Source organism: Echiichthys vipera (genome assembly GCF_963691815.1).
Source record: "Echiichthys vipera genome assembly, chromosome: 11".
In the NCBI taxonomy this organism is placed as follows: Eukaryota; Metazoa; Chordata; class Actinopteri; order Perciformes; family Trachinidae; genus Echiichthys; species Echiichthys vipera.
Window position 1 is genome coordinate 19,436,200 of NC_139836.1, and position 71,059 is coordinate 19,507,258.

Sequence of the window (71,059 nt, forward strand, 5' to 3'; positions counted from 1 at the left end):
GTCCCCCTCCACCCAACCCCCCCTCCCTTAACTCCCACCTGTGTATCCCACCACATATCCCCAAACTGCAGCATGTGAAAACCCTGCCCCCTGTGGAGGAAGCGAAATTCAATTTCTGACTTATCCCCTGATGATAAGATATACTCTACTGTTTAGTTGCCTCCACACCAACGCTGTCACCCTGCTACCGCGCCTTCCCAGAGGTCACAGGGAGGACTGACACAGGGGGAGGGGTGAGGCGAGGGAGGGCTGACAGAAGGAGAGAGGCGGAGCACTTTTTCACCACAGAGTCATGAGTTCCTCCGGACCGGACAGATGCTTCCTCATATTTTCTTACTGCGCTGACAAGTGGCTTATTGTTTCCTTTGATAAGGGTACAGTGTTCCCGGTAATGGGAATTAGAGAGAGGCATAAGTCACCGAGACGCAGGGTGAGACCGAGTCAATAGATAATGGGAGATCTCTCATGGATGCAAAACGGCACGGTTATTATCAATGCTATTTAAAAGAGCAAGGCCTCTTATTTGTCTCTAAGCTACACTCATGGGTGGTGTGAAAGCTGGAAATAAAAGTTACACTTCATTTGAACCCCGTGAGAGCAGTTTCACAGTGTTTCCAGACTAATGCCCCCGACACCATGTTTTTTAGCTGTGTCAACCCTGACCGTTCTGTAACTTAATGAACCAAACCTTACTTTTACCCTGTGAATCGAACAAAAAGCTCTTGTGCTGTACTATAGCTCACGATGGATCCTGATTAATGTGCGGTTTTTCAGTGACTCTGCTTTTTTTTTACTAAGATTAGTCTTCACCTTCACAAAGGAGGTTTAGTTTTTCATGATATCACAAAACCTTTTCAAGTGATTTCATTAAACATTTAGGTGAGGCTATGGGTATAAAGTGATGTAATAATGTATAAAGTGTATAATATTTTTTCCTTCGTGTCAATGCAGCTATAGAAACAGTAGCAGATGTATTTTTTTATCATTAAAATGACATACTGTGACAACATATTTTGCAATATAGTCGTCTGTGAGTGCTTTAAAAACCATGTAAACAGTTGCCTTTACAAAACCAGCAGATAGCAACATTTACGTTAATTTAAAATGGTGTTTCAGGTCCCAGGATGAACGTAATCACTCCCTTTTTAGCTCTGCTTTGCTCTCCACTAACCCCTGCATGAAACATTTGTCTTTTATGCATCTAAATGCTTCACTGGGTTCAAAAGCTATAGTCGCCAACTCTGTCTGCAGAGGGAATGGATCCAAACAGTTACCAAACTAAAACCATATCTGTGGAATTGTCTCTATGAGGGACACCTCATTAATCATTTGATAACATTAACACATTTAAGCAACCTGAAACTTGTGAAACAGGATTACTGTACATAAAACATTTGCATAATTATTAAAAATATAAGTGTAACGTTGCAAACCAAACATATAAAAAAAAAACATATGAAAGGAGGTCTATTTGTAAACTGTTTGACCCAGACTGTCTTCACAAACACTTCTGACATCAAAGGGAGCGCTTGTATTCTCCTGCTTGATAAGTTATTGTCAACAGCTGCTCAGAGAAGAAATGGCTTTTTTTGCCAGAACCTCACAGTGAACAGCAGACAGGAAGTCAACAAAACAATGGTCTTCTCAAGTGATAAACACAAATGTTTGATGGCTCAGACTTCAAAACCAACAGCAAATCTATAATAACTTCCCTTTGTGAGAAAAACAAACCTACTGAAACTTCTTTGACTGACTCTCAAGCATTTTGTGATGGAACACCAGGTGGAAAAAAAAAATCACAATTACATACCAACAGAGAGTGATTTGTGGTTGCGTATTGAGAAGCTTGACTCTTGCACCATTCGGCATGGTCAGTGAACTGAGCAGCAATGAGGGTGCCCTCTTCCTGACAGCTCCCCCTAGAGCCCTGGAATACATTAACCACTGTGGTCCACAGGGGTGTTGGGAATAATTGCTCACTCCTGTCGTGTGACACCCTCGATAAATTAAACTGCCCCTTTAAGTTTTAAAGGCAAATGCATATTGTGGCCATCACTTAGAGGCTGGCCTGTCCGTGCTTGTGCATAATTTGCTGTAACAATGTGTTACCACAACTTGGTAACTCAACCCAGCGGCTGACTACAGATGAGTGAGCAATGTGCCAATGAAGTCGGAGGGCAAAGAGGAAGTGTGGAGGAAAATTGCATCAAAGGCTCAGTGAATGTGTCCTCATAATTAATAAATTTGAGTCCATCAAGCTGTAATCTAATCATGATGTAGGCCTTCATCTGCCATGAATCATTTCTGCACTTTCTTAGCTAAATTGGGGAAAATAATCCTAATGCATAGTTGAGATTTAAATCATTTTTCTTTGTGAAAAGCACAGAAAAAGTTGTTTGCTTAACACAAAATGATTGTTAAACCCCTGTAGCTAATGGCTTCAAAGAAAATGTAATTGTGATTTAATAATTGACAAAATAAGCCCAGGGAGCTTACATTTTTTTGGCAATGGCCATGATCCATAAAATCATTTTTCCTAACAGCTGCATGTCTAAAAGAGGTAATTACATTCTCTGTAAACACATATAAAACCTCAGCAAACACACCCAGCAGACGGCTGCGGATTAGGGGTGAGATGGAGATGTCATCCCGTCCTCACAATGGCACATCTGGAAGATAACTCTGGAAAAATACTGCTGGTGATAGGTTCTTTCAATAAAAAGTCTCTAAATGAATTTCCACTGTGCAGAAGTAACTACGGCAGTGACAGCCCAAAGACAAATTCACAGAGCTGTGCTGAGAAACGTCAACACCTCTACTCAACAAAAAAAAGAAAAAAAAAGACGACGACCTCGAAGACTAATTACAGTACATGTCACACTGAGTTTATATTGAGATTACTTGCTTCAGTGTAAAATAATTTTACACGGAAACCTACTGAAACAATGGCATCACTTTCTCAGTTGCTTTTTTTCGGCTGGTGTTTTGTTTTTGCAGAGCTGACATACAATGCAATACAGAAAACATTTGTGAACATTCATGTCAGGTTTCCACAATAGAACGACATTTACCTCAAGTCAACCCCCTCCTTCTCCTTTTCTGTCCAATAAGGAACCCGTCAATTCCTTATTAGACTGCTCGGAGCCAATGTTGTGTCATTACACGAAGGGACCACTGGCTTCAAGTTGAGTGAAACTTTATATTTCCCTTCTGCCTGTGCTCTTTTCAACATGCACTAATGATCTCGATGAGCAACATGGACACTAGTGAGACAGAGAACGGGCGAGACACAGAGCAGATATAGAAACCAAATGCAATGCGTGAGATGTGTAACGTGATTAGTCGGGTCCCCGACTGAGACCTTCAGTCAAAGGCAGCAACAGGAAAGATCACAAGACACATTAAGAGACACCCTGTCATGATGTGAAAGAACATCTGAGTTCTCAGCTGCCGCCATTCATTTTCATAATGACAGTGAATGTGGTTGAAAGCAGCGGGATCACTGAATGGCATTAAGCTTTCAACTTTGATTAGGTGACTTGCAGAAGATGAAGAGAAATCATTTAGAGGAGGATAAGTGTGTCAGGAGATAATGACTCCACAGGTTGAATATGGTGAAGGAACACCATTGCCGACTGGAGCTGATGAAACACAGAAAGAACCTGAGAAATCCAGGTGCGTGCATGTCTGTCTGTGTGTTTGCATGACCGCGGCATGCAAATTTATGTGGATTTGAAAGTGCGTGCGGACGAATGCTCTCACCAATGCAGTGCTCGTTGTTTATGTGTGTGAGCGGTGTGCGCATGTACGTGCATATCTGCCTGCCAAAGAACTTTCTTTGTGTTTCACGTCAGAAATGTCTCAGAAAACAAAACTAAGAGGGCTAAATATCTCCGGTAAATACTTCAGCCAAAAAAAACACCTTATTCTTTTGCCCAAAAACCAGAGTGAGGGGCTGCATACATCACCTGGAGATTCAAACTGTAGCTATGAAAGTACTAAATCCTTCAAAATGTCTTTTAAAACTTTACGAATGTTCTCTGTGCCCTGACCAAAACAAAACACGATGACAGGTGCCAGTTTACGACATCCCTCTCTTTATCTCTGAGTCTCCTCAATTTCCCCCAACGGAGAGAAAAGACAGAGAGAGAAGGGGGGAGAGAGAGGGAGCGCAGGGGACCTGAAGTGTGTTTAGAAGGAAGATGGCTGTCAGTAGCTGTCAATCGTCAGCTTTTTGATGCCATCGTCTCGGCACAGGCCTGTCTGTCTCACAGTGTAACAGCTATCAAAGACTCACTCACAGCAGAGACAGGCGCTAGGGTGGAAACACAAGGAAATCCACAGATTCTCTCATTTACACCTGGCACATAAACTTTGTGAAATCTGGGTCTGGTAATCATGATGGTACCGATCGTTCTCACCTGGCCTTGAAAAAATAAACTTCTTGAAGTTATATAGCAATCCCATTAGTGCATGATATATGATTACTGGAAAATGTTTGGGAAAATATTTCTGACTGATTCCCAACTGAGATTCTCTATTGTTAAATTTTTTTATTTTGGTGCTTTTGGTTACATGAACCACATTCGAATAATGCATGCTTATAATAACATGTTCAAGAATTGTAAGTAATGCCATTATTGATAGTTAAAAAACAATTAACACATTTATGTTATGTACATATTGTCTTTTAGCATGACTTTTTATTTTTAGCTCTTAATCTTGCTGCCTCATTATTTGAGAGACAGGTTTCTTTATAACCACTTAAAACTTCATATTGTAAAAAGTGAGGTATACAATGTCATTTATGTATTATAAAACAAGTTGGGATGCTATATAAATACTGTCACAGTATCAAAAGGGTTGATCGACAGAGAAATGCACACAGCCTGTATTAAGAAACTGTAGCTATACTTCTTCTACCTACTTTAACACCTATATATATATATATATATTTATATATATATACTGTTTATATAAAGTGCTAAAGTCATTCCCCGGATATAATGACGTGCAGAGTGCAAATGTGCATGAAGTATGAACCTGAAAATTAGCACGCCTCTAATACCAAAGGTCCCATATATAAACCTAAGTCTGATATTAATCAGTCATCATGTCTGCAGGTAAAATTGTAGCTAAATCATTATTATAAGGTGCTTCCACTACAGCAATGTGTTCATAATAGTTTTATCAATTTGTCCAAGAAATGTGGATAAAAGTAATATTGGTGCTAAAATGTAAAAAGGAATTGCAGTTATTTTTCGAGAGAGAGGTGGTGGCATTGGGTTCAAGAAAGATAAATGCCTTATTACATTTGTTATCAGTACTATGTGGACTCTGGAGTATTGTGAAATGAGTGGAGACAACACATAATACAGCCATGGAATAAAATGTGATTGTTCCCAGTACAAACAATGGTTTTACTGATCTGCTTTGTTTGCTTTCCTTTGGTCAATTTCAGCAGCTCCAAATGACAAATCATTCTTCAGTACATGTTTGGCCGGTAAACCATGCATCCAGCACTTCAGCGGGGAAACATGTCAATAAAAAGCAGCACAGTTGAGTATTTCCAATGGTCAATATCATGATCAATCGTGCAGTGATCCATTAAAAGAAAGTCGGACACTGGTTGCCTTTATTTTCTTACTACTGCCCGCTACAGAACATTTTGTGAGTGTGAGCTGCTTTGGTGATAACATCAGTCTGTCCTGCTGTCCTAGGTCGACTGTCTGCTTTTCATCTTGTACGAGACAGATCGCTTACATGGCCTACAGTTCCCACACTACACATCTATATTGGTCCAAGAAAACATCAGGATGACTGTGTCCAGATGAGCAGATCACAACTGACCAAAGAAAGCAGATGAGGAGTTGTTGGCCTCTCCTGTGGGCTCCCTTGTGTGTTTATCCACTCTGTCTATTTGGCAGGTATACAGATAGATCAACAAAATCTGGCAGGATCGCCACTCGAGCACACACAGCTCAATCTCCATCCTGTGGCTGTTGTGTGTAGCTGCCTTCGGGAAAGTCCTGTCAGCGCTTACCATTTGGCCTTGAACCTCAGCTAAACTATTGAGTTCATCATGCATAAAACATTAAAGATGTACATCCGAAAGGCTGTGGCTGCCTGTTTATTGGCACTCACAGCTCCATAAACCATTTTCATCCCTTGCAGGATGAGACACACATGCTCTGCAGTCCTATTGATGGCGTTTAACACAGAATATAAACCATAAAACACAATAATAAACATAAGCGGAGCAAATAAATCTGATTCATAATAACCCCAAGGTGGGATTTATGTAAGCAAAGATAGAGTCTCTGTGCAAATTGATGGTACAAGCTCTATCAAAGCACCAGTGAGACACTAATATAGTCTTATAAACACACCAACACTCTAAAGTAGCTTCATCTCTCCTCTTTGGCTGGCCTAAGTGCTTAAGTAATGTATTGCTTTCATAAGTGTGCAACTTCGTAGCACTTTCTTTGGTGGAAATATGTCTCCATCCTCTGGGTAGTGTGATTAAGAATAAAATACAAAGAGCATTACTATGGAATAAATTCAAACAGTGACATAAACCAGGAAAGTGTTAGCCAGGCTGAGCTGCAGCAGCTCTCTCTCTGAGAGGCCCCTGTGACAACGACAGGGAACTCTAGAGGTATCCATCAGCAGCACACACTGTCCCCCTGGCACCCAAGCTAATGCATCACCTCTGGATTACTGTAATATCTGTCTGATGGATGTTTTCTGAGTGGAGCGGGCCACGTGTACGCCAGACAGGGGCCTCTGTCGCTAGGTGTAGCTCTGAGGAGATGGGGCCTTTGCTCCTGGAGGTCCGTTGTGCTTCTATCCCCCTCCTCTCCTGAGCCCGAGTCCTGAATACTACGCCTCCTCACAGTCAATTCATCTTGCATCTTCCCCCATTCTTCAGCTATTTGTGTGTGTATGTACATGCTTGCATGCCTGCTCACATGTGTTAGTCACAGGTCTCCACTGAGAGGCCGACTGCCATCCTGGGGCGATGCCTGGGTTCCTCCAGTCAACTTTACTGCCTTCATTTGGCCTGATGAATGGCTAGCTGCCTTATCAGTCCCTCTGCCTGCAATCTCAAGTGGTTCCCTGGAGCCTCACACCGCCTGCAGCTTCGGTCGCTCTCTCCAGCACATGCACGCTCTCTCTGCCTCTTTTTTCACATACACACAAACAGAGGCGTACAATTACATACAGATATTATTCTAGATGTACAGTTAAAAACAACATGCACGTGAACAATAATGCGTGTAGCCAAAAACTCTGCAGAGCCCAAACACACACACACACACACACACACACACACACACACACACACACACACACACACACACTTACGCAAGGCACACAAGGCACACAAGCACACGTCAGCTAGCAAATCCATCATCTTTATTTCTTCCCCAATGTGCTCATATTTTTCTTGTGGCTGCACCATGCTTAAAAAAATATTTATTTTTGCCTTTTGCTTTTTTTTTCTTGAGGAAACACAAAAGAAATCACACCTCTCTTTCTCCCTGGCTCATGCCAAAATAATCAATGCTTTCCAGAGAGGGACTTGTGGCGCGACATGCGTGGAGGGAAGGCAGAAGGATGCAGACATAGCTCCAGGGCTCTGGTTGTAGATAATAAGTGAGGAGCAGTCCTTGGGTATGTTTTACAGCTATCAAGACTCATCATATTTGACATGCATTCTGGTGTTTACACAGTCTCCTCCGTAAAATCCTCTCCAGCTATAGAAGGGAACAGGGTGCAGGGAGCACACACAACGCAGCACGTACACACACAGAAGTGCTTAGAAAAGATGAGCCAGTTGTTGCCTTTGCTCTCTCTCTCTCTCTCTCTCTCTCTCTCCCTCTCTCTTTCTCTCGCTCCCTCTTTTCTCCATGTCCCATCTCTTATCCACGGCACAATTGGCGGTGTTAGCACCTGTCAGCTGACTGACTTCTTGTTCCCGGTGGCTTATGAAAAAATCATGGCTGCTGGGCTTCAGAGGCTGCTTTCCCATCAATATGAATTCACCATGGTCTTCATGCAACATTAGGCCAGGCCCTGTTTTCATACAGCAAGCCACACGCTCTTTCGTCTGTAATACACAAGAGGAAATGAAAAGAGTAAATAGTCCTTTTAGAATGTTGCATTCGATCATGGGTGGAACCAAGTCGCCTATGAAAGGGACCAGTATACTTGGCTCTCAAAAGCACATTTGCTTTTCCATCCCCAGATATTACGGCACTGTGTCCCTTATTAGTGTGTCCTGTTTTACTGGAAATGAAACAGTGCAATTCTCAGTGAATGCCTGCCATGGTTGTCCCGCATTGTTATACTCATTTCCACATTTAGGTGGAGGGTAACTTTTGGCTTTTTGAGTACTAAAGCAGTACGCCATGTGGCATGGCAAGGATTATGCAGAACTGAATGAACCAAACCAACCTTAACAAAATGACACTGAATGGATAATTGCAGCTCTCAGTTATATGCAGGATTATTATGTTAAAATAAAATACAGCAAGGCAGGCGACGAAGCATGCAGAACTGTTTCCTGTCTCTCTGTACTTTCATTTCTCTACTTCTCTACTTCTCTACTTCCTCAAGCACACACAACACAAGCCGAGCATTTTTTTGGCCTTTTTTCTAATATTTTATTATTTCTTTTGCGATACTCTGTAGTTATGACTGCATAGTCTATATCTTCACAATTCTAGAAAAATATTGGGGTCAAATGACTCTTCAATTGAACCATTCAGCCGTCATAAGTGTGCACAATATGATGAGTAAGGCAGAGTATTGGTTGTCATTTTTATTTTTTATGAAAGTTCCAATATGATACTTGAGTTTTTATACCACAATGATATTATACTTGGACAAATACAAACCTATATTTTATTTAACAAAAGGAGCCATACTTCTCAAAAATGAAATGTTAAATGTCTAAACACAAGCAGCTAAGCAAGAACTTTACTGAAATAAAAAAATCTAAAACTGGCAAAGAATAAATAAACATGAAAACAAATCTGACCAGACAACTGAATCTTTTTGCACTTTACACTTCCAATACTCACAGATAAAGCTCTTAGCATTTTTGTGTAGGTAATGTCAGCTAATGGTTGTGTTTTGAAATCCTAACACTATAGGCCAAACTAGTTCAATATTTCTTAAATGTCAAAGTTAAGTGTATTTCTTATTGTGATCTACTGATAAACTAATATACTGTACAATGAGGAATTTAAGTACAAAATACTAGTTCTGGTGGACTGGTGTGTGGCTGACAACCTCTGCTGTTCACTGAGTAAAGTGTAAACCCCTGCCCATTTCCAGCATGTAAGGAAATTAGTATGCATTGTTTCCAGGTTGTGACATAAGTCATATTTGAATTGTCATGACCAGGGATCAACCCATGTTGCCTGTCTTGGCTTGAATTTACAAAAAGGAGGGTTAAACAACATAACCTTATTCTGACCGAGCTGATTGGTGTGAACAAACAAGTAAACAACAGCTCTGAATAAACTGCAAAACGGACAAAATTAAACTGAAATTCCACTGATTTCAAAGAGCTAATAAAACATTCACTTGGCCTTCATTTTACATCTGCTTGGCTTGGACCTGCTGCAAATCCACTGCTTACCTTAATCTCTATCTCTCTTAGCCCTTTAAACATACTGAAAGTCAATTAACTACACCACTTCTCCCTGACATCATCGTGCTAATACAAGCTGCTCTTGACCTTATGTTTGTGTGTCTTGAACGGATGGGAACGGCATGCTTCTCCCTGATTGGATTAACTTCAGATGTGGTCTGTGTCCGGGTCTATTACGGAGGCTGTGTTGTGATTTTGAACCCCAAGCCACCCCCTCCCACACACACACCCCACCCCACTGTCCCACCCCTCTCCTCCTTTACACCTCCCTGAAGGCCTGCTCTCCCAACACGCCATCTCTCAACACCCCAACGCCCCCTCCCCACCCCCAACACACACACACACAGACACACACACACACACACATACATACACACACACACACTCACACACAAGCACGTCTGCTCATGCCTCCAAACAGTCATATCCCATGTGTCTCCTGCACAATGATGGAAAGCCTGAAGAAACATCCGTCCCTGCAACCACATCTTCCATCTCTCTCTGTTCCCTTTTTCCAAGTCCGGAGGGGTCAACTCAGACAGAGGGCTTATAATCAACTCAATTAAGCGAGTCTGATTGCCATGGCAAATTGGTCTGGGTTATAACATTATCATTAGCGCCTCAAGTGCGGTCACAATGGGACACGGCAGTCAGATGAGCGTGAGACTAATAGGAAGGGAGGATGAAGTGACTCTGGACAGGAACTGATGCAAACATTGAGTTTTGTCTTTGTGGCGATGAGCAAATAAAAAATGTGAGTTTCTGCACACAGCACTATAGAGGAAGTACACTGTTAAAGGTGAATAGGGCATTTAAAGTATTCAGCACTGCTACGAAGACGGAGGAAATTTCCTCTGAACCTGACTGACAACCACTGTGAGGTGTTGTGGGAGCAACGCCACTGTGCACAATGATAGCTGGGAGACCCGCTGGCTTAAAAAGCACTGGTTCACCCAGTAATTGTTTCTGAGGATATGACATTTGTCTCTTTTTGTGGCTTGCTCAAGGTGTCAACACCTTTCATATAGCCAGGATTTTTTCACTGTGGCTCACGTGCCCCGAAGCCGCCTGTTTGATCTTTTTGAGGACTGTCAACTTATTGTGTGACTCCATGGAAATTGAATTATGTATTTATTTACACGCCAGGTTAATAGAATAGATGCCTAGGTGATTTGAAAGTCAAACAACCACACCTGCCATTCATTTGTGCTTTTTTTTTCTGAAGCAGATCCTCGGTTTTGTTCTGTATGGCTTGAATACACAAAGAGAGGATGATAATGAATTGAATGGCTTATCCTCAACATTCACCCTCCAAAATTCACTGTAGTTTAATACAGCAGCGATAAATCCAGATTTCCGTTATTGAAAAGCAGTTTGGGGGAAATATTTTTTGCTGTATCCTCATCTGTATTGTGCAACTCTCCATGTGGCCTGCATAAACTGATGCTCTTTGTGTGCATGCATGTGTGTGTGTGTGTGTGATTGTGTGTTTGAGTGTGTGTGGAGAAACACTCGTTGGGGTCTTGCACGGTAGCACAGTGGCCCAGTTTGACTAAAATCAGTGTCAATGCATCTCTAATGGTGTTTGCTGGTGTGTGCGCCCGTGTGCGAGCCTCTTCCGGAAGCTTTAAACAGACTTGTCATGTCTGGAGACGCTGCTGTCAAACGGAGGACAAATCTGAGGATGTCAATTGAATGCCAAGAAATGTCTGTCAGTCGTTTTGACGTTGGTCTCTCCATTGTGATTAGCATCACTTAATATTCATGCATGCTTATCTGCCTGCTGAGACGGTGCCAAACTGAGTGCTGATATTAGAGTGCATCACAAGCAGCCTCCGCGTGATAAACACACGGAGGATGTAACAGCCATGTGGCATTACAAGCGTGTCAATATGTGCCGCTCTGTGTACTCTGTGATGGTGTCACAGGTCAATTCAACAAGAGGAAAGTGATATAACTTCCCAGACAGGAGAGTGAAGGCCTGGTTCTCTTTGTGCCAGTAGCCTGTGAGTGTGTAAAAGACTAAGGATTAGCTGAACAACACTGCCACTTGCTGTTCACATTTAGGTACTAAACAACTAAATAAAGCAACATGCAGTTTGAATTAACCTAAAAACTTATTTTTGCAGACTTCTTTCAGGAGTTTTGTCTTTCTAGATAACTCTTGAAAATCAAATACAGACTAGCACATACGTTTTAAGGTGGGCCATGGTTTTAAATCCACTACAGATTTCTTCTCTGCATGGTTTGCAAAATTAAAAAGGCTTTTTTCAGATGTGCATTGCCTGCCCTCCTACTTGCTAAACGCATCAAAACAGGAACCTCTTGAATTATTTTGTTTCATATTAGCAGTTGTATGTGTCAGTTTTGTTTTCTTGTTTCTCCACCACATATTTTTTCTACCTCTGAGAGAGTGTGTGAATGTGTATCATTGTGGCACTCTGACAGTCACGGCCGGGAGGAGGAACAGTGGTGTGCTCGCTGCAGATGGCAGCACACATTTTTTTCATTTCTTAAACAGACACAAAAAGCAGCTGAGGGACCATGGCCTGTCTGTAGAATGTGCTGGGGAAGAGTAGGTACTTGGCACAAGTAGCAGAAACAATTAGCGTCACATAAGTAGAGGCCTGAAGCAGCTGGAGAGACAGAGAGAGAGAGAGAGAGAGAGAGAGAGAGAGAGAGAGAGGACCTTAGCAGGATTGTGTGCAAACTATGAGAGATCCCCTTCCCTTCCTCATCAAAACTCAAACATTTTTTTTAGAGACAGTTCATGTCAGGGCTCATTTAACTGACACGCTCTTGTCGGCGGCGTGTTTTTGTTTGTATCTGTGCATTCTTAATTAGGGAATAGACAGAGGAAGCTCTGTGTCCTTGGAGAGACCTCACATCCCACTCACATCCCCAAAATCCCTTTTTGAACATTCCTGGCTACCGTCTTCCCCGTTCTCGTTTTGAAGTTGCAAGACGAGATGATCTAAAGTGTGGCTCATGAAAACACTCCACCAGTCTTGCTCTGAAAAACATTGTGCTCATTAAACTTTGCCTACTTTAAAGATACGCTCAAAGAAAATGTTAAATGTTTAAAAAAAAACTTTTGAAAGAAGGTGGAAAGTGGAAATATACATTGGTTTGGATTGTTTTGTCTTAATGCAGTAAAAATATACTCATATATTACAGTTGCTAGGCTCTGCTTTTATGTCACTATCACCACTCCACTTATTTCTTTGGCTCCTCTTTGTCACTGTTGCTGGTAATTTGACAGAATAAAGTGCCCGTGTTGACCTCTGTTGCTGTGTGTCCACTTTCTACAAAGTATATCAAAAATAAGTGGTGTCTATGAGAGCATAACTGTTACCATAAATGGTGCTATGATTATGTCTAACACAAGCACTCATCAAGTCAGCTAACTCACTGATGTCAGTAACCCAAAAGCATGTATCAAAAGTCTGCTGACCATATTCCACTACCTGTCATAGTATCTCTTTCAAGGCCCCATATTGTCAAAGAGATTTCCATGTTCCTGTTTTCATATTATGAAAGGTCAAGGTACGATAAAAATACTGAAAGTATCAAAACACTTAATCCACAGAGAAATGTCCACAGCCCAAATTCAGAAACTGTGACTTCAATGAGCCATCAGGACTTCTGTACAGTTGTGGGGGCACATATACTGTATATTACATATAGGTAGAAATCGCCTCTACAGTGCTGCTGCTGCAGTCGTTCCCCGGCTGCAATGATGGTGCAGAGACCCCAAGAGTGTGCATGTGGAAGACCCAGAAACTGGGCTTTTTGGGGAAAAATATTCAGACAGACAGTATGAGAAGAATAATGTGTATTTTGAACATTAAATAAATCTATTGAAACATGTTCTAGTAAAAAAGTATGAACCTGAAAATCTGAATTATTCGTCCCCTTTAAGGTTTCCTTTTGTGTTTAAACGGTTTAAACACTCACTAGTTTGAGTTGAACCCTTCAATTTAACATCTGAGCAGGATGAACATTTTTAAGGGTTTCTGTAATGTCTGGGAGCACATGGATCATATTAGTTTTTTAACTGATGGCATTCTTTATTTGCTCACTAAACTTTGCTATGGGACTCCACACGCCCAAAACCTTTTAGAGTAAGGAAGTCACATTAAATAACACATGGAGTTCAGAAAACATGCTGTTAATTCACTTTAATCATAGAACATCCCAGAGTACTGCACATAAAATTAATGAAAAAACATTTTCCCACTAGGGGGCGGTATTGTTAGCAATGATAAATCTGCAAGCACCATAACCTCAGCCATGGGCTGTACAAAGTGTTGAAAATAAATCAAGCATAGTTCTGTCTGGACCCCAAAAACATCTGAACTGTTTCATGACATTTTGTAAAAGTAGCAGTCAGAAACGTGGGACTATTTCTGGGATACTGTCTGAAGATTTTATGTGAACAGAGAAAGAAAGTCTTGCTTCCTTCAACTGAAAACGATATAAAACTAAATTACCAGCATCTTTTGTGGGGTTTACTTGTATCTACTCATGTGGGAATTTACACAGTGAGGAAAGTGTTGACTCATGAAATAGTTCACATTTCACAAATGAATTGTAGTACAGTGTTAAGTAATCGTGTACATCCAGAAACAACAGACACAGACAAAACAGTCCAAAGTGTGGTTGGAATCTCAAAATCCCAGCAGTATTTTGAGATTCACAGCTTCACCAAATAAAAAAAACAAATTCTAAAGGGCTAAAAACTATTGAGTCCTGGGACTTTTCGGTGTTTGATTATTATTATTATTTGTATTAATACATGAAGACTAACTTTTCTGGTATAAACATGTGGTTGTCTATCTCAAAAAAACGCCCCTGCTTTTGCTGAAAAATCAATAAACTGAGCCAAGGCTGAGCAAAGGTTAAGTAAAACAAACAAACTATACAAAAAGGACTGACACAGGGAGATTCACTGGATTTACACTACAGCTGTTCAACCTTTCTCTAACAAAGCCCAGAGCCCAGAACATAATGGCTACAGGTATCAAAATGATTTTATGTATTGGGTTTGCTGTTGTACTAACAGGTATGAGCTGGTAGTTTTGTGTATATTCTGGCAGGGGACAGGGATTTCTTGGGTTGGTGGTAAATGTAGCTGCTGTTCTGTTTCTCATCGGTCGGACAGGTGTGGGAAAGTCTGCCCTCATCGGAAAGAGCCACAGCGGAGGGAAGGACGATCCTGTGCTGCAGTATGTTGTTAACAACTCACTGAGGGAGCACCCAGTCCTCACCAAACTCAGACTGGTAAGAGAACCAACAAGCCCCTCAGAGTGTCTCAGATGGAGATGATAATTTAGGGATAGCTTGAACACTTTGATCATTGTTATTACCTTGTAACTTGAAGACACCCCTGCATTGTTAACAGGTGTTTCAGTATGCTGCTCGGCCTTGTCAACCAGAAGACCCAATGTTACATCCAAGCCAATATCTTTAAATTGGTTCCCGATCAAATTCCGCTCAGGATTCTTTTGATCACCTTAAGCTTAACAAGGGCAGGTGCCTGCCAACATTTATCAATATGCTGAAGCCACCAGCAAGTTATTTAGGTCAGACGAAGGCCGGTTGGTCATCCGGAGCTCCAGGCTAAAAAACTAAAGAGGATGGTGGCTTTGAAGTTGTTGCTCCTAAACTTTGGATCAAACTTTGGAACTGGACACTTTTAAAAAGTAGCCGAAGACACACCTGCTTAGAATTGCATTAGTTCAGTTTGTGTTTTATGTCACATTTAAATTATATTGTCTTTACTTTTAATGTAACTACAATACATTTACAAAGAACACATAATTACCACTACATACAATTTCAGGCTCTGAGCAATACAATCATTATAACAGTAGAGGGCAGCACGGTGCCAGGAGAACACTGCACAGCAGATGAGAAGTACCAAGAAATGTGTATCCATTTAGTCAGACAATATAATGATATATGTTCAATTTTTTGATATTTTCGTTTCAGAGAACCCTTGAAGACCCTTGGAACATCATGATGGTTGCCAGTGAACAAGCCCAGTTTATGGCCAATCTCATTAGACTGATAAATGCAACTAAAGCCATAGAAATCGGTGAGATTATGCTAGATAGAATAGAAGACAAAGGAAGCAAAAAGGGCCATACAAATTGGAGTTTTAGAAAAAATTAAGGTTAAAGAAATTTAACCAGTTCAATTTGAGCAGTTTTTTTTCAATTTTTTATTTTACTTTAATTGAATTTTTAGGTCAGAAATTACCTGTTACATTTAAGAAACTTTTATCTAATAATATTTTATCTTAAATACTGGACACATGAAAATACAATTGAAATGTTTTTAAATTGCACAACCTGAAATAGCCTACTGGGACTTCGAAAGAGGGGAAACCAAACTACATTCATTTTGATTGATAGCGTTTCACTGCTATGACTTCAGTGGTGTTCAAATTTCAACAGTTACTAAAGCCTAATAAATTATAGAAACAGGCATTCTGTTAAAGGACTATCTAATTCTGAAGTGATTAAACATTATATTTATTCTGCAGGGATGTACACAGGATACAATACACTGAGCATGGCCTTGGCCATGTCAGAGAATGGAACTGTGGTAGCTTGTGAAATAGAAGAGACCTATGTGGACATTGCCAAACCATTTTTTAAAGAGGTGAGCACATATCCTTTTAAACGGTATGACTCAGGCTGTCTTGATTTGTTCATGAAACCTTTTACCTCAAAGGGACAGTTCAAACTTTTTGAAGTGGGGTTGTATGAGATACTTATCCATAGTCAGTCAACCTGCAGTAGATAGCAGTCGGAAATGTACTGCTCTGGATGGGGGCAGCAGCTAAATGTAGTTTAGCCACTTAACATTTAAATCAAAATCAGTTTTAAGTGTGCTATATTGAGAATATTTTACCACCTTACCTTGACGTCAAACAGCCCTGTTTAAGTTTACTTGGGGGGAACTGAAGCCATTAACTATGCTCTTGTCAAAGCCACCAGACTCCATTGATCAAACCAGTCATTTTACCTCACAAAACACTGGAGTTAATGTTCTACTGCTGGCTTGATCTGTAAACAGGGCTGTCAGAAAGCAATAAAGAAGTGAAAATATTCTAAATATGGCGTACACTTAAACCTATTTATTTTGGTTTTTGGCTGACATTATTTAGGTGGCTAAAATATGTCTAGCTGCCCCATCCACAGTAGTATACATTGCTTAGCTTCTGTGTTGGGATCCTGCCTGTTCTCCAAACTGGGGGTGTGACAACTGCCGTCTGCAGTGGATAATACACTGACTATGGATGAGTACCTCATACAACGCCACTTTAGTAAAATCAGAACTATCCCTTTAACTCATTGCAGGTTGCATTAAACATCCTGGCACTTGTGTAACGTTTGAATTTGGCAATTTGCATGTTTAGTAAGATTGATTGTTGCTTCTGTCAGAGCAAAATTGTGCAGCCGACAGCACACTGTATATCCTGCAACATCTACCTTCTGTCAGTATGTCTTCACCAAATGCTACCGCCGGGTGGAGAGTTAGAAAAAATAAAGGTGTCTGCTCAGGAAACTGTGTCGCTTATAGGTGCAAAGCCAAGCACTCATCAATTCCTGTCTTAGCCTTCCCTGACATCTCTTTAAAAAAAAACAAAATAACAATTAACGATCCCTGCACAACTCTCATACAGTTTAACCCTTTTTTCTAGGCTGGAGTTGAAAATAAGATAGATGTACGCCATCAAATAGCCATGAAGACACTCAGTAAGTGTGTCATGATTTCTGATAAAAAATGGACTGAGTTATTTTTTCACTTTTAATTTTCATCAATGTTTCACCAGGTGAACTGCTAGCAGCCGGGGAAGCTGGAACATATGACTTTGTGTTCATCGATGCCGATAAATTCAACTATGACAGATACTACGAGAAGTCCCTCGAGCTCATACGAACAGGGGGCATCATTGCGATTGACAATGTAAGTACACAAACAGTATTACAGCAGGTGTACAGCATGCTTTGACTTTGAACAGAATGAAACAGCACTGTTGTTACTGTATTTGAAGGTGCTGTGGAGCGGAAAGGTCTTGAATCCTGCTGTCAATGACCTCACCTCCCAGTCTCTGGATAATCTGAATAAGAAGCTACACATTGACCAAAGGATTGATCTGAGCATGCTCACTGTGGGTGATGGGCTGACTATTGCCATAAAACGCTAAAATCACAAGTTATAAAGCTACACGTTAGTTTTGATATTAAATATATATATGGAGGACATTGGCTTCTGAACTTGTTTTTGTAAACTACAACAATCATCCAGCAAATTAAACATTACCACTTTCTCTCAGTGTTCGCTGACAGCAATCACAAAAGAGCTATAAAAAAAACAAATATCATCAAAATTTCATCATTACAAAATCAATAAATACCACAGTGCTACAGTTCAGGATCAGATAAAAATTTTAAATGAATACTGGTTTTATTTGTAACAGAACATAAATATGTCACTTTGTTTGCAGGCTGATACGATAGGTTCTATTTGTAGCTACACTACATTGTGACCACAGCTCACACATCAAAGTAACAACATAAAGCCGAGGGAAACTAAATCTTTCAGAGAAGCAGGTTACAAAAAAGAGAAATAAGGATGCATTAATAATGCAGAATTTTGTTAACACACAAACTCTCTGCGTCTCAAGTCAAATGCCTTGAAATTTATGGATCTAGTAGAATATGCAGCACAAATAATGTATGACGCCAGAAATAATTTAGAACCAGGTAACAAAAAAAAAGTTATCTGACAGGGAAGGTGGATACAATTTGAGAGGAAAGTTTAAACGAAACAAACTTTGTGTTTGTACAACGACAAGTATGTGTCAGTGGGGTGTGAATTATGGAATGATTTGGATGTGGAGTTGAAGCAAAGCAGAAAAATTCCTTAATTCAAGAAGATGTACAAAATAAATATGTTCCAGAGGTAGAATAATGAGTAGGGGTTGTGTTATTGTTAGGTTTACTTAAGTGCCACATATGTGATGTATGTTTAAATATATGTTTATAGCATAATAGTGTATATGTAGTGTAAGTGCATACGTATATGATACATATATAATTGGTGAAATAACTCAGGAGTAGCAGAGAAGGGGTAAGATTTACTAAATGTTGACTTCCTCCCACTACTTTTGAACACGTAAGATTTAATTAATTGAGCCTGTGTATAGGTTTCTCAGTCATTGGATTTGGTTGTTTTTCTGTTTTGTGTTTTTTTCTGTTTTTATATTTTCTGGAGTGGAAAGACAGTTTAGAAATACTCCTTTGCTACGTAATGCTATTTCAGTAAAAGTATAGAGGCATTCTTATCATAGACCTAAATATAGTGGAGTAAAAACATATTTATATATAATATTTCCTGCCAAAATGTAGTGGAGTAGATATCTAAAGTAACATCAAATGTAAAACAATGGCATCAAAAATGTTCTTGAGTACATGTGCTGTACATACTAAGTCACATCCCACCAGTAAAAAAAAATGATGCTGAAGAAGAATTTTGGAGAAGACACAACCCTTACTCATTCTTCTACCTCAGGAACATATTTATTTTGTACACCTTCTTGAATTAAGGAATTTTTCTGCTTTGCTTGAACTCCACATCCAAATCATTCCATAATTCACACCCCACTGACACATACTTGTAGTTCAGAAAACTGAACACCAGATGATGATGATTTCAGCCTTGTCCTCTGGATCTAGATGCAAATCTGATTTCAAAACTATACTATATAGCCTACTGCATACTGACTATAAATCTGCTAGTGTACTTATTAGTAAGAAGTCCTTATAAAGGACGTGCATGTGGCATCTAAATGACCTCATCTGTTAAGAGCAGTACAGCAAGTTTGTTGTGAAACACTGTAGAGTGGTCAAATGAGTTTCACAACAATTTAAACACTTACAATTATTTGATAAGATGATGACGACGATGATAATGATAATAATAATAATCTAATATACAGAGGGTATTGGATTATTATTATTATTATTGTTATTGTTTTTATTATTATTATTATTATTATCATCATCATCATAATGAGGGGGTTCACTACAGTCAGTTTACCACGTCACTGCTGTCTGTGACAAAACGTAGTGCAGGCTAAGCTTTCATTGAAGCAGCAGCTGATGCTACACCTTTTCAGCACCGTGGACAGCTCCGTTCTGCATACCGAGCAGATGACGACGGTTATAAAAAAAAAACCCTAATGGAGCGTCTCTGCACCGGAGATTCACCACGGCATGGATGGCAGATCTCTCTTCCCGCACAGAATCACTCCCGATGAGTATTTACGACACGAGCCCAAACGGTCGACATTAGACACCGCTGTTGTGTCCACGGTCATGAATTCGACCAACCTGTTTTCTACAAAGCCGAATGAGAAGGAACTGATGCATGGCTTGAACGACCGTCTTGCGGGATTCATAGAGAAGGTGCACCATCTGGAGTACCAGAACCGTCTGCTAGAGAGGGACATTGGGGAGATCAGAGGGAAAGCTAAATCCGCATCTTGTCTGGAGGAGGAATATGGACCAGAACTCGGGAAACTGAGACAACTGATTGGGGATATTACTCAGCAGAAGCATCAGATCGAAGTCGAGCATCGGAATTTGGAGGAAGAACTGTCCAACTTGAAAAGACAACATGAAAAAGAGGCGCGTAGCAGATCTGATGCAGAGAGCAGTATTGTGCTCACCAAGAAGCGCATCAGTGACGCGTATCAGGCTAAACTACAGCTGGACAAGAAAGCGCAGGCTCTCGTGGATGAAATCAACTTCATGAAGAGAAACCATGAGGGCGAGGTGTGGGAGATGGTTAACCAAATCCAGGATGCGCGGGTGACTGTGAAGGCGCGTGAATTTGGCGACCCCGGCGTCACTGCGGCACTCCAGGACATCAGGGCGCAACTGGAAGGTCATACAGTGTCCGACGTCCAGCAGACGGGAGAAACTTTCCGATCTCAGTTAGCAAGATTAACTAAATCATCCGAGATCAAGAGAGAGGCGTTAAAGGCGACCCAGCAGGAGATTCAGCAGTACAGGAGGCGCCTGCAGGCCAAGAACGTCGACCTGGACTGCGCTAAAGGCACCAGGGAAGCGCTGGAGAAGCAACTTCATGACGTCGAGGATCGCCACGAGGAAGAAATGATACATTACCAGGTGAGATTTTGCTGTTGTTGTAAGAGCACGGTTTAATAAAGCCATGTTCAGTGTTCACACGGTGTCCAGTAACACTTGTTCTCTCCTCTCTTGCTTCAGAACACAATCAAAGAACTTGAGAATGAGCTCATAAATTGTAAATTTGACATGTCTGGCTACCTGCGGGAATACCAGGACCTGTTAAATGTGAAGATGGCTTTAGATGTGGAGATACTGTCATACAGGTAAGGTGTGCTGAGTCCACGTTGGTTTGAGGTGTAATTGACATTGTGACAGCCTAAATTGTCATTTTTGTGTGTGAAATTACGCAGCTTTCCTTTCTTTATAGTTTATCCTTTATCATCTATTAAGCCTGCTGCATTCAAGTACAATACGACTAAAGTAGTCAAGTTTCTAATGTAAACAACCACAATAGTACACTGTGGGTATCACAAAGTCAATAATATGTTATTGCCTCGCACTGCGTAAATGGTGAGGGAAGTGAACTGAAATACGTCAAGGAACTGATCTATTACTCTTTATTCGAAGACACAAAAACTCTAAATTTTATTTGTCAATAGGCCAACACCATTTATTAGTAGTTCTTTGCACTTTCAATTTTTATCATTAATAAGGGTTCAAATAAATGCTGTATCAACACTGTTCCATGGGTCATTGCAGATAAAAATCTGTCTCCTATCTCGCAGGAAACTTCTCTGTGGCGAAGAGGCTCGGCTATCCGCGATGTCAGACACCCACATCTCCCTGCCCTACATATACCACCAGTCCCCCATCTACACCCTGCCCCGCGTCAGCCGACCAGGAGGCCCGCACAGACGAGCTGTGCCCCAGTACAAATTTGTAGAGGAGATCATAACGGAGACCACCAGGGAGATTGAGATGTCAGAATTTGAGGAGACAGAATCGGATGAGACAGAGGTGGCAAAAGATGAGCAAGAGTGTACACAAAGAGATAGAGGGGGCAGCGAGGAAGAGAAGGATAATAAAGACAGTCGAGAGAAAGAAGGTGAGCAGATGTCTGACAGTGATCAGGATCAAGTAGCATCAGTAAGACATTTAGTAAATGGAGGTGATGATGGGAGTCCTGCTGAGGGGGATAATGGTGAATATGGTCACAATAGTAAAGAGGAGACTGAAGCAGTTGACAATGAAGAGTGCAGTGGCATAGGTAAAAATACTGTAAGCAAAGTGTTATTAAGTGAAAGCCTTGATGAGGAAGAAAACGTGCAGCATCAAAAAGAAGCAGAAAGCACAGAAGAGAAAGGAGCTGCAGTGACAATGGTAACACTTCAGAAAGATCTCTCTTCAAAACCTGATCATTTAAAGCCAGAGGTCCCTGCGGAGGATGATCTGAATAAATATGATAGTAAAAAAGATAGTTTTAACTTAGCTAAGCCCGTTGACGAGACCCCGGTCCAGGCGTCTGAAGAATCAGCTCAAGAGCTGAGCAGTGTTCAAGTGCTGAGCAGTGTTAAGTTTCCCGCTTCGGTAAAAGCTGAGAAAAATGCAGGTTTCAGAGGAGAGACAAAAAGCGCTCTGTCCCTAGAGACAGAGGAGCTTTCAGAAAAGCTTCAAGTAACTTTGAGTACAGCATCCAAGAGAGAGGGAAAGGAAAACAGTTATACAGAGTCAAACAAAATCAGTAAATCTGAAGATGTAAACGGTGAGAATAAAGCAGCAAAAGGCTTTCACGATGCTAGACTAGGTAGCAATAAAGAGTCTTCTCTTCAATCGGATGTGAAAAGTCTTCCTGAAGTGGAGGATCTGAAGCCAAACAGTGGAGAAAAAAACCCACCCAGTCCAAACTGTGTTGCCAAGGGAAAAGACAACTGTTAATGGAGAAATCAAAGAGTTGCATCAGGGGGTACAGGGAGGAAGACAGGTTCAGGAATCAAAGCAGTCTGAAGTTTCAGAGAAAATAAAGGATCCTCAAACTAAGTAAAACTACAAAGCTGAAAAGTAGTGAGTGAGAGAAATAAGAGGACAGTGGGTTAAAAAAAAACAGGGAATATCTGCTGATGTATGGGATGCAAGCATAAAAGAAACGACCACCACGTTTAAATGGGACAGCAGTTTAGAGGCATATCAGTGAAGCTGAAAATATAAAATGCCTTAACTCATGCAGATGCAAATTCAAGGCAAAAGCTTAGCTATGCAAAGGAAGCTTCCCTTCAGATGACCCTTTTAAAAGGAGAGCATGATTCTACTGTAAACAGCCTTCTGTGAACTGAACTTTAAATGTTATGCATCCAAAACTTTAGAGACGCCACTTAACTAACGTGAACATGAACTTGAAAAAATGCAGTTACATTTGAAATTGCTCTATATTTGCTTTGGTACGCGCTGACAAATAAATGCCATATCAAAAAAGGACATCTGAATGTTATTTACTGCCAACCTCAATAAAGGCTGTGGTGGAAAACGTTTTTTTTTCTATGAACAACTCAATGCGCATGCTTACACAGACGTGCTGTTTCTGAATGATCAGCTATATTCTTCACCTTTAAATGCGTGATTCACTCTCACAATAAACTACTCCACTTACTGCACTTATGCTTCTTTGTCACTGAAACCTCCAGCAGCTGTAGATCGATATCCTACCACTGAATCAATAGCAACAACCATGGATCATCCATTTGGATGATGTGGACAGATGTATACTGCAGGCTAAAAGTATCCGTTTCTAACTTGGAGAAATAATACTTATCTTTCATTTATTTCATTCATTCTCTTCTGAGGGTCTTTCAGTATCCTTGCCCCCAAATGAAGGATAATATGCTCACAGCGGCTGATTAATCTTGTTATTGTTCAGGTCTCTAAACCACTTTGTGTTTAACTTGTTTTCCATTCAGTATTTGCTTCCTTTATGGCTTTTCATTTCCTTTGTCATTTCGCCTTGAGAAACAGTTGAAGCCTAACACACCGCACCATTCTCAAGACGCTGGAGTGCAGGCACCTAACCCCAAGCATAAAAAAAAAAAATCCTTAAAATGGACCTAGTAATAATGCTTTCAAAATAGCACTTCAAAAAGGACCCTAGCTTCTAGGCAAGTTCCTGAAATACTTGAGTGGCACAAGACTTCAATCGCATTGAAAAGAAATAAAAATATCAGTTTTCAGTCCCCATTATATCTGACGATGCTTGAGCAGATTTGTAGTGTGACAAAACTGCCTAAACTCAGGTATCGACTCTAAACATTAATTGCTGTACGCTTCTATTATTTAAAAACTGGATAACTGAATATACAATATGACCAACCTTAAATAAAAAAACCCAGAAGACTTTAAAACATTCAGCCACATTTTCTTTTTGGTGGAGCGAAAGGTATTTAAGAAAACATGTCACACCCATCACATCACTGTGATAGAGGCCTTTAAAAAAGGTTACCATTAACCAAACAAGCTAGTTAATGAGTCGTTAGTGGCGCCTCAAGATCATTAAAAATGTGTTTGTGGAGTTCAAAGACTTTATTGAAAATGTATACATACACGTAAGGACCACCCAAGACTTCCTGCGGGCTCTGTCACTGCCCAGTACAAGGTAACACTTTCCTACAGTGCACATGTGCAACTGAGTTCCACCTCTTCTGGACAATGATAGTTTGGCATTACAGTGAACTTTAATTGTGTGTCAGTTAGTACAGAATGAACAAAAAGTAATTCTGCTTGGTCAGAGCCAAGTGTACAGGTTTCCTTCAAACTTACAAACCCAACTTCAACCCCCAAACTGCCCAGTTTAAGGGATGGTCACGTGCAGCTTTAACAGAACATCTCAAACCCTGGTAACTGACAAAAAAAACATTAGAGCTTTAGTTTGTCCTCATGTGCATGAACAGGAAGGGTGCAGCAGTATTTAAATAATAGCAAAGACTAGTGTACTTAAGGTTTGTAAGTTAAAACTGTAGATGAGACAGGAATATCAGATAATTGTAAAAATCAGAGAGAAGGTATGACAACGCTCACCACACAAAACCGTCAACATCAGTTGATGGTCTTGGGATTATCACAATAAAGCCACACAGAGTTGGTGACAAGCAAAGGGATTGTATTGGATTGCATTATTATGGCAGTGCTGGACAGAACAATGACATGATTTATAAATAATATGCCACCAACTTTCTCTTGAATAGATGCAACTACAAAGTAAAAAGCAACAAAGGTAAAATATACCCATGACAGAAGCACCAACTTGAAGTGGTACTCAACAAGTTACAGTTTGTTGTTGTAGCCTTCGAACCAATCTCTCCAAGATATCCCCTTGCTGCTTTGAGTTGGACATACGTTTAAGGCCAGATTCTTCTGATATTCCCTAGTCCCTTGCAGTATGTTGGAAGCTTAGGCTTCCAGTTCCAAGCCAAGACCCAGCTTGTGGCCTCCCGCATTGATGTTCTTGCCATCGACAAGGCCAGACAGGGTGAGTTTCACACCTGCACAGGCAAGAGGAACAAACATTAGCCATTACAAATGCAAAATTACTTTTTGCACATGAGCTAAAGACTTTTGAGATGACAGTTGACAGGAATATACAGTACATGCTGTGAAGTGTTGCTATAAATAACTATTGTAGGTCAAGTAATAAGTAGTGCATTTTCTTAAAACTGAAGTGCTGTGTGGGGCCTACAGTGTTAAGCCTGGAAGTGTGTACTAAAAACAGAGGTATTTAAATGTACATCTTCCTCGAGAAACATCCTTCAGCTGTCCGTAAGCTTGTAGTTGACCACCTTACCTGGTCTAAGAGTCTGGGTGTACCCAACACCAACAAGGCTATTGTTGTTCACTTTAGCCTATGGGAGGAAAAAAAAACAAAAGTCAGTTGGTGACAATTAATAGTCATCCTACCCATTTTAAAAGCCCCTGCTGCACTACTTACGCTGACGGAGGCATCCTGGTCCAGCTGGTATTTGGCTGCAATACCGAAGCGTGTGCTGTTGCTGCCAGCGGTCCAGGCCAGGTTGACTGCAGTCTCCAGCTTGTCGCTCACCTTCTGGTAGATGGAGCCTCCAAATTCAGCACCATCGTTGCTGTAAAGGCCATAAGCATAGGAGAGATCTCAGGAAACAAAATTTGGAATTTCTAAATAAAGAGGTGTTGGATATTTTGCTTTTCAGCCTGTGGAAACACATTTATCCACTTGCTTTGCTTTCAATTGCTCCTGTTTTGTTACTAGTTTGCTTTCCTTGTTGGCATTTTTTAATCATTATCAAGTGGTTTTTATTAGTAATATTAATCTATTTTGCATCTCTTTAGGATTTTATAAATGTTTTTTGCTTTGAATTTTCTTTAATACCTGTGGTTCTTTGTAAAGCACATAAAGCATTATTCTGATTATTAGTAGAGATATTATTATGTGGAGAGTAGGTGACAGGTGAGTTTTTCCACAAGTTGTAAACGAAACAGTGATAACATGACTATTATGGGATGAATTACAAAATTACTGTACAGCCCCACTCATTTCGCTGTTGGCTGGAAATGACATATTTTACCCATTTTAATCCAGGTCTGTACCATGGAAATGTGGGCATTGTGTTTTCAGATGAGCACAAGTAAACAACCTTTATACTCAGTTACTTGCTGGGTTGAACATGAAGAGGCTGCTCTGCTGCTTTTTTCCCCCAAGCTGTTAAAGCTCTTTATACTGTATTGTTGGGGTTTTGGATATCTATGGATGTGTTTGTATTGGATCCTTTGATCATTTAATTCTTGTGACCATCTTAAATTATCACAATAAAAAAAACCATAACCCTTAATAATTGGGTAAATGTTTATAGATTAGGGGAAAACAAATTCTAGATCAAGTGAACTTAAGGTTTCATTCAGTTACAGCAGACCGTAAAAATGGAAATCTTAAGGTGAAAGGTGTTCTACTTACACATTGGTGTGCAACTGGAAGTCTCCTGTCTTGTAGCCAATGGCAAAGTTGTTTTGGGTCATCTTAGATTTGGCAGTGTCGAAACTCATCTGATAGCCGGCGAGCCACCCTTCGTAGCCGACAACAGCAGCTCCGTGGATGGTTGGGCCAGCAAAGTCAAAGTCGACATCACAGCCCATGTTAACGTACTCGCGCTTGTAGGCGGTCTTAACTTTGCCACTCTTCTTGCTGTTGATGAGAAATTCAACTTTGGTTAACTTTAACTGAAATCCCAATCAAGTCAGATCTGTCATCAACTAGAATTACTGCCTTGAGATAGAATGCCTCTACCAACCAGTCAAGTAGAAGTTTACATCTACATCTGTCCAGACTCAATATACATAGAGTAGACTTTGAAGGAATTAAAAAAAAATAAATAAATAAATTGTAAGGCAGGAACATAACATTTCTTGCACATTAAAAAAAACAAAACTGAAATAAATCTTGTGGCACCCTCGGCCTGTCCTCAAGGCACCCCATGTTGTTGTGAAACATCCACTGCCACAGATTTGATCCCCCAGAGATAATTCTAAACATATGCCTATGCCAGCTGCCAGCTCAAGTTGCAAACAGGATAAGGAATTTTTTCTTGCCAAGGCTACATTGCGGCAACACTGAACAAAAATTATCAGGCACCTAAACTATTTCAGCAGCTTTCCTTTGTATTAGGACCTTTGACTCAAAAGTCCAAGTCAAAGTGCTGGTATATAATTCCCAGTGTGAGCATGACACTAGCCTTGAACATACCGCCTCAATGAAACCACAAAACTCCACCCTGAACGTTCCCTCTCTCAATGAAATATGAACGGATACGCTTCATTTGGGCCATGTGCCATATTCCTCAGGTGATTTCACCTCGTAGAAAGTCATGACTCAAAGACTGTCAGAGCAGCTGGGTACACTCGGAAAACTTGTTTGTTTTAAATATTTTTTCCTCCCCGACAGCAACAAACCTCAAGACACAAATGTACATAATCCGACAGCCACAGTAATGTTTTTCAAAAGACTTGTAAGATATTGACACTGGGGTCACATTACCGCCAACCAACCTTGTCAGAAGTACGTAAGACACAGATCAGGTTGCCAAAATGACTCAAGGAGAGAAGCAACAGGGTGAGATCTAGTAATATCCAAGTGATATAAACATGTGCTTAAATAACTGATTGAATATAACGATTATCCTACCCAGTGTTTGGTGAGAAGGTTGTGTCAAAAGTCAACTTCAGTCCCTTGGCAATCTGTGAGAAATAACGGAAAACATCTGGTTTAAATAAATGAATGTCATGCTCACTGTGTAAACGCTTGCTTTTGACACCCGTTTGATAAAAAGTAGTAAAAGGTTTAAATATTTCCCGACCTGGTCTTCAATGGTGATTTCTGTTCCCAAGGTGTTGTCGGTGTTCCACTTCTCAGTGAAGGTCAGGCCGTATTCTGACCTCTTGTATTTAGTTTCCAGGCTGCCCGCAACTTTGCTGGTATCAGTGTTGGAGGAACCAGCTGTTTTGAATTCCTGCAAGGGACAATGTTAGAGAAAAGACAATCACAAGAAATGCTTAAAAAAAAGAAAAAGTTACACTGGATTACATAAAGAAACTCATTCAGTGCTCTCTTATTATATTTGAGTCAGTCATACTTTGACATTACTCATATTGACCTACCCAAGCCAAAAGTAACTATTTTAAGTCTAAAAACAAAAAATAAAAGTGTGCGAGAGCGGATACACTTGTCATGTTGATGATAATAAAATGAATTAGCAATTTTGATGTTTGTAGGGCTGGGCGATAATTCAATATGATGGTGTCTTTCAGTGGTATCGTATCATAAATAAATCATACAGTGAGATATAATGATAAACAATACTTAATCTAAATTGATAAGCACATACTAGCTAAAACTTTTCAGAAAAACTGATGTGAAATATTTTGAGTTTATATTTTGCACTAGAAGTTCTAAATAAAATGACAAAATGCTCAGATTTTTTTCATTTGTTATGTATTTAATTCAGACATACAAAAAAAGGATTACTATGTGGTTATTTCATAAAGAATATACATTAGTTGAATTATCAGAGACCATGCTATATTGTGATATGTACTGTTAGAGATATAAAATGACATTATCCTAAGCAAATTCAATGTGCCTTGGATAACATGAAGTATGTTCTAGTGTTTTATTCAGATGGACAGATGACCTTACCACTCCACTGGCTGACTTTGTCTTGACATCGAGCTTCACCAAGCCAAATCCTGAAGAAAATCATTCAGTCAAAATTATTTTCAAAGCTTGTGAACAAAACTAAACTAGAGTTGGCAGTACACACATTTTACAATCCAAGTATTTATTGGTCAAACTGTAAGAAACCATACCATAGCCTTTGTTGAAGATGTCCTTAGCAGATTTGCCCAGGTCAGCATAGCAGGGAGGCACGGCCATTGTATCTGTACACAGAAGCAAACCACGCTCAAAATATTATTCTTAAGCTTGCATCCAGATGAAAAGAAACCCAAAATGTAGGCTAATGATGTAGACTAAAATAAAAATTGACTAGTCTTCCATAACCTTACAGTAAGGAGCATGACATATGCATTATGCTGTCCATAAGTGAAACTGTTAACGCAATGGATGATATGAAGGGCACCAATATTTTGTAGCGCAGCTATTGAGCAAGTCGCTCACACGCTTTTTTCTCTTGGATCCTTTTGTTGGAATATGGACCAGGCACCTGAAATTGTGCCTTTTATCCATAAATTCACATTACACAAACGGCAAATAGCCTAAATAACCTTTAGCGACATGTTTACTTTGCCTCATACGCTTTATTGATTTTGCCTGTCTATCACCTACAATGATGATGATTTATCCAATCAGCTATCAGTATTTTCGCCTCTTCCCAAAAGATCTCTAACCGGAAGTTCCCAGATGGATATGCAGAGCAAATGCGAATTGTGCGAATTAATACATCGGGCGAAGTCAGGTTAAATATTTGGACCTAAATGCAGGAATTGGTCTCATCAATGTGCTGCTCATGCCCTGATTTATGTATGGTATTGTGAAATTACAGTGCACAAATGTCCTAACTATGAAGGCGCAATTTTTTGAGCTGAATAAATATGAACAACGTCTTTTGGCTGTATACACTTCTTACTATTAAGATTGCTAATAAATACTGGCTGGTATAGAAGATGCATCTATTTTTAAAGCAAAAACAAAACAAAAAAATCTAGCCTGGTTTCACATGAGGATGTCAATTGCTGCAGTATCTGTTCTTCCTGTAGTTTCTAAACAAGGACTTATGTCTCAGCAGGATTTGGAAAAACATGCCCATGCATTTATCTTCAGCAGGCTCAGCTAATGTGACAGTGTCTTTACAGGTCTACCTAAAAAAGTAAATCAGACAGCTGCAGTTAATTCAGAACGCTGCTGCTCGAGTCCTCACTGAGACCAAAAGAGTAGATCATATTACTCCAGCGGTCAGATCATTACACTTGCTTTCTTTCTGTGTAATAATTGATTTCAAAATACTAATGTTGGTTTACAAAGCACTGAATAGTTTAGGGCCAAAATACAGGGACAGGTCAACTCCGTGTCCCTCTGAGTCAGAACTAAACATGGAGAGGCAGCATTCAGTTATGCTCCACAGATCGGGAACAAACTTCACGAAACCTGCAGGTCTGCTGCAACTCTCAGCTCTTTTAAGTCAAGACTCAAGACTTGTTTGCCGCTGCCTTTCAGTAGATACAACAATAAATTGCTTAGGCTACACTGCACTGTAACTTTTATTATCCGTCTTGAAAATTATACTAAATTAATGTTTTATGTAAATCACTCAGCCTAAGCTTGTTGTTGAAAGGTGCTATACAAATAAACCTGCCATGCACCTGTTGAGTGGAAAGCTAGGCCTTACATTAGTTGACAGGCATACACAAATATCTCTCCAATATTGGTGTCAAGATGAGTCTTTCTCGCTGCATATGCATGACCTGCATTTACAGTATGGTCAAACACTGTAAAACACTAGCTTATCAATACAATCTCTACTCTAATAATGGGCAACTCTGGAGCAGAAGGAAAAGCGGTTGTACTTGAAACCACAAGGTTGGAAGTTCGATCAACGGCTACTCCTGTCTGCATGTTGAAGTGTCCTTGAGCAAGACACTGGACCCCTAATTGCAGCACTACAAGTGTCTAACAACCCTATGGGCAAGGTTACTGGGCGAGAAAGAATCCATTTTGCTGCACTGGAGTACTTATGAGTTCAGGCATGGCTCTAATTTAACTACAGCTACACGTGAATTGGCATTCGTAGCTAGGCGTGGCCAGGCACATGCCGGGACCAATTACCGCGATGGTTTAATTAACTAGTTCGCTCGCATTAACGGTTAGCTAACAGTTACCGCACGACTGCTAACTAGGCCGTTGGGAGGTTAAAGAAATGTTTGCTCAAGTTGAAGTGGGAAAGTTGAGAATATATCGTTGAGAGTAGCTTTGCACAACACCCATCGTTTTATCAGCAGCTTGAGACGTGCATTACAAAAGCTAAACTCCCCTGCTTTAACTTGACATGTGTCAGACGCAGCATGCAGAGTGTAGCTAGCTTAGCTAACTTTGCTAGCCTGCAGAGTACCGGTGTGTAAAAAGTACGTTGAAAACTACTTCTCGCTTATTATTGAGTTGAATAAAAGTGCCAGGCTGAATAAATGTCTCTCTTACCGGTAGAAGATGGGGCTAACGGTAAACTAAAGTGACTTTATTAGAGATGCTTCTTACACCGCACGGCCAAGGCAGGCGTCACCGGTAGAAGGGCGAGCTGAAGGAGACTGCACTGCAATGAAATCAAGCCTATCACATCTCCGCTCAGGACCCGGGGCGACCACATATGTGCCTGAATAAAATGGTTTGACATCACGGCATGGTTGCGTCAGGACTAAACATGATTTAAAACCTCTTTGAATTAAGTCTCAATAAATCAATGCATGAATACATACATAAAAAACATTAATGAATAAATAACTAAATGCTTTAAATTTATTCTACATTTTTTTTCACCTAGATTTATTAATTCTGTATTTTTGTGTCCATAAGTTAATGAGGTAAGAGGCCCATTTATTCATTTATTTCAGCATTTATTTATGTAATTATTTCTGTATTTATTTCTGCATTTAATTATTCATTCCTGTATTTATCTATATATAGTTTTTTTTACCGTTCATTTACTTAATGAGACTAAAAGGTTGAATATGTAGAATCTTTATTAAAAGCTATATTTTTAAAAAGATACACGCGGCATTTTGAGGTGTACAGAATGAAAGTATTGCTTTTCCATGAAAAACATATATTTAGTCCGAATTAACATTTTAAATTGTTTAGGGGTTTGACAGTGACTTTCTGTCACGTTCTGTTGACATTGTACCAACCAAAAGTGGCCCTGCATTGCAGATTTTTTTCAGCGCAGCTACTGTAGCCTGGCACTGGGTGAAATGGAGTTTGCCAATCCTTTGTTCCAGCAGCTGAGTGACCGAAGACGGTATGAGAGTCGATTAGAGATATTTTTGTTGTTGCAGCTATGATCTTGAGACACTACATGGCGGTGTTCTGCTCATTTTCCATATTCAACCTTTAAGTCATGTTACGCCCTCCATATACAGTTTTGTACCACCCCTGGCTCTAAATGTTATCTGTATATTAACTTTGGCAAATAATGTTTCTTTAATAGTAAAAAAGCTGTAAATAAAGCTGTAAATAAATAGTTGTACGGGTTAAAAAAGCAATATATTGTGCATAAATCAATTTGTTTTGTGTGGTAATACTTGAATGCATTAAATAACGTGTATTTATTTATCATAAAGAGTATGCATCTTGAAATAGCTTTAATGCATTGAGCTACTTCTAGCTTGTAGCTTGCTGCTCTCCAGGAACAAAGTTTTGCTGTGCTTACAAGAAAGACTTACTTTCCGCTTCACCAGCTACAGTTACACAGCTACAGTGCAAATTCAATGGACCCACAATTTCGAAAGAAAACACCAGCTATCCAAATATAGGCTTATACCATGGCATAGCCACAATTGCAAAATTTATGTAGTTTAAAAATGACAAATGAAGTTGTTTACTCGCCCATAGTTATGAGTGGTAGTATCAGCACTCAAAACATTAAGCAACATCCTCCATGGCTCTACAATGTATTGATAATATCAGCGTCATAGCTGGTGAAATGCAATTATTTTGTACTCCACTGCAGGTTAATGTTATGTTTTACTTTATTCAGTTACATTTAACATCTTTGCTTATTCTCTAAACATTCAACATAAATGTGCATGTGTGCATGTGAAAACAGTATATTTACTAATATCATGAAAATAAAAATCTGAATCAAACTTTTGTGAATTTGTGCCTATGAGTGAGAGCTGTAAATCCAATATACATGTAGGCTGACTATAAGCTTAAAGACTTGCAGCTATGCAGAAGTGGATACAACTGCATGTCAAAGGTGACAAAACCTCAAACAAATTGATGCCAGGTCAAGATCTTTTCAACCTATTGGAGAACAAAAATGAAGGAAAAAAATGGGGATCATGCATGAGACATCAAAAAAATGGTCTGCAGAAATGTGTCAAACTGAGTTTGAGCCTCTTAATATTTACCCTTGTTGCTTTAATCACAGAACTCTTCCATGAGTTGCTCAGAAATCTTCCACATCACTCTCTGCATGAAACCTCTTGGTAAAGAAGGAGAGGAAGTGTTTGTTTTTGACTAATTTCAAATGACTTTCATTTGATCACAGATGTGGACTCTAAATGTCCAAATTACAATGATAATCTCTACTTCTATAGTGTAAAGCAGCCTTCTCTGCAAACATTATATTGGGGAACTCAGTCCACATATCTTACCATTGTCGTGGCTGATGCTTTTGTCTGCTCTAAAAGAGACAGTAAAAAAAAGGTTTAACTGACTCTCGATGCGCAACACAATAGTCCTTATTTCAGACAAAATATATCAGAATAACCAGATTATTTTTTCACATAAATTAGCTTGACCAGTTTCCCATATACTTACTGTGTCTTTTGAACAGAAACCAGATGAACAAGGTCACCGTTATAACGAAGATCAGCACGCTCAGACGGATGCTGAAACTCTTTAAGTGATCAGCTGGACTGCAGCATGAAAGTTTAAGCACATAATGCAAAATTATCAAAACTAAAACAGACTATTTAACAGTATAGTCTAAGATATAGTCATTATCTTGGTCATAAACTACACCAGTTTTACAAAATACTATTGCTAATTAGTCTTACAGTACAACTTCATCAGTAAAACACATATAGAGATTCCCACAAGGACGGTTTCCTGGATCACAAAATGGCCACATTTCCTGACATACTGTATGTTAAGGAAAAGGCTGCTAACCTTAGCTGTCCAGCCTGTGCTGTGGATGCTTTGGTTGAAAAGACAGGGGTGAGACTGACATGTTCAGGACTGGATGACACGGTGGTTAAACGTTGTGTTGCTGCAGCTGTGTAAATAATTCAAAATAGCACCATGATAACCACTGTAATACCGCAATAATTAATGCAAAGAACACTTACATATCATACATTTAGAGATTATTGTATTCTTGATTAGCATTAACATCATTCAAACTACTCACTGCTGGGTTTCTCAATGACAGTTACATGCACTGGCATCTGTAAGTCTCCTTTAGCACACCAATACCAGCCGCTGTTCTCCACCCTCAGTCCACGCATAGTCACAGAGAAAACTTTGGGGACATTTGCAGTGATGGTAACACTTGTTCCATCTAATGATCCATATGGCCATGTAACACAGGAGCTGCCCAGTCTGCACCACTTCATACTTCCAGGGTCATTGTAGTGACAGTCGATGGTTATTTTTTCTCCATTAAATCCTGTGATCTCCTGATGATCCACATAGAGACCTTAAGTGAAAATAATAGCATACAATGGCAACTTTTACATAGTCTATTAGTACATGCCGGTGATGTTTCAAATACGTCTTGCAAATTGTTGCATCTGGTAGATAAATGAAAAAATAATGATGAAGTGAGAGCGATAACGTAATTAACAGTATTTAAAATCTTCCTTTTTACAGGAAGGGATGTCCGACAGTCAGACCCCTTAGGCTCATGGTGGATCTGTCTTGAGCAGTTTAACAACATACACTTCTTAGGTAATAACATTAACAACAGAAATATGACTAAGTGCTTAACTATGCTTTAAGGGCTCTTACCTCTAGTGACTGATAGGTGGAAATTTGTTCCAAAATCAGCCCGGTCATTCATCTGCATAGCGCACCAGTAATTATCAGTGTCCTTATCTGTCAGATCATTTATGGTCACTGTGATGATTCTTCGGCTTTTGTCATCAGAGATAGAAAACTTTCTTGAAAAATCTGGCTGGTTTGTTTTAACTGCATAGGAACAGGACAGCCATTGAGATCCTTTACACAAGTACTTCACATGGTTTATGTATTGTGAGCCATAGAGACATGGGAGAGAGATCGAATCTCCAGTCTTCACAGATATTTTACTGACTGTTGTTATGCTGTGAATTCCTGCAACAAGAAGTTTTTTATGGTTATATTCAAATTCATATTCTAACAATAGTCTTCCTTCATAGGATCTGCCTTTATATAAGGAGTTATTTTTACACCGTACTGTAGCTCATCATAGTCTTCAAAATATATTAAATACACATGAAGATATTACATACTCACGTTACCAATATCATCCTATTTTCTAACATGACTATGAAAAGCAAACAAAATTATGATTCCCGTTACTGACCTGTGAGGCCAGTGAGGATGAGAAGAAACTTGAGATGAAGAGCCATGTTGGTGTGAGCAGACAGATAACATCAGCCAACGCACTGCAAGACTGACTGTCTACTTCCTTATTGTCCTAAATATGAAAATGCAGTTCAAATCTGACTTCCTTCTACAGTACGGAAGTTGCCTTACGTTGGTTAAGTGGATTATAAATATATGCAGCTAGAAAAAGCATGCTTCCGAAAATATAGTTTGCTTTATACTGGCTGTTAACTGCAGTGAATATAACATTTTTTTTAAGAAAAGATCAGCACTTTCATTGATTTACTTAAGTATGATAAAAATAAATGTTTCATGTGCACACATGTATGATGACATGTATGATTTCCTGCTGTGGTTTCAGTTAGATCAACTTTTTTGCCAAGCATTGACTGGAAATGTCAAAAGTGACAGTGAGAAAAGAAATAGTAGCCTACAGATGAAATGGTGATGAAGTACTTTATTTGAATTATTGAAATGTGTTGAGAAATGAAAGGAATATAATAAAATAAAGTATTATCTGGGTATTTTGAGGGGCAGAAAGCCTCAAGCACAGAGAAAGTCCAAATTATTTAACAGTTCTTATATGATTGCTTCAAATGTTTGAATAACCTTCTTGTCAGATACACCAAGCTCACCAGCACCCTTTAAAGTACTCAACTCCCACATCACCATGTTTGCAAGACATATAGCCTTGTGGTTTCACAAAGCAGATGGAAAAAGTTTGACTGCTGAGATCTCCTGAACGATCTCTAACTGAAAAACCTGTGCTCGAGGAAGCACAGACAAGAGGAGAGACATTAATTTAAGCTGTATTCAGTTACATTTTATAATATTAGTTCTCTAAATGTTAAATATGACTAAATGTACCGTACATTAAAGTTTGAAGATCGTTCATATATTAAACCCCTAGGGATGTACATCATGAAAGCTTAACCATCTTGAAGATAAAAGTCAGGATTATTCTGTAATGTGAGCTTTATGCCTTATACATAATACAGTTAACCCAAGGTAAATGTTGTTAGTGGTGTTGTAAATGCTTCTTTGAAATGTTTTGCAACTATGCAGGGGAGGGTTAAAAACCGTAACAGCTTCAAATAAAGAAGGAGAAGTGACTGCACAGTAACTGTAACAGCAGACACCTTGCGACACTATAGTATAAAAAAAACAGACAAAAAAAACATCTAGTGATAGAGGGATTAAAAGATTAACAGACACACATTTACAGTTTTTGGTGGTGCTGATCCAACGTGCTGTATGTAACATCTTTATCTTCCGTTTCAACCTGAGAACAGAAGCACATATGAAAAGTAAGAGGAAAGAGCAAATATCAAATTGTTCAAATATGACCAAGAATAAATTAGAAGAATATTTGAAATGACTAAGATACAAGAAGTGAGAGATGATATATCTTTACCCTTTTTACAGCTTGTTGCGTTATAATCACTGAACTGTAAATCACGTCCACATCATTTTCAGCATGTGACCTCTGGGTAAGGGATAGATAATAAACAGATTAATTTTTTTTTTTTTTTTTGATGGATTTCAAATATTTTTTTTCAGTTGCACTTGGTGAAATAAGAAGTAAGATTCTTATGTGTCCCTGTGGGTCTTTTAGTGTACTTTAGTTGTACTATTATTTAATACAAATTATTGTTTTATTGTGTTAGGGTTAACCTACCTGGCCTGATGTTTTTCTCATGTACCCAACATTACAGTATGTTACTTCCTTGTCGGCCTGTGTTGAAAATTTAAATTTTTATTAAAATGAATTCAGATTTCCACCTTCGTTAAAATTGTTACCATTTCATAAAACATACTTCCCGTTAAAAGGCAAATAAATCATTGATTTCTGATAGTGGTTAGTGTCTTATCTTGACACTTGTCCATATTGGACAATGTAGCTAAGATATATTTTACCTTAACATTAAAAATCAATCTGCAGTGGTACAGTCCTGCAACTTACACTTCATAACACTCTATATAACTTTTTATCACTGCAGTTATAGATTACCTGGCTTGAAGTTTTTCTCCTGTGTTTAACTGCAGTGTATGTCACTTCCTCTTCAGTCTGTGTTAAAGGATCACACCAAATGTCAGAGGACTTTCTCGAATATTGGAAAATGAATCCAAAGAGCCTTACCGTTGTTGTGGCTGATGATTTGTCTTTGATCTGTTCTAAAGTTAAACAGAAAATTGACAATGATCTACAATTGAAGTGAATAAGAAACACAGTAGGCATGAATTGGATTGGTTGAACTTCAGACTTTGACTTACTGCGTCTTTTCAACATAAACCAGGTGAACAAGGCTACCATTACAATGAAGATCATAACGCTCAGAATGATGATGAGGCTCTTTAGGTCGAGTGAAGAACTGCAACATACATATTTTGAGCACACAAATACAAATTAGTTATGATAAAAAGCCTACAATGAAAAACAATGTTAGAGCTTCAATATAACTTACTGATCTTTTTTCAGTCTAAGTAACACTTTTATTATTCCGCTGAAAACCAACATATGTGCATATAAGTATATGTCCACATCTTGACATTTTTGTGCAAAGTATTTGAATTCTACATATTATTTAATACATGTTATTTTGGGGGGAATGCCTGGGAGCATGTTCCCATCCAGAATGAACCGATTGCTCGGCTCCTGGTATTGTTGCTTGCAGCGATGTTGGGGAGCGTGCCCACCCGTTCCTGATTGCAGGCCCCTGGAAGTGCACGTTTGGATGAACAGTTCTTGTGATAAGTGAAGAACAATCATACATGCACACACAGTGAGTCCTTCCTTTATAGTTAGATGATGCCGCTATAGTGCCACCTATTGGCCAAAGGGCAAAAAGTGTTCAGGAGATTACACTTTTTGGTATTAGAAGTCCAGCCTATAGTATTTGAGCCAGCTACTGCAAAACTGTATGGAGAATCAAGAATCTGAAAAAGTAACTTTTTTCTGGCTTGGTCCAGAGGTGAGGATTGTTCAAATTTTCTGGGAGAAGTGGTGGAAAAACAGATTTGGACACAACTCAAAATGGCAGAAAGTCATAAAGACGCAATGGGTGAGGCTTATATGGATAGATTTGTCTGAACCCACAGACTTCAGGGAAAAAAAAGATAGGATAACAATTTTATTTCGGAGACTTATTGGTAAAAATTTGCAGGCCAAAATGAAAGTTTGTTGTTATAACACCACCATCTGGGAAAAATTACAACAATTTGACACAAAGCCATAGCATATAAACAAATCCCCAGCAATACACACAGCCAAATGAAGGTTTCTCAAGATAAGCGAATTACACACACATGGATGGACAGAGATTCCTTCAGTTATAGTTCGCCTAGTGCAGTGCCCGTTCCGATCAAGCCGATTGCTTGGCTTTTGGCTCTTGCTGCAAGCATGAAACTGTTCAGAATGTGTAGCTTTCTCAAATCTCAAATTGAATTCACGCTTAATACTGCATCCCCTTGGGTTTTCAGCAATACACCCGCCAAATGTGAAGTATATCAGATGAACACACACACACGTGGACAGAAATGCGCACTCACACACAGATTCCTGGCTTTATATGCGTAGTGATTGCCCTCTATTGGAGGAAACCCAACTACTGCAACTGAATTTTGCTACTGGCAGACCTATTGGCAGATGGACTGTTTTATTTGTGCATAGGTTCTCTAAATACTACATGTAAATGCAAAGACTGACCTGTTCTTTCCATCCTTAACTGCTATGTCTCCAAGGATGGTATCAGGTGATAAGGTGGTTAATAATCTTGTTGTTGCAAGTGTGGCTATAATTCAAAACAGGAAAAAATAGTATATTCATATGGCAGTAAGTAATCTTAATATCCAACCATCAGAACATTAACACATGGTTGTACTTGACAGATTTATAATTTTCTCACAATCACTCAGTTATACAAGGACTTGGAGTACTTACTAGTTGTAGGTCTGTCAATGACAGTTACATGCACTGGCATCTGTAAGTCTCCTTTAACACACCAATACCAGCCGCTGCTCTCCATCCTCAGTCCACTCATAGTCACAGAGAAAACTTTGGGGACATTTCGCTTGATGGTAACACTTGTTCCATCTAATGTTCCATATGGCCATGTAACACAGGAGCTGCCCAGTCTGCACCACTTCATACTTCCAGGGTCACTGTAGTGACAGTCGATGGTTATTTTTTCTCCATTAAATCCTGTGATCTCCTGATGATCCACATAGAGATAAGGCGTACCTTAAGGGAAATTCGATAGAACATTGTGGGTAGGCTCATAAATAGAAGATGCAGAATGTTTTGCATCTACAGTAGTTACATGAATAATTCCTTCTGACTTCACGTTTACTCTCATTACTCTTGACTACTGTCACAAAAAAAGATGAGCCTGCTTAGTGTTTTTCTACCAAAATGTTACAATTTCACAAAGGATTTGAAATATGCTTAAAGATGCTTTAAGTTCTCTTACCTCTGGTGACCGAAAGGTGAAACTTCTCTTTGACATCTGCCCCTCCATCAATCTCAACAGCACACCAATAATTATCAGTGTCCACATTTGTCAGATCTTTTATAGTAACAGTGAAGATTCTTTGGATTTTGTAATCAGAGATTGAAAACTTTCCTGAATTTCTTTGGTTTGTTTTAACTGAATAAGAGCAAGAAGACCAAGAACTTCCTTCACATAAGTATTTCACATGGTCCCTGTATTGCGAGCCATAGAGACATGGGAGAGTGAGCAAATCTCTAGCTTTCACTGACATTTTACTGATCGTTGTTATGCTGTAAATTCCTGTAACAAGAACAAATGAAACATTTTTACAGATATGCTCGGTATTCAAACAGCATGGATCCTTACAATAACCTCCATGTTCATACGAACTGTTTTTTAATTTTTAATTATAGTTGCCTCCACAATGAACTTTACTTATAAAAACACCTGTAGATTATTATAAACGATTATGTGACACAAAGAAACATAATAGGCTAAACCATATCAAAATGACCCATTACTAACCTTTGAGTCCAGTGAGGATGAGGAGAAGGCTGAGATAAAGAGCCATGTCAGTGAGTGAGCAGTCAGACAAAACAACATGAACCAAGGTGACAGACTTCTTCACAGAATTCTACTTCCTAATCTTATTCAGTATGCAATACCATCGTTACAATCTTTCTTCCTCCTATAAGTAAGGCAGTTGCATCACATAAATTGGCTAATGCAGTAAATCTCACGTGCAGTCACATGGTATTTCGGGCATCTAATTATCCTGCAACAAGAGCAAATACAGTTTAATAGCTAACAATATTCTTTTTATACCTGTCACCAAATGACGTACATTATTTGATGATAAATTGGTGTTTTACTCATCTGAGTATCATTTAAAGAATTATAGAGTTAACATAACCAGCTCAAGAGTAAAAACACCTGTACACATAAAATGACGTCTGTGACTGACCTGTGAGTTCGGTGAGGATGAGAAGAGCTGTGAGATGAAAAGCCATGTCGGTGAGCGAGAGTGAGTCAGACCAAACGGCATGGACCGATACACTGAGAGACCAATTTGCTACTTCCTGTTTTTGCTAAACATGCAATTGGAACTGTTAAAATCTCTCTTCCTCTTTCTTTTATTGTGGTTATGTTAATTTGGTTTGATGACAAAGCACAAAGTTACACAGCTGTATTTAATGCTTTACATTAAGGAAAAGTTACAAGTTAAAACAGGTAAAATATAATATCTAAGATGTATATTTTTCAATTTTCAGTTTTTATTTGTACAATAATAAAGGGTAAAACTCTGTGACACTGCTAACCAAATGAAGAGGAATTACCATAAGAGTCTTTTCACAGCATCATCTGTGCCACTATTGCCCTCCTAAATTATTGCAATTCAAAGCATGTGTGTGGGGGAAAATAACATTTCCATCTTGTTTTTTTTTTAAACATTATTTGATATACTGTACATGTGCAGCTTTTCACAAATCAGAATGACTTCATCAATGTTATACGTGCAGGATTAATGTCTTCACATCTTTCTGCTAATTAGCCATTATTCTGTTATATGTGTAGTGTGCTGTAGATCACACTTCCATCTACAGGTTCAGTCTGATGAGAGAAGACAAGCACAGAGAAAAGAACGCTGAGAATGCTGAATAATTATGGGATTATCATAACCATAATACTAATCCATTTGAGTTCTTAAAAAATATGATAAGTATTGAGATATTGAGATGCCTTTATTGATTTGAAATGTATCACATACCATTTTCCGCACATTTTCAGTCATCACAATGGTACTGTATGTCGCACTCTCTTCAAGTTTATCGTTCTGCTGGATGAGATTCAGCCACAATGTCAGGTAAAAGACAAACAAATGCAAAGGAAGGCAAATGTGTTTTCAGGCACGGCTCTCTTTTAAACTGTGTGAAACAAAATAAGATGCTCTAATCCTGTTTACCTTCTGCTGGGCTGCTACATTTTGTTTATGAACAACAGTAGCATAGTGCACATCAGGATCAGTCCCAATTTGTGAGCCCTATGAGGAAGGGATTAGAAAGTTGACATTAATCTCATTGCATATTATGTTAAAATTATTTGCTTCATTTAAATATAACTGGACTAGTCACTTTGCATGCCAGAGGTTTGCCATGTGGAAGTGTATGTCCGTGTTTTACATATGTAAGAAGCAGTCAAATATAGTTTGCTATTTTCCTCTTTGGGTTCAAAAATTCAGTTACTTCAGTTACTTCCTGTCACATGAGGTAGTTTTAACAGACTATGAAAACTACCTTGTGTGCTGTTTAGAGCAGCACAGAAGCAGCAGGAAGAAGAGAAACATTATCAATGCAATTCATTTATTTGGTGCCAGTGAATTTGTTGTTTTTGGCAAAGGCTATTTACACCCTGGTAGAAATATCAATGTATGCTATTTGTACCCAGGTTTTGCCTTACCCTAACCAAGTAGCTTTGTTGACTAAACCTAGCCATGCATTTGTGTTGTCTGAATCATTTTCATCATTTTAAAATTACATCACAGGCTGGATTCAAAATATGTCTCCTGGGTGAAAGTGTGATGCTTAACACACTCACCCACAGGTAGCTACCACAATACCACAATTTGTCGCCCTTTGAGGCGATGGATGACATGTTCGGGTGTAAATAGCCAGATTTCGCTGCAAAGGCTATTTTCTCCTGGGAGTAAATAGTTTCTTTTTTTGATTGGATTTTCTGACCTCATCAGGATCTGGGGCTAAATTGCCACTGTAAATATTTTTTTGCCAGGGTCATATATTTTAATGTGACTGCAAAAATTGTGACTGCATAGTATTTAAGTCACGTTTTTTCTCCTTTGTTGACTGCCTAGTGTCACAGAATGTGATGGGTCACAACTATTGAAGTACAGTTAAGCCTTGTTCCGACCAAGCAGTCTGGTTAAGTTCAGTTTGTTACACATTAGAACAGTTAAGTTTTGCATTTCCATAGTCAAAAATAGTTGTGGATGATACTGGATGAAACCGCTCTATTTCGTCCCATTTTTTCATTAACTTAGTGCAGTTAGTTTGATTAATTTCATATCTTCCTTCTCACTGTCATAACCCAAATGAGAAAGAATCAGATACTTATCAGGGGTGTCTCCAGCTGTTTACTTATATGCTCACAGCATTGAGTGTAAATATGTTAATACTGGGGACTTATTTGCACTGGATTTCACTTCTCAAGCTACTGAGAGGCTGCTTGGGAATGAGCAAAGTTGTTAAAATGTTTGAGTAGAATGAAAATCTGCAGCTGACTATTATTAAGATTATAAAAAGTACTTTGTCATTTAATTTCATCAAGGTTCAAAATGTCAAGATAATGTTTTAACCATATTTTAAATGTTTTCCTCTTTGCTGTATTGAGCTGAAATTGAGCATGTAAAATTCATAAATCCATTGAGCCATTTTGGGCCTGGATGGGTTATTTTCTGGTTTAAAAAATGTAACTCCATGTGTTATCTATAGTAAGTTACCATACTGATGTAGCTCATTTATTATCAAGCCCTCAATACAGTTATATTAGAAATAGCCTATTGTATATTATATGCTCGAATGTTCACATTCCTTAAATGCTGTTTAGTCTATGTGTTGTATGTTCAGTCCAAATTATGACATAGTGTAAATTGTTTTATTAACCAAGCAAAGAGTCAATATGCCAATGAGTAAGTTGACCATATATTTATTATCATACTTAATAATAATAATGGGAAACACATGACTTTCTCTTACCCCAGGGATGTCAGGCCCTTCAGGCTTGGTCTTATCTAAAACACATTTTGGAAGAAGATATTTTAAAATAGATATTTAATTTGAATCCTGAATTGGCTTTAGCAGAGTTTACAACAGACTTACTACGTTTTATCATCATCCTCCATCCAAAAAAGGCAGCAGGAACAACCAACAGCAGTAAGCAGAGGGTGGTGGTGATAATCGTCACCGTAGTGGAACTACAAGAGACATTCAGATCAGAGGTACATTTACATAAAAAAAGAGGGGAACACTGTCTGAAATCAACCTATGCATACAGTACCAGTCAAACGTTTGGACACGCTTTCTCACTCACTTAAATGCAAAAGTGTGTCCAAACTGACTTTGACTTGTACTATTCTTCTTTAATAGGTTTTATTTATAAAAATGTAAATAAATAAAGGTTGAATAGGGAGAATGAGCAGATCACGGCCATCTAGTGTCTCAAGATTGTATCGCAACAACAAAAAATAATTCCGGCAGTCGGGTTGCCAGGTTCATTGCCCAGTAGCCTACAGGAGACCAGAGTCTGTTTGAGCCTGTTTGAACCCATCCCCTCCGGCAAATTGCACCATAAAAATAAATATTGCAGAGGAGTTTGACTGACAGTTACCGTGAAAGTTAGCTTACCGATCAAGAAAAACGTAGTCATTTTGGCGTGTGTCTTTCATTCTGAACTTCTCAAAATGCCCCGTGGGTGTATTGTTTCTTTTAAATAAAGCTTTTAATAAAGATTCTACATATTCAACCTTTAAATGCAACCACATTTAAATTATGAGTTGCAGAGTTTGACTACAAGAAAATGTGCCTTACTATAGGCCGATGCAACAAAACAATCTGTGGTCAAGAATGAATGATGAAAAATCAAAAAATAACTTCCATGCATAAATACCATGCATCAGTTTTGTTGTATAAGGAAAAACACAAATTGGTAAAAGGGTTATAAACAGTAAAGGTTGTTAATCATATTTTAAGCCAGTTAAGCTGCTGAGAATGAAATAAAGTAAAGAGTACCTCCACCTCTTGTGTTCAGCTTGCAGCCCCTCACCAGTTGTCCCATGTGTGGTGGAGTGTGAGGGCTGAGCTGTATGTGGCTCTGTACTAGTAAGCAGGGAGGAATGCTGACTAGTGGTCGGTGTCACTGTAAAGTCTGAGTAAATAAAGGTAAAGAGTCATGTTAATCAACATGGATGATATCAATTTATTTCTACATCACATTGAAAGCTATTACACTCATTATTATGCTAGGTTGCTAATTTATAAACACAGAAAATGGTTAGTATCTTACTTGCTGTATTGGGGCTCAATGTAGTTGTAGTGGTTGAGGGTAACTCATGAACAGTTATATGCACTGGTATCTGAAAGTCTTTGTTAGCGCACCAATACCAGTTGCTGCTCTCTGCCCTCAGTTCCCTCATAGTCACAGCGAAAACATTTGGGACACTTGCATCGATACTGACGGTCCCATCTGTTGATCCAGTCTGATCTGTCAAACACCAGCTGCCCAGCCTGCACCACTCTTTTACTTTGTTATTTGTGTAGTGACACCTGACAGTCACACTTCCTCCTTCAAATGCAGTTATTTCCTGTCGGTCCACATACAGACCTGGCATACCTTTAAAAAAGTAAAATATAAAATAAAGCATATTCTGTTCTTATTATCTGAGTAAATACAAATGCATTTTTTTTTCTTTTTTGCACCATGTAGGTCACAGAAATGATTTCAAGAGTGTTTCAAACATTTAATGGATTTAACCTGTGGTGATGACTGACAACTCAAAACGTTGTTTGACATCATACCAAACTTTCTCCACAGCACACCACCAGTAACGAACTCCCGAATCCATCGGTGTCAGGTTATTGATAGTCACAGTGAAGATTCCTTGGTTTCGGTCATCAGAGATTGAAAACTTTCCTGATTCATCTGGCATGTTTGTTCGAACTGCATATGAGCAGGAGTCCCATTTCGCTCCTTTACACAAGTATTTCTCATGGTTTTTGTATTTTGATTCATAGAGACATGGGATAGAGATTGAATCTCCAGACTTCACAGACACTTTTTTGATTGTAGTTTTGCTGTTAATTCCTGCAAAAATAGCAAATACAGTATTTTACAGCATTTGTTCTACCCATTGTCTCCTTTTCACGTGGTTTCTGTAGCACGACTCATAACGACTTGGAAAAGAGATGGAGCCTACAGCAATGACTGACACTTCACTCACTGTGTCAATTTTGCGGTGAATTCAAGACAAAACTTCAGCTGACACGTAATTTACTGTATAGTGGTGCTTTCATAACACATAATCTGTTACAAGTTATCAGTACCATGATTTAACTGTTTTTATTAAAACACAATATTAATGATTACTACTAGTGGTTTGTTGTCATTTAAAATATAAGACTTCAATTGTATTACCCAACAGCAATAGATTAGTACCAATAATGTTGTTCTAATGTAAACCTGAGTATCATTTATGCGTATCATTCTTATTAAGGCTTAGCTGACTTACCCATGAGACAAGCAAGTATTAGGTGAGGCACATAAAGAAAAGTCATGTCTGCATTCACCTGGGCACAAAGTGAATGAACGCTTTCAATACCCTTGGTGCTTCTAACTCAGTCACTTCCTCATTTTTGAACAATGTTCTTTTGGTCTGGCTGTAAATCTGATATGCAGATATTTTATGGCTTAAAAATAAACAGTTTGCTTTGAGATGTGACATTTTATGAGTAGTTATTTCTTTTTTTACTTCCTTATAATCACACATAAATGAATCATTATTCACTGCATTGCACTGTTAAACTTATATTTAACAGCTAAAGCTGAAGGACAGACACTTATGTCATCAATGGATTCTTTTCATGATGAAATCATACATCAAGATATGGTGATTACTCAGTACTTTTAATCTGTTAAGTATTTAATTCACATGGGAGAAAAATAGGCTTTACCATGTGGTTATTAGATATAGACCTTTTACTGTACTTTGATAGGTCGATTGCTGTGACAGCTGGCTAGTTGGCTAGCTAGCTTTCTATTTGCACGACATACAGTAGACATATAGGCTAGAAGTGCATATATCTTATCCTGCTGGAGCTTCAACTTCTGGCACAGCATAGAAAGCACAGGAGCGATCCCATGTTCCCACTTTGTATGTGACAGGGGAACGTCTGACCCTTTTTTATGATAAGGGTCCGATGTTCCCCAGTGTGTAATTTTTTCAACAATCAGCGCCGAATTCTCCAGTAAATAGGCTTATGAAGACCTGAACCCTGACCGTAACTCTAACCCTAACAAAATGCTAATTTAAATCAGCGGAGGCAAAGGCTTATGCGAGCAGGGAACACAGGACCCGAGGAACATAGAACCTGGGGAACAGGGAGGACCCCGAAAGAACGTTGTCACCTTCCACCGCCTTCGTCCTGCAGGGCTTCACCTTGCTGGTCCACCAGTGTTGAGCAACGAAACTTGCTAAGCACTGCAAAGTAGGGTGGGTCTAGGTGGAACCTTCAGGCTATGGGTGGAACACAAATAGTTGTGCATGCACTTTACAAAACGTCAGTATTGTATGCATTGGAAAATGATCTGAGAGCTTTATTGAGGCAATCCATGCCCATGTTTTTTTTTTTCAGTATTACGACTGCCAATACTACCAATAATATGCTCCTAGTCCTAGAAATAATGGCAGGCTTCTACTGTGGGTAGTAAACCAGTAAGCTAGACATGCTAATGTTTGCAGCTCACCTTAGAGCGACTTACCACTTTCTTACCTGTTGCTTTTGTGTTTTTGAATGGCTAAAACAAAATACACATCCTCCAAAGTCCATACTCACATCTTCACATAGCCTCTTCATCAGGTTGACGGATTCAAAACATGACAGCCCCTTACACCTGTAAATTGCTAGCTAGCCTATACTGTATGATTGGACAATCACAGTTCTTGGGAGATCACACAATTTACCAGGAAGTAGAGATGATTTGTCCACTAAGCTTGTCTGGCTTTCAACCAAAATCCAACTCCCCTCACAAGATACAATATTGTTGTAATGAAGGACATTAAGAGTGACTTGATTTTTAATAATATGAAACTGGCAACGTTCTACATCCATGCCTTTGAAATGGATAAAAACAAATCCCCTTTTTTTCTGTTTTTAAGCAGGACCTTGTAGCCAATCGTCTTGGTGCTTTGAAACTAATGCAAGGGAAACATGTAGGATCTCTACTTGATGCTTGTGCTGCTTTCCAATAGTGGTTCAACATGCCCTATTCACTTTCCCTGAGCACTTGCCCATGGGGGTATCCCATAGAGGGGAATCAACGCTGTCATCTAAAGTCTGGTTCCAATAGTGTGAAAAACTGAGGTGAACTTGGTGAGATCGTTCCTCGGAGGGCTGAGTTATCAAGTGAACAACGATGGCCACTGAAGAGGTGGATATCGCCCACAATGCATTGCAGTTTTGCATTTTGTGAACAAGAATACATCCATAGGTGGCAGTAATTTAAAATTCCGCGATTGCTTACCACTAAAGAAGTACAATATGCATAAATAAATACACTTTTTTATCATTAAAACTTCACTATTGGACAACACTTTTCAGTTTCAGTTTTCAGTTTCAGTTTTCTACAAATAAAATCTCTTTTTTTAAATTCTTACATGTGTGGGCTGTTCAGCAGATAGTTTCTGAAGTAAATCTCATTGATAGCTTAATATTTCACTGAAAAATGACTAGTTGCAGTAAATATTTAGTCTACTTATTTTAGTTTATATATTCACATTTGACGTGTGGTTTCTCCTCAACATTATCTGTACATTTTCAGCCTCCAAACGAACCTTTTCTCATTTTTTAATGGAATTCAATTCACTTTATAAATCCCTAGCCTTAGTCAAAACAAATTATACAACATTTTTAGACAACTATGAAAATATATTTGACATACCCCCTGGCATTTAATTAAAATTATGATAACATAGATTATTACATAGCCAACTATGTATTGACATGACAATGTTTATTTATTTATTTTTGATATGAGATCCTTGCTGTATTGTTTTTTTTCCCTATTCATTGTTGGGTCGTGTTATACGTTTGTGTTTGTCACTTTCTGTATAAATTGAATGTTTTGATAAAGAAAAAAAGGAGGGCATGTTGAACAATTACAAAATAGTTTACATTAACTATTATTTATTTTTACTATTATTTGTTTATATTCGCATTTATTTTTTACATATAACTTTTTAACACAATGTCAATTATCTATGCCATGATATTTTCAGTTTATTTGTGTGAGGAGTGCGACCATAGACATAAAGACATCTTTATATGTCTATGAGTGCGACGCCCTTACCCTATGACATCACCGCTTGTTTTCGTCGACTTTTGATGACGTTTTTATGTAACTTCAGACCAGACGACTGCGCGAAATACAAAGCGATACAAGCGGATTTCAGCGCCAGGTTTAACTTTAGCAAGCTGCCGAGAGCTGTGTTTACTATCAGCCAGTAGGTTTATATTGTGTTCACTCTGACTCGACTGACTCTCCTCTTCAGGGATGGAGTACGGAAAGGAAAGAGTGGTGGCGTTAGTGGACATGGACTGCTTTTACGTTCAGGTGGAACAGAGGCTCAATCCAGCTCTGAGGAACACTCCCTGTGTGGTGGCCCAGTACAAGACCTGGAAAGGAGGCGGGTGAGTTTCATTGCAGTTATATATGAAGTCAAACGAGAACACACACCTCTTTCTCTCCGATAACCCAGTTCAATAAGAATTTACTCTTTTGATCATAGTGGCTCCACATTGCCAAAGCACCCTTATTCAAAGGTAGGCCTGGGCTCATTATTGGGAGCATCAATAATCAGAGTAACTTTACATATTAGTATTCATGTAGATGTAAGACAATAAACACACAACAAAAGCTACAGAAGGAGATAGGGTCTAGATCAGGAGTCTTCAACATTTTTTAGGCCAAGGCACCCCTTACAACAAACTATGTTTTAAATTGGGTTGCATATTAAATTAGGCCTAACAGCTACTGTAGGGCGGCCTATACACTCAGCTTTATATGGTGCATACAATACTAATATATTAAATTGATCATTATTATCCTTTTCATATATATATGCATCATATGTTAATCTTAAACACAGATTTGTAGGGTACATTGAATCCTTCAGCTCTTTCAGTTGTATCTGTGCATGGCTACCTTAGTGGCTACACAAGTGCCTATAAGCCAGTAAGCCTATCATCAAGGTTATGTAAATGTATTATTATTATTTTTTTCACAATTGTGTCTTTGCTACTTTGCATTCATGTTACTGTATATTTTCAGACAGGACAGGAAATAACTGACCAGACCAGAATGACTAGACTTGAAATTTCCTTCCTGTTGTTGTTCAACTCGCATTTCCACATCATTTAGTTATCTCATAGTCTTTCTCACCAGATTGAGTTTGCTCAGTTGTCATATGTATGGCACTGAGAGGGGATCATAGCCCCTTTCTCCCTCTGTTCAAGGTGGTCTCTGGCTCTGGATGTGAATAACCTGGCCTCCTTCTCAGGCTTTCCACTGACATCTGGTCAATGACTTAACTCCTTCACTGTCAATGCTGTGATTGGACAGCATGAGAATGTGTCTACTCTCTTCACTTGTATGGGACATTTAAATTGCTGTCTCTGTGTTTGCAACTGAGTTGTAGTAATGACTTAAAAACAAGGTTCTCAATTAAGTATTGTCTTCTGTTAGTATCATAGCAGTGAGCTACGAGGCCAGGGCCCATGGTGTCACCAGGAACATGTGGGTGGACGATGCAAAAAAATTGTGCCCAGATCTCCAGGTGGCACGAGTGCGTGAGTCTCACGGCAAGGCAGATTTGACACAGTAAGTTTGGGTGATGTACTTTATAACTACACCTATACACCACAGTTACTAGGATTGTGCCTTAAACCAATTCTTTCATTAATATGCTGAATAGTAAATGCTATTTTTAATACCAATTGTAGTAAAGCAAATTACCTATACACCCCTGTGTAGCTACAGGGAGGCAAGTGTGGAGGTCATTGAGGTGATGTCCCGCTTTGCTGTGATTGAGAGAGCCAGCATTGATGAGGCCTACATGGATCTGACTACTGCGGTCCAGCAGCGGCTGAAAAACATGACCCAAAATCAAATTGAGCCTCACTTGCTGAAGGCCACCTACATCCAAGGGTACCCACAGAGTTCACCTGAACGGGAAGCATCTGCAAAGGACGCTGCCTTGGACAAAGGTAGCCTACAAAAGAACTTTGACTAATTGATTACTCAACTCACTGTTTCAGAACTGGGCACAGGAAGTTGCTGTTTTAAACACAACAAACCCCCCAAAACTCTGGTAGGATGTATCCCCCTAACAGTGTCATGTTTGTCCCCAGAGGACCAGAGGTCCAGAGGTCTCCAGCAGTGGCTGGCATCCTTACCTGACCCTCTATTAGGGGAGCAGAGCCCTACAGAACTGCAGCTAACTGTAGGGGCGCTCATTGTCGAGGAAATGAGGGCAGCCGTGGAGAAAGACACAGGTTTCAGCTGTTCAGCAGGGATATCGCACAATAAAGTAGGAAAATCTCTGTTTTATTACTATAAATGTAATGCTGGTGTGATACTTGTAAGAGCAGTAATCATTGTTTACTGTCTACTTCTTTCAGGTATTGGCCAAACTAGCTTGTGGTCTGAACAAACCTAAACGTCAAACTGTTCTGCCCTTGGACTCTGTGACAGAACTTTTCAACTCTCTACCCATCAGTAAGATGTGAGTTCAAAGTATTAATCTGCCATGAAAAATGTACTCCTCTTATCATGTCTGTTTTTCCTAGCGTATTGCCCAGTGGGCCTTTATTGGGGAAACAAGTAGTTTTAAAGACATTTTTTAAACTACAGAACAGTTACAGTGGGGTGGCTCAGTTGGAAACTTAACTCTAGTCATGTTTAAAAATCTCCAGTCAGCTTTTAGCACTGACTAAATGTCGAATATATGTTTAGATTCTAATTTCCATGATTCCATTTAGTATTGTGTTAGCACAGAACTGGTAGGGCCCTACCTTAATGCTGCCTTCAGTCTGTCATTGGACCCACCAGACCCCTTTCTGGGTGATACTCATATTCTAACATAGAGGTGCAAAAACAAAAGTTGACTAAAAAAACACTGTCCTCTTGTATGGCTTATTTCACCTGTGCAGCCGTAACCTGGGGGGAAAGCTGGGCGCCTCCATAACAGAAACTCTGGGAATAGAGAACATGGGAGATCTGACTCGCTTCTCTCAGGCTCAACTGGGACAGAACTTTGGAGAAAAGACGGGGTAAGGAAAACTATATATTCCTTTAAAAATCAAAAGTGAAGTTGAACAAAGGTCTTGTTTACTCTTTGTCACACCATCTTAATTTTTGGTGGAATGGGCACTTTTAATTACATAGTTGTTGTATGGCTTTCCTAAGATATTATCTTATTATATTATACATCATATCATATATAGATATTAGCTAGCTAGCTACATACTTACTTACTTACTTCATTATCAACCCCATTCATTTACCATTGAACATCTCTGTTCTGCAGCCAGTGGCTGTATGACTTGTGTCGGGGAATTGAGTTTGAAGCAGTGAAACCCAGACAGCTTCCCAAGTCCATCGGATGCAGTAAAAACTTCCCAGGGAAGACATCACTGGCCACAAAAGAGCAGGTACAGGCCATCAGTTTCTGTTTCCCCGAGTGTTAAAACAGGAAGTAAATGTAAATGAAAGCCATTACTCAATCTATCTCTTTTTTCACTTATATATATATATATATATATATATATATAGACTGGAAGTGTTGAAACTTAAGAAACATTCTTGTAATATTGTTAACAAATATGAACCTGAATCTCGCCAGGTGAAGTTTGTTCCACCTTGCTTTCGCCTTGACTCCGCCTAGCTCCACTCTCGCAAGGCGGAACGAAATTCATCTGGCGAGAGTCAGGTTAAACAAATATGCCCTCTGACATAGTTTCTTTTTCATTTGTGATTTGCAAGATTGTTTTCATGTGAATTAATAATAACCTCTGTTTAGGTCCAGTATTGGCTTCATCAATTGGCCCTTGAGCTGGAGGAGAGGCTTACCAAGGACAGAGAAGTGGTGAGCAGCTACGTGTGGTTGTGTAATTTAGTCCTTTCCTTTATTGCAGCGGTACTACCCATTTCCTCAACTGGGTTTCCCGTTCATACTGTAAAAATAATTGGGTGTCACACCTGTGCCCTGCATTTCTCACCACAGAACGGTCGAGTGGCTAAGTTGTTGACAGTCGGTGTACGTCAGCTCGGGGAGAAGAGGCCGAGCAGCTTCTCTCGCTGTTGTGCTTTGGTGCGCTACGAAGCCACCAAACTTTCCGGTGACAGCTTTGCCATTATCAAGAGTCTCAACACAGCAGGAAACCACCAGGCAGCATGGTAAAAAGTCTACATGTAATAACACTGGAATATTTTTAAGGAATACTGTGTGACTAATTGTACTCCATCTTGCTTCGCTTCCCCAGGACTCCACCCCTCACCCTGCTACACCTCTCAGCAAGCAAATTCAGTGATGCTCCATCAGCAGGGGGCATTGCTGGCTTTTTTTCCAGTGACGTTGCTTCATCCCAGAGTCTTTTCTCCACCACTCAGCCCTCCACCCAGCCACCCTCAAGCACAATCCAGTCCTTCTTTCAAAAGGCAGCTGAGAAACAAAGACCGAAGGTTACAAACGGAGTAGACAAGAAGGATGGTGATGTATGCTCCACAGGGAGTCTCCCATCTCCCTCCTGTCAAATAAACTCTACTACTGACAGTCAGTTGGTGGCAGATACAAAATGCCCTGTTTCTTCCTTTACATTTTTGTCTCACTCTAAAAATAGTCCTGCCACGTCCCATTCTGGGATTTCCTCTTTCTTCCAAAAGAAGAGTCTTGAAAGAAGCTCACAGGCCTTAACTTTAACATTAAACAAGCCTGAAACTGGACATAAGCCTGGACCTGACAATAAAGAAGACTCACAAGATACTGTTGCTGCTGGGTCAGGCCTGCAGGAAAAACACAACTCATCTCAGCAGACACCATGTGAAGAGTTAATTGGACTTGACAGCCATCCAGAGGTGAACCCCCATCCTTCCAGTGTTGCCAGAGAAGATCTGTTAAACTGTGAACGCTGTGGCCAGGAGGTATTGGTCTGGGAAATGCCTGAACACAATGACTATCACTTTGCCCTAGACCTCCAGAATTCCCTCTCTTCATCCACAGGTTCCGCACCCGTCTCTTCCTTTTCTCCTTCTTCCAATGCCTCTCAAACTTCTCTCAGAGCCCAGTCCTCGCGTGGAAAAACCAAAACCAGAGGTCAATCAGGACCACAACCGAAAAGGCAACGATCCCAAGGTGGAAGTACAGGCACTCTAGATTATTTTTTCAAGAGGAGCTGAAGATGGGTTGTAGTGTGGCATTTTAAAAATAAATCCAAACTTCTGATCATGCATAAATACCACAAACGCGTCTAAAGAAAGTCAATGTATTTGCTCAAAGAATGGAAAGCCAATGTTCAACAGGATATACTAGAACTTGTTTTAAATGCTGTTTTTTGCTTTATATTCCAAGAATGTTTACAAATTACAGAAAGTGTTTATTTATGCTCTTTATTTCCCTTATTATAAAGGGAAAGGCCATCATTTTAAAGAAATAGTTTTGTAAACCAGCATTTATTAAAGATACTATTTACATTTTGTAGTAGTGTACATGATGTTGTAATATTATTTTGTGCCACCAGATGGCACAAATAAGTTGAATATAGAACAGGAATCCTCACTTGAGTGTTTTGTTTAAGCGATACAGAAAATATTTATTTTGTAAGACAGAGCATATATTTAAAATACTGATGAAACACATGATGGCCAATAGGATGAGAGTTTTGTTTACACTTTGCTTCCATGGTGGAACCTGTTATGTAGTGCATGAGGGTTGAGAGACAGCTGAATGAGGAAGTTGTTGACTATTATTATGACACGAGAGCAAGTAGACAAAACACTGGGAGTATGATGACTGTTGAAAACTTTGAGCAATTTTGTGTTTTACCGAATAGACAACACAAACAACTGCTGAAGAGACAATAAAACCTTTATTCATGTACATCATGATAAACAAATTTGATCTGTACATAAATATTGCATTTCACCCAAATAATAATCCAAAAAAAGTATTCATTTAAAAAGGAACGAGTCTTAAACGTGATTTAAAAAAAGATGTGATGTGTCATTAAGAAGACTGAAAACAGTAAAAAGAAAAAACCTTTGAATAAATTGTAAAATCTGGAACTACTAGAAATTTAAAAAATAAATTCTCAGATGCATTAAAATCAACACCTGATAATCTGCATTAGGTTTTTAAAATATTTTGGTTGAAATGCATTCTTAGATTTCCTGTCTTTGAGTGCACATGAACTGTGCATAACAACGTGGGTGCAACAAAACTGCACACATTTCAGTCATCATTGAAGTCAGTGGAACAATAATCTATGTATAAGTCACAACAACAAGCTATAATAAGACATGATAAGGCCAACAGCAGCCTTAAACACAGAGTAGCAATTAACAGTCATTTACAAAGTCGTCTTCAAAATACCAAAAGCTGTTTCAAAGAGTAGCACCAACCTTATTCGATTTTGCTTTACTAAGTTGTGTAACTTTGGGGCTTTTGGCTACTCAAACGGTAGTTCCATTAGGCACTGTGTTAAAACCCTACTCAAAGTTAGTGACATCAGTAACATAAGTGAAAAGACATCAAGTACCTCAAGCAATTGCTTTAAAACAAAGCTGCAACAGTAGGCACCTTCACAAACTATAAACCCTATAATCAAACATATCTTTGGGAAAACAACCTTGAATATATTTTCACCTGTCAACCCCACCCCCCAACAAGTCAGCAACAGTTCTGAGAGTGGAATGCTGTCTAATACAATATCTAAAACTGACCTGAGTAACTAAAGCACTTGGAAGACAGGCAGCAAGATCATTACCATCTCACTGCACTATCGTGAGGCATTATTTGTGAATAAAAAATAGAATTCTCACAGAGACATCACATAACAGAACCACTTACAAGGTGATTGCCAATGTGAGCTATCTTGACAGGCTCACATACAAACTGGGCCACGTTCTTCTTTGCATACCTCGCAATGCTCTCCTTTACCTTTATAAAGTGCCAATATCAGCAATATTATAGCTTTAAGAAAGATGGTTTAGCTTATATACAGCGGACAAGCTGCGTCTGAGAACCACAAAAGTATTTACTACTAAGAAAAGGGTATGATTTAAAAGTATTCAAATACAGTGAGGTTTGTCCCCATCAGTCAGGCACTATGCTGGTCACACAGACAAGCTGCTATGTAGCAATGACAACAATGACATTGGTTAAAAGTGTGGTTACAGATTACGCCTTAATGTCAGAGCATCTCATACTTGCGATTGTTTGTAAACAATTGCAAGTATAAAAAGGTATATCAACACTGGCATGTATGTTTCAGTGCAAGTGTGTTCAAGCATCTTTTTCAACATGTGTGCTAGGAGTGCATTTAGGTGTAGACTGCGTGAGCGGCACTTAAACGTAGGTGTGTGTTAGCAATGTTCTAGCTGCCACTTGCTAAGTGTTCTTGACGCTCCACATCACTTTGGTAGATGTTGCTAAGTGAATGTGGTATAGAGGTAGCTGAGGGGGTTTCTCTTATGGGTGCTTTGAAAAGCAACACTCTTTAAACCTCAACACCAGAAGGCAGACCTCTGAATAATTGCAGTAATTTAAAAAGGCTGAAAGGGCAAAATTAACAGGATGGTGACAACAAGGTTTTGGAAAAGGTAGATAAAACAATCTTCTGTGACAATTTAGGATTTACTGTGCAGGTTAGAGGACAGAATGGAAAAAGCAGGAGGTTGTTTATAAAGCACCTCGTATTTGGGTGGGATGGTGTTTTCTGTTGTCTTCTCAGAAACTTTAGGCTTCATCATCCTCACTTTGGGATGGCTGGTACTGGGCAATGGGCTTCAATTTGGTGATGTGGCCGATACCTTTTGTCACGCCCTCTCTGAAGAGCACCTTAGCTCCCACCTTCAGGTATTCTGGGTGCTTGATGAACTTGAAGAGAACCACTGCTTTCTCCCCTGTCCTCAGCTCCTCCTGTAGCACAACAATGTATCATAACAAAAAGAAAAGACAGCATTACGAATATACCACATTAAATAATATCTTCAATGTAGCACACTGGGATATAACAATAACAGGTTTTAGAAGTAGAGGATGACTTCAGACAGGAACAGTTGTAGCTCTGTCGATGAACTAACCTTGCCATATACAGCTTCCACAGTTGCGGTCTGTCTCACATTGCCAATGTGCACAGTAACCTGGAAGCCCTTGTGGAAGGTCTTGGCATGGAAGAGCAGCACAATCTCAGCCTCAAACATCCAGCAGATAGTAGGATCCATCTCCAGACTAACCATCACCATGCCCTGTGAGTGAAAATCACACATAGATTAAAATTAAGTGTCTTACATGATAAAATGGATTTCTTTTTCTATTTTTTGCCAAATGAATAAGCGATAAAGTACCAAATCAAAAATTTATTTTCATGAAAATACAAGGAAACACACTTAATACCGAGATAGGCTAACAGTATATGTAGAAAGAGTATTCCTGAAAGAGTCACCTTGCGCAGTAGTGACCGGTCGAAGTCGCCCAGGGCGAGTGTGGCAGCCTGGCCGGCCCTCAGTACCCTGCATGCCGAGCGGTTCCTTTGGATGCTCCCAATGGTCAACTTGTGGAACTTGCCCGAGTCTGTGGGCCCTACAACAAGATCATCTCCTTCACGGCAAATACCACTGCGAATTCAAAGAGAAAAGTGGGTCAGGGAATGTAAATTGAATAGATAAACATAAATGAAGCATTGAAACTAGTTGTGGGACACGATTAAAAAATGAATCTAATTAATTAGAGGCTTTGTAATTATTTATTCGCGATTGCATATCAATCGACACATGGATTTTGATATATGACTTAATATATTATAAAAAGTAAAACAGTGCTTAGTACGGTAGGTTCAAGAAAAGTGGAAACCTAACATCGCAAAATATTTAGAATAATATCCTTGGCATAAAATTTACAGTTTAACATAGAGTGCTTTTTCTCCCATGTTTTCAAAAACACAGAAACAAAAATGATCCGTCAACTAATGACAGCCTCTCCTAGGAGCGTTGTCTGTGCTTACGTTAACTGCAACATGTTCAGCATTGGGGTGGGAGCAGAGGCTGAAGAGCTCCGTCTAGAGCAGGATTTTTACAAAGCCGTGCCCTCGTCCGTGTTTCCACTTGGTCGTTTCTAAAGCCCAGTTCAGACCAAAGATTTGCAATGCAGCTGTTTTCGAATGTAACAGGTGAAAGTTGCAGCGGTGTGAACTGACCCTTCTCGTTGTGAATCAAGCCAGCTGATGTCGCATTTTTTTCTTCATGTTTATAATTAACGCGTTAAAGTCCCAGCCCTAATTGAAACACACTGACCTGTACAGAGTACCTCCCACAACAGTCCCCACCTCTGGCACTGTGTAGATCTCATCCACCTGTAATGATGCACACTGATGTCAATCACATGAAAATCGCGTGTTTATTATTTAATTATTATTTATTTACACGGCACCAAAAAGTGTTTGTGCCAGATGATCCCTTGCATGCATTCATAAACTTCTTATCAGTCACACCTGAAACTCAGTTAGCTGTTGCATAAGTTCCTCCTGCTCCTTGCTGGTGCTGAGAGGAGGGATGATGTTGAAGAAGACCTTGAGCAAGTCTAGACTCTCCCCAGACACACTGGACAAGGTGAAGATGGGTGTGATGCTGCCAAGGAGAGAACAAGCACACCATCAGGACATTTACACCACTGGCTACTCTCTACTTTACACTCTTAACAAAACATTAAATTATGTATATGTAGTTGTTTCATACTTTGGTGACTGGGCGAACTGCTGTGCTGCTGTGACGGCATCATCCGTACTGCTTATGGCCATAGGCACCTTGTTGCAGCCCGGCTGCTTCAACACACGCTCCAACTGCCGCACCGTGCGCTCCACGGTGGCCCGAGTACAGAGGTCCACCTTACTGATGACGATGAAGATGGGTACCTTCAGAGCCAAAGCGAGTCCGAGATGCTCCCGTGTTGTACCAGCTGGAAAAGAGGGAAGGAGAAGAAGTAGGGACTAAGTTAGATCTAGTCAAAGGGTTTAACAACACTGAATCTACTCATTCAGGTGCACTTTGTGCGGTAAAACTTCAAATCATCAAATGTGCCTATCCATGCAAGTGCACAAACTTGTTCATTTTAGGTTTTATGCATGGTGTTCTTATACAGAAACATTTGCATGAAATGAACAGATCCATCAGATTCCACATCCTGGAGTTAAATGACAGTTGTGACCCAAGATAACACTGCTTATCTGCTGGCACTACATGTCACGAGTATACATATACACAAATAGTCTGAGGGTCACAAGAGCATGTACACAAGCAGATAAAGCCAGGTCATATTTACCATGCAGATGATTGTAATAACAGAGTTAAAATACCCATACCCCCTCATCAGCTGAGTAGTAGCATGTTTCCCTAGTTGTGTTATTTTTAGTGCATCCAAAGTAAAAGTGCACAGCCGTTTGGCTTTTTGGCTTGTCACAAATACGACCTAAGACGAGCCCTATGCATTACACAGATCCATTACCCTGTTTCATAATTAAAGCTGTTGCTCTTGAGTTGCAGACACTATGTCCTCTTTCCGTCTGTTGCATAGCTAAGATGATCCTCATTCTCGACCCCATTTCCCTCACCGTGCCATATTTTAGTACAGACACTCACAAAACGCCAGCAATGCCTACAGTCTGTTGTTCTACTCCTGCCAGTAGTCCACATGACTATTGTTGCAATGTTTTCTTTACCCCCAAAAAACAGCAAAACAATTTTTTTTCAAATTGTAAAATTTTGTAAAACAATTCAGTAGCTGAATAAAGTTAACCTAATTACTCCAGCAGGCTGTGTTAAAGTAACAAGTGTTGTCTCCAAGGGTCAGGTTTTATATGCATGTCTCCTTCCCATTTGCACGAATAAAATATACAGATTTCTCAATAACTTTATGTCATAAGAGTATTGCATACAAAAGCACAGAGACTCTTTACAGAAGGTCACAAGCTTTAACAGTGTGTACTTATCTGGACCCGCATGTGGTGCCTGTCAAAGCCATGTAACTGATCTAGCACAGTTGCCACCAAGAGATATGTCAGGATGGCCGAGCGGTCTAAGGCGCTGCGTTCAGGTCGCAGTCTCCCCTGGAGGCGTGGGTTCGAATCCCACTTCTGACAGTAACCTTTTTGTTAACATCAAATCTTGCAAAGCTGCCTAGCCTATCCCATTAGTTTCAGCTGCTTATGTTTCAAAATATGTCCTTCCTGGCCCTTGGTACCTAACAAGCTTCCTGCAATAAGTCTCACTTGCTGTTGTCATAAGACCTCAGGGTCAGTGAAAGTATATGGTGCACTTCTACAGAATCATTCAATAAAATCAGTTGCCAAAGACCCACTAAAGGTGGGGAAATGCAAAATAATTCCACGCTAATTTTTTTGGAGACTCTGCAAGGCATTGTGGGATTCCAGCTTACGCTACAGTAACCATCAATGTGAAAAAAGTGAGGGATAACTTTATGCTATGCGGGAGGAGCATGGAACTATTTGAGTAGTGGCTGATAGGGACGAGAAGGAGGGGTAAACCAGCGATGGTAGGAATGGTGGTCTGTTACATAAGGTCAGATATCATGTTTCCAAATCACAGCTGACCAAGTCCACTAAAACTGTACACAACCATAGGCTCTCAGACTGGTCTTGCAAGTGTCTATTACGAGGCTGTGTCCCTGTGACAAATCCACTTTGAGCTTGTCTTATCTGAATAGTAAAGCGACAAGAACGGGTGCACACAGAGAGACACCAGTGCATTTGAACTGAAATACAATGATGCCCAAGCATTTACAAAATCAATAGAAACGTCTAATGAATTAATACTCACCGATGCCAGTATTTGCACTGACGACCAGCATAGCGAAATCCGGACAGTAGCTGGTGAGGCCAAAGATGGTGGTCTTCAGGTACTTGTGGTGACCCGCCAGATCAATGAATGTGATCATTTTAGAGGCACTCTCACAAATCTCCTCTGCTGTTCGAGACTCGCTGTAATTCACAACCTAGGAAAAGAAGCAATCAAGCACCATGATCTAAATGACATTCCAGCATATTCCTGTTATTTATTCAAGTATTGGTCGGACTAGATATCTGTCACGAACATTACTTAATATTACATTGTATGAAACTTTCTTTCCTTTTATATCACTATTGCCAAACCCATCTTGCCTGTCCTATTAGAACATCTCAATAAGGTATCACTGTGATATCCATAACGTAATGTATTTAACTCGTGCTGCTATTTAGAACAAATGATGTGGGGGGATTTACAACCAGGCTACACATTATTTATTCTCTGACGTTGGATCTTGACTCACCTCTCCTTTACTATTGAAGCCAAGGATCTCAAAGCTGATGCTTGAAGTGCGTCCAGTCTGGATCTCGTGTAGATGTCTGAAGAGGTTGAGCCGCGCTCTCCCTCGCCCATTGTCCAGCTCACCCTGTGTCAAAACACCCAACAGAGTGGACTTGCCCGAGTCCACATTACCCAGTACAGCTACTCGCAGATCCAAGAACTGCAGGAAAAACACAACAAATAAGCAGGGATTTAAAAAAAAAGATCAACAACCAAAAAGCAACATGCCTTCACAATAGCTCTACTAACCTGCTGGTCATCTGGCACCTTGCGAATGAGAACTTCAGCAATCTTACGAGGAACATCAGAGTCATAGTCCACCTCTCTTTCTCTGAGAACAGCGATGTCAGCTCCAACTCTGTTAGAACAATTGTATTGTTTGTAATAGCATTTCATTTTTATTTTAAAAGTAAGTAAGAATGGGATATCCTAACTTACTTCTCTGCCAGCTTATGTAGCGTCTTCAATGATGTCCTCATATCTTCCTCTGATAGTCCCACCAGCATGCCATTATCCTCAACACCTATTTGATAGACAGCTTCGCCTCGACCCTCTTGCAGTCGCCATTTCATTTGAGTAGCCAGGTGCTCAAAGCGGTATTGTGTGGGGTTCACCAGCTTAAGCTAGACAAGGGAAAGGCTATGAAATTAGTGCTGAATTGGATTGTGGAAAGTTAAAAAAGTCTAGTGCAAATTATTAGCAATACCAAGGATTACTGTAGGCCTGGGGCAATGTTGTATGTTGTTGTAGCAGGGGAAGCAGCTGTTCAGAAACTAAAAATGATCTTGCTAATCCGTTGTAGTGTTGGTTTTTCCTTGCAAACCATGTTAGACTGCACTTATGTATTCTGACATATGACCTACATATAGCTGACATTTTATTGTAATGGTGATCGACATATCTATAACCTCCGCACTCTTGTCATGGAGAGGCTGACTATGAACTGTTCATTGTTGTTACAGTGTTATATGATGCAACTTTGAATAAAATAAAAACACATTTTAAACACATCATGGCCCTTGCATGACATCTTATTATTTGCTTACCTTGTACTCTATGTTTCCCTCTTCAGCCTAGAGACGGAGAGAAACAAAGAGAGACAGACAGGACAGGAACAACAGCTGTCAGACTGTAGAGAAGTGAGACAACAGGCTATTGATTTGTTAAAAGACACAAAGAAAAGCAATCTGACTGAATGAGCAGTCAGTGCTCTACTGTGAATAGGTTGTCACTGAGAGCTATACAAACTAACTGCTTAGCTAGCCTTAATACATAACCACTTAATGTGTTATTAGACAAAGACCACACAAGTAAATGTCAATATACATTTAAAGGTTAACTAGTCAATTTTCCTACAAGTGGGACAAATATCCCACATATATATACTAACACTGGTCACTGCAGGACAGTGGGGCTGGTTACATACTGGATATTAGCTGAGAGAACAACTGAAGCCATGTTCAGGCATGTCCCATTAACATTAAGAGTTTATGACCATAGTGCTGTGAGGATACTGTTTCAGCAAGTGCTAAGTAATGATGGTAAAATAATGGTCATGTTAACTGAGTGAGATTAAGTTGAAAACAGTTAAAAAAGAGATATAAGAAGATTATTCTTACAAGGTACAGGCATTTTGATTATCATTGTTTATTTACTTATTTGGATTGCAATGTATTCCTTCTTAGTTTCCCCTTTTTTGTTCTATTTTATTTACTTATTTTTGGTTGATTGATTTCTAAATTCTGATTTTATATTTTGGATACAAAAATATATCAAAACAATTAAAACAATTTCTCCCTGGGATTATTTAAGTATTTCTGATTCTGATTAAATGAAAAACATGTCAAATGAAGTTTAACCATAGAAATTAAGTTTTAATTTCTGAGTTTAACGTTATAGGTAACTAACAGCATACGACCGCAGCACTATTTGGTGCCTGTGTATAATAACCTATGATAATAGCAGTCCTGCTGAGTGGACGGTGATAGTAACATGCCCGCCCCCTGCTAGATATTTACAAACACAGCTGTTCCTCTTCTGCTATGGCTAACAAAAATACTAGCCCACTAAAGCAAGTAGCTTTTTAACTAGTCACACAATTATCTTACCACTGTTGAACGACAAAATGTCAAGTCGCTAATGTATATATCTATAACTATCTAATTCATTGTCCTTTCGGTTACCGACTAGCTACGTGTCACTAACATCGCCACAGCACTGGTTCAAAGCAAGGGCAGGAAAGCTAAAGTTAACCCAATTAAAACTCTCCGGTTTCACACAAATGCATACACAGACTCATTTAAGTCCACCTTGTTATTAGCAGACTTCGATATGGGTCGTAAATAACTTAGCTTCGCTTCGCTAGCGTTTGTGCGCGTAATTTCAGCCTTACCTCCGGAGGTAGATGCGGGGTGTTATTGCTTGGTTTGAAGTTGCGAGCGAATCGAGCCTTGGCTTTCTTGTTGTTCTTTATACAAGCTTTCTTGGGGGCTACCCCATAGCCATTTCCCGACTTGACGTTGGAAGCAGCACCGTGAGATCCACTGCCATTTCCTGAGCCAAATAACTCCGATACCCGCGCATCCATCGGCTACTTTGGGACCTATAACTTGTTAGCTTACCACTGCCTGGAATCAAACTATGCTATAGGTAATGTAATAAAACTCGACCCGGGCATGCAGGTGATGGTATTTGAGTGGAATTACCCTGCCAGTGGTAGCTTACAGCCCCCCAAGATAAAAACAAAGCACCGACCGCCCCCCAAACTCTTCAAACCGAACAATAACAGCAGCGTCCGACTGTGGAGTTCAGTTTACTGTGTGCTTACGTCAGTCCTGAATGTCAAGGGATGTACCTGTTTTGCACTACTGGACAGCGCGGTTGGGCGGTGCTAGTTGTTTTCTCACTAGCACGCGATGGTATGTAGGTTTACACCCCGCCCGCCTCGCTACCTAGGTCCTAACAGCGTACACACACACTTTTACAGAGCTTTGCATCAGACGAAGAAGGAAATAATTACATACTTGTTCATGACAGGTTGCACCATAGACTGCATGGGTTGCACACAAAAGATGATGCCACAAGATCAAAACATGTGCAATCAACTTAGACATGTTATATAACTAATTTGACCTACAGGTTCATCCAGATGATTTACTTCTTCAGTTGTGTCGAATATTCAATAACGTCGTAAGAATTATATTCACGGCTAAAAACTCAACACAGAAAAAAAAAAATACAATGATACAAATCATGATTTATTTTCCTAAAGGTTTTGCTTCATTATTTCACCAACAGAATATAGCCTATGTTCACAGTGTCATCAGTTTGATGTGGCAGCACTTTCTGTAGATCATACACCCTCAGGCTGAAAGCCATATTCCTCAACGTTGAGTTTAGGTTGGCTTATGCACCGATGTTATACATCTTGACAATTATCATGTTGTCTGTCATACAGCATTACAGAAGAGTAAAATTTCCCACATGACTGACATTCTTATTGCCAGACTGCCATTTTGTCACCTGGCAAAAACAACCATTAAAACAAAGAGACTTTGTTGGTGCAATTTTGGAGACCATAGCTAGGAATGCCATCAGCCTGATGGCATCAGGTGTACCATACTAATTTGGAGAACAAAGACTAACATAGTTTGTTTTTAAAACTATTTGAAAGCAGGTCTGACTGGATATTGTTCCATTAGTCTGTTTTACCATTTCCTGATTGTGTAGATTGGTATTTGAGAAGGTCACTGGTTTGGTTAAATTTGTTTTACACATTTGTTTTGCAAATTACTTGTCTAGATTTTATCTGGAACCAGTGGTCACCAGCAATCTTACATTAGTCCTGCATTACATTTGCTCCTCCTGTTTATGTACTTAAAGATATAATGGAGATATCATAGACTATATTTAGATCAACTAGTAGTGTATTTCACAACATTATCACCTCCTTTGCAGAGTGATTTTGTTCAACTGTGTTTTATTATATCATTTAGCTGACTAGACAAATAACTAAATAACTCAACTCAACATTTTCTAAACTAATTTTAGATTAGTTGCACTTTTTCTGAAGATTGGCTTTAAATTTTACCTCTAGTTACATATGATACCTTAAGTTATCATACTGCTTATAGGACATTTTAGTCTGTCCAAAAATATAACACTTAATCAATGGACTTGCTTTTTCACAGAACTCAAGACAAAATTCCCATGAAGCAGCCACAGGCTGCTTGTTCCTGCAAAGAGACTGAGATTTGGGAAAAGTCAGCCAACTCCCTGTAGGAAATGAATACTTTCACAGTGTGGCATTTCTGAAACTCAACACTGATTGGTCCGGCAACCTATGATGTAGGGGCTCAGCCCATTCAGTTCTGGCTGAGAGAACTGTTTTGGGATTTTTACAGACTTAAGTTCCTTCAGAAGTCCATTTTCACATCTGCATACACACACAGCACTCTCTTGGTTCTGCTCTTTCGGTCAGCATGAGATATCCACTGGTGATTCTGCTTTGTGTGGGACTTCTGCCCCAGACTGTGAGGGCCGCCCATATGGATAAACTTTCAGACAACAAGATTTGTGGAGATGCAGAATGCTCACGTAAGTCAGAGCATTAAAAAAAAGCATGAAACCTGGATTTAAATCAAATAATAAAATGCATGTACTTAATAACTTTTTAAAAAATATATTTTTTAGTCTATATATACCTTTCATATCTTGTTTTCTGTGCTTCGTTAGATGTGCTTTCCATGGCCACAGCCTTGGATGACTTCATAGCTCCTGACTGCAGATTCATCAACATCAAGAAGGGTCAGATGGTCTATGTGTATTCTAAACTCGTACCAGAGGAGGGCGCTGGAGTCTTCTGGTCTGGAAGTGTATGTGAATATTTGTTCCGTCTTATTTATTAGCAGTGCAGTTTACACTCAAGTTACAAATGCAGAGCAGGGAATGCAGCAGCTGTGACAAACAAATAAGAACTTTGTAGCCTTTTTGAGAAGAACAATATGTCAAAAAAGACAATTGTGTAAATATTCAGTTCCATTGTAGCTGAAATGAACAAGGTTAAATGTACTGAATAAAGCAATGTGCTGCATATTTATTTGTTTGAGAGGCCTTTTTATTTTCACTGGCAGGTTTACAGTGAGCGGTATGTGGACCAGATGGGCATCATTGGATACTTCCCTGCAACTATGGTGAAGGAGACACGGAAGTTTACAGAAAACACAGTTACTATTCCCACAAGTGTGAGTATTTTTTGTCTTTTATAATATACATAACAGAATACTTTGATTTTCTGTTTAAAAGAAGGTGGTTGTCAACAACGATCTCACGCTATTTCATTTTGTTTTGCCTATTTTTTTCAGAACATGGACTTCTACTGCTATTAAGTCATGGCAGTCTGAAGCCTCTTTCTGAAGTGTTACTTTTAACAACTCTAGCTTTCATAAAGGACCTCTCGAGCCAGCGTGTCAGAACATGTCCCATTATATCCTTTGGTGTTGTTTCCAACTGGAACGAAAACCTGGACACTCCAAAGCCCCAGTCTGACACCTGTCTTGCTTAATCTTATCAAAACACTTTGTTCAATAAACCCCTTTTCATGTTATCCAAAATGTTGATTATTTGAAAAGATAATTTGTTTTCCAGAATGCTCTATGATTTATTCTAAAGCAGCAGGGAGAGTCTGCCGCGTATCTATATAAAGGTGCCTGACCTATATATATATATATATATATATATATATATATATATATATATATATATATATATAGGTCAGGGGAACGACAGGGCCAGTCAATGTCATCAATGCCTTCGTCATCCAAGAACTGCCTACACATTTGTACGTACACAGCATAAGGTCTGACAATTGCTCTGAGGTTTTCATCCCAGGATCTACAGCAGTCAGGGTACCATTGGTTATGAAATGGAGGTCTGTGTGGCCCTCCAATGATATGCCTCCCCAGACTATCACTGACCTACTGCCAAACCGGTCATGCTGGATGATGTTACAGGCAGCATAACATTCACCACAACGTATCCAGACTCATTCACACCTGTCACATATGCTCAGTGTGAACCTGCTCTCATCTATGAAGAGAACTGGGCGCCAATGGCGGACGAGACAATTATTGCAAATGCCAATTCAGCTGCATGGTGCTGGGCTGTGAGCATAGGTCCCGCTAGAAGATATCAGACCCTCATGCCACCGTAATGGAGTCTGTAGCAGTTTTGTCAGAAACATGCACACCTCTAGCCGTTGGAGGTCATTTTGTAGGGCTTTGGCAGTGCTCCTCTTTTTCCTCCTCACACAAAGAAGCAGTTACCGGTCCTGCTGCTGGGTTGATGCCCTACTAGGGCCATTTGCAGCTTTACTCGTGTTACAGTTGGTCTCCTGGTATCTCCTTCATGCTCCTGGGACTGTGCTGGGAGACCATGAAGGGATAACTGAACGGGCCTATGGGGCACAGGCCCTGGGGCCCATAAGGTTAGGGGCCCATTAAGTCAAAAGCCCTGACTCAAAATGATCCAAAAGAGATGCTATTTTTTTAATTATACACAAAACAAAGAAAATTACCACAAAAAGACAAAAAAATTACTATAGGAATGAAAAACAACTACAGCGAGATGCTAAATGACTGAAAATAAAAAAGTACAGTTTGTAAAAATGTCTAAAAATAGATGCAAAACCACCTTAAAAAGATGCAAAATGACTAAAAATAGATGCAAAACAGACTGGGGGGTCTTTTACAGGCTGTGCCCAGAGGGCCCATTGTCTCATATGTCCATATGGGAGACACAACAAACCTTCTTGCAACCGCACATATGGATGTGCCATACAGGAGGAGCTGGACTACCTGTGATACCTGATTGGGCTGCAGGTCCTCATGCTACCAGTAGTGACAGGGACACTAGCAGAACACAAAACCTCAGAAGAATAATTCAGGAAGGATGAGTTGGGGTTGTCTCAGCAGTGCACCTGTAATCACTTTAATTTGCATGTAAGCAGGTTAAATTGATTCACAAGCACTTGTGCATCCTAAATGGGCAGATTGAAGTTGAAGTTTAACTGACTTGGTGTTATACTGTGACGATTAGGTGTTCCCTTCATTTTTGGTCTGGATCTATTGTTGATGTATTCGGTTTGACCACACAGCAGCAATAATTTAGCAGTTTTTTTAGACTGATGCACTTTAAGTTTTGCTAAAAGCTCGGTTAGATGTTGTCACGTTGCTTTGAAATGTATCAAAGTGCCCCATGCCAGACCTCCTTAAAAGTGCACAAAGCCGCAAACTGCCACTTAGGGTAATATGTCCTTAGTAGCTTTGCTTTTATTTACTTCATGGTAAATTTATTTTAAAGTGTAACAGACATTAATTATGTAAGTGTTATTTCATACGTACCATCCCTCTCAATTTGGTCTTTCTGTATCGTGTCTAAATCAATGTCAGTCTGTCTGTTTTTCTTTCTCATGCACACGCAGCTCCCAGAGACCATCATGGCCTGTCACAGTTAACTCTTTTCAAATAATGATTTGAATCACTTTTTGAATCATCAGTAGCTCTTCTTTATGCATCAAAGCACCCCAGATACAGTGGTGAATGTAAAGTCTCAATAAAAGGAGTTCCTAGTTAATTTCTCTGCCATCTCTTACATGACTGTTGCATGCATTGATTGGTGAGTTCTCTGCAAACCGATCATTTTCATTATTTTATTTCTGTCTGACCTGAGGCACTCTTAGAGAGGTTAGAGAGGCAGGCTTACGAGATTAGGAAATAGGACTGTCACACATTATGGTCAATCTCTTATCCCCTTCTCAGCCCAGATCAATATAAACCTGTCTCAAATGGGAGCATCTACCACAAAATGTCACTCAGCAAAACATGCCTGGGGCATGTCAGATGGGTCTGTTAAAGCAGGAAGAAGAGAAGAGAAGAAAAGAGAAGAGAAGAGGAGAGGAGAGGAGAGGAGAGGAGAGGAGAGGAGAGGAGAGGAGAGGAGAGGAGAGGAGAGGAGAGGAGAGGAGAGGAGAGGAGAGGGGCGGAGAGAAGAGGAGAGAATTTTCTGAAGCATTACTGGAAGTAATTTCAGTTCAGAAAAATACAATCTGTCTCAAAATATGATGATATTGGAATAAAATTGCCGTCATTACACAGTATGTACAGAGGAACGGGATGCTGAATTCTATGGTTATTACTAACAATTGTCCCAAACTTCCCAATGCATCTTTTCCAGTTGTATTTGTGTGTATGTGTCAGGGCTATGTAAATCCTCAAAATATATAGACTCCAGCATGTTACTCCTGTCTAAAGTCAACCCACTGTCAGACAGCTGTAGTTTTAGGGTGTTCCCATGGTGACAGGCAGGGATACCGTGACAGAAAGAGATTGATGTGTGTGCATGTTTTGTGTGTGTGTTTGTGTGTGTGCGTGTTTGTGTGTGTGTGTGTGTGTGTGTGTGTGTGTGTGTGTGTGTGTGTGTGCGTGCACGTGTGTCTGTGCGTGTGTGTGTGTGCGTGTGTGTGTGTGTGTGTGTGTGTGTGTGTGTGTGTGTGTTTCCTGTGTGATCTTAAAGGAGCAGCTGCCAAACGCAGGCCACAGTAGATGCATGTTTTCCCCTCCGGTGTCAAACCCACACCTCTACTATACGGCCAGAAGCAGAGCACCCTGCAAAGATGAGAAAACAACAGCTTCAGGTCTGGTTAGCATCTGAGTCTGACATTTTAGACTGGGTAAACATGACTCTTTGTTTTGTTATTTACATCTCAAAATCTTATGTCTGGCATATCTGCGGGAAACAACTTGTTAAACTGTGAAACAAAAACATAGTCTAACAGCTCTTACTCAGAACAATTCAAATGACTTCTTGATTCCAACCATCATAACAGATTATTTTTCAAAGATGAAGCAATTTTAAAAAGAGGAGAACAAAATATAAGCAGCAGAAGATATTTGTGGGAGAGAAGTTCCTGGTTAAACAAAACACTGCCCAGCAGCTTACTGGAAGAATAACCAAGTCTTGTCTGGCTCTGAAAAAAATTACTTAACCTTGGATTGAGTAAAATCATGTGGGAATGAAAAGAAGATTGAGGTTAGAAGAACATTTGAAAAGCAAACATATTGGTCCCAAGACATGGGATGACTCAGTAAATTTATTTCCAGACAACAAGGGGCTCTTTCCCCTGAGAATAGGTATTTAACTCAGGACAATGACAAACATAAAACTTCATTTATTATCCTCTAACGTGATAGAGACTTTATTTCATGCATAACTTGAGGCGAAAGCATGCACACGTCTGTTATGACTGACTTAATCAGTAGTGCCTTTGAGGTGCTTGAATGATAGGGTTTGTCAACGCAGATTTTCTTCAAAGGTGTCGGAAAATGCCAGCTCACTGCTTGTTTGAACTAAATCAATCAGTCAGTCAGCACAAATCAATCACTGCTAAAGCCTGAGGATCAGCTGTGTCCTTCTCACTTGATTAATATCCCTTACATTTGAAAATGTATTTGTCAGTCCAGGTTTGTGTCAACAATGTGTGACCACCAAC

At 39.5% G+C, this 71,059-nt stretch overlaps 7 protein-coding genes and 1 long non-coding RNA gene across 8 annotated transcripts; 4 read left to right on the plus strand and 4 right to left on the minus strand.

Annotated features, from left to right (window-relative positions):
- Window positions 1-14,674: 14,674 nt before the first annotated feature.
- On the plus strand, window positions 14,675-17,885 carry comtd1 (catechol-O-methyltransferase domain containing 1; the record flags this gene model as incomplete). The annotated part of the gene is made up of 7 exons (XM_083923383.1): window positions 14,675-14,729; window positions 14,829-14,947; window positions 15,659-15,764; window positions 16,215-16,333; window positions 17,379-17,433; window positions 17,511-17,644; window positions 17,733-17,885. 7 exons carry the CDS (start codon window positions 14,675-14,677, stop codon window positions 17,883-17,885), a joined length of 741 nt encoding a protein of 246 aa, XP_083779509.1.
- A 2,071-nt stretch (window positions 17,886-19,956) lies between these two features.
- Window positions 19,957-22,710, plus strand: LOC310953995 (neurofilament medium polypeptide; the record flags this gene model as incomplete). Its single annotated transcript, XM_083923268.1, has 3 exons — window positions 19,957-20,874; window positions 20,974-21,098; window positions 21,561-22,710. The coding sequence occupies 3 exons, from the start codon at window positions 19,957-19,959 to the stop codon at window positions 22,708-22,710; spliced, it is 2,193 nt and encodes a 730-aa protein (XP_083779394.1).
- A 1,613-nt stretch (window positions 22,711-24,323) lies between these two features.
- On the minus strand, window positions 24,324-31,622 carry vdac2 (voltage-dependent anion channel 2). The gene is made up of 9 exons (XM_083922711.1): window positions 31,493-31,622; window positions 29,149-29,220; window positions 28,979-29,028; window positions 28,140-28,292; window positions 27,968-28,020; window positions 26,744-26,971; window positions 25,745-25,895; window positions 25,601-25,658; window positions 24,324-25,301 (listed from the first exon to the last, which is right to left on the minus strand). Exons 2-9 carry the CDS (start codon window positions 29,213-29,215, stop codon window positions 25,210-25,212), a joined length of 852 nt encoding a protein of 283 aa, XP_083778837.1. The 5' UTR covers window positions 29,216-29,220; window positions 31,493-31,622; the 3' UTR covers window positions 24,324-25,209.
- Window positions 31,623-33,424: 1,802 nt separating this feature from the next.
- On the minus strand, window positions 33,425-34,237 carry LOC310954169. Its single transcript, XR_014593406.1, has 4 exons — window positions 34,184-34,237; window positions 33,833-33,930; window positions 33,667-33,695; window positions 33,425-33,494 (listed from the first exon to the last, which is right to left on the minus strand). It is a non-coding gene; the product is annotated as an uncharacterized lncRNA (long non-coding RNA).
- Window positions 34,238-36,821: 2,584 nt separating this feature from the next.
- On the minus strand, window positions 36,822-41,102 carry LOC310953996 (uncharacterized protein; the record flags this gene model as incomplete). Its single annotated transcript, XM_083923269.1, has 10 exons — window positions 36,822-36,884; window positions 37,017-37,088; window positions 37,281-37,337; window positions 37,614-37,670; window positions 37,743-37,777; window positions 37,877-37,974; window positions 39,309-39,393; window positions 39,543-39,842; window positions 40,072-40,248; window positions 41,057-41,102. 10 exons carry the CDS (start codon window positions 41,100-41,102, stop codon window positions 36,822-36,824), a joined length of 990 nt encoding a protein of 329 aa, XP_083779395.1.
- Window positions 41,103-49,320: 8,218 nt separating this feature from the next.
- Window positions 49,321-54,388, plus strand: polh (polymerase (DNA directed), eta). The gene is made up of 10 exons (XM_083922673.1): window positions 49,321-49,568; window positions 50,623-50,757; window positions 50,911-51,143; window positions 51,288-51,466; window positions 51,558-51,661; window positions 52,089-52,208; window positions 52,466-52,589; window positions 52,958-53,023; window positions 53,162-53,334; window positions 53,421-54,388. Exons 1-10 carry the CDS (start codon window positions 49,432-49,434, stop codon window positions 54,331-54,333), a joined length of 2,184 nt encoding a protein of 727 aa, XP_083778799.1. The 5' UTR covers window positions 49,321-49,431; the 3' UTR covers window positions 54,334-54,388.
- A 615-nt stretch (window positions 54,389-55,003) lies between these two features.
- gtpbp2a (GTP binding protein 2a) lies at window positions 55,004-64,299 on the minus strand. Its single transcript, XM_083923424.1, has 12 exons — window positions 63,905-64,299; window positions 62,559-62,585; window positions 61,951-62,135; window positions 61,762-61,870; window positions 61,475-61,672; window positions 60,985-61,159; window positions 58,888-59,107; window positions 58,644-58,779; window positions 58,447-58,505; window positions 57,600-57,771; window positions 57,238-57,402; window positions 55,004-57,073 (listed from the first exon to the last, which is right to left on the minus strand). The coding sequence occupies exons 1-12, from the start codon at window positions 64,097-64,099 to the stop codon at window positions 56,891-56,893; spliced, it is 1,824 nt and encodes a 607-aa protein (XP_083779550.1). The 5' UTR covers window positions 64,100-64,299; the 3' UTR covers window positions 55,004-56,890.
- Window positions 64,300-65,918: 1,619 nt separating this feature from the next.
- On the plus strand, window positions 65,919-67,118 carry LOC310954048 (otoraplin-like). The gene is made up of 4 exons (XM_083923344.1): window positions 65,919-66,108; window positions 66,247-66,386; window positions 66,645-66,755; window positions 66,876-67,118. The coding sequence occupies exons 1-4, from the start codon at window positions 65,994-65,996 to the stop codon at window positions 66,897-66,899; spliced, it is 390 nt and encodes a 129-aa protein (XP_083779470.1). The 5' UTR covers window positions 65,919-65,993; the 3' UTR covers window positions 66,900-67,118.
- Window positions 67,119-71,059: the final 3,941 nt, after the last annotated feature.

Coding starts and splice junctions, on each gene's coding strand:
- polh (XM_083922673.1), top strand. CDS start 49,432: ATGGAGTACGGAAAGGAAAGAGTGGTGGCGTTAGTGGACATGGACTGC. Junction 50,758..50,910: donor GGCAAGGCAGATTTGACACA/GTAAGTTTGGGT, acceptor ACCCCTGTGTAG/CTACAGGGAGGCAAGTGTGG. Junction 52,209..52,465: donor AACTTTGGAGAAAAGACGGG/GTAAGGAAAACT, acceptor TCTGTTCTGCAG/CCAGTGGCTGTATGACTTGT.
- gtpbp2a (XM_083923424.1), bottom strand. CDS start 64,099: ATGGATGCGCGGGTATCGGAGTTATTTGGCTCAGGAAATGGCAGTGGA. Junction 62,586..63,904: donor CCCCGCATCTACCTCCGGAG/GTAAGGCTGAAA, acceptor CTCCGTCTCTAG/GCTGAAGAGGGAAACATAGA. Junction 59,108..60,984: donor CAGTGCAAATACTGGCATCG/GTGAGTATTAAT, acceptor CCTCTTTTCCAG/CTGGTACAACACGGGAGCAT.
- vdac2 (XM_083922711.1), bottom strand. CDS start 29,215: ATGGCCGTGCCTCCCTGCTATGCTGACCTGGGCAAATCTGCTAAGGAC. Junction 25,659..25,744: donor ACCAGGATGCCTCCGTCAGC/GTAAGTAGTGCA, acceptor TTCCTCCCATAG/GCTAAAGTGAACAACAATAG. Junction 25,302..25,600: donor CACCCAGACTCTTAGACCAG/GTAAGGTGGTCA, acceptor TTGCCTGTGCAG/GTGTGAAACTCACCCTGTCT.
- LOC310954048 (XM_083923344.1), top strand. CDS start 65,994: ATGAGATATCCACTGGTGATTCTGCTTTGTGTGGGACTTCTGCCCCAG. Junction 66,109..66,246: donor TGGAGATGCAGAATGCTCAC/GTAAGTCAGAGC, acceptor GTGCTTCGTTAG/ATGTGCTTTCCATGGCCACA. Junction 66,756..66,875: donor CAGTTACTATTCCCACAAGT/GTGAGTATTTTT, acceptor TATTTTTTTCAG/AACATGGACTTCTACTGCTA.